The sequence below is a fragment of the Zeus faber genome, assembly GCF_960531495.2.
Source record: "Zeus faber genome assembly, chromosome: 17".
Lineage (NCBI taxonomy): Eukaryota > Metazoa > Chordata > Actinopteri > Zeiformes > Zeidae > Zeus > Zeus faber.
The window spans coordinates 19,516,003-19,586,413 of NC_137204.1; the positions used below are offsets into that span (position 1 = coordinate 19,516,003).

General features: G+C 41.0%; 4 protein-coding genes across 4 annotated transcripts; all 4 read left to right on the forward strand.

The window, feature by feature from the left end:
• Positions 1-9,596: 9,596 nt before the first annotated feature.
• On the forward strand, positions 9,597-19,789 carry LOC307243370 (myosin heavy chain, fast skeletal muscle-like). Its single transcript, XM_080018166.1, has 41 exons — positions 9,597-9,628; positions 9,820-9,863; positions 9,973-10,191; positions 10,277-10,420; positions 10,520-10,676; positions 10,763-10,790; positions 10,873-10,978; positions 11,061-11,153; positions 11,237-11,300; positions 11,374-11,472; positions 11,747-11,850; positions 11,991-12,129; positions 12,246-12,364; positions 12,467-12,616; positions 12,708-12,878; positions 12,969-13,272; positions 13,385-13,449; positions 13,541-13,628; positions 13,748-13,865; positions 13,942-14,065; positions 14,156-14,292; positions 14,378-14,633; positions 14,722-14,964; positions 15,048-15,224; positions 15,319-15,464; positions 15,551-15,641; positions 15,746-16,135; positions 16,229-16,355; positions 16,513-16,631; positions 16,749-16,945; positions 17,029-17,212; positions 17,309-17,474; positions 17,610-17,734; positions 17,828-18,136; positions 18,226-18,429; positions 18,528-18,653; positions 18,767-18,937; positions 19,035-19,139; positions 19,257-19,352; positions 19,445-19,576; positions 19,687-19,789. Exons 3-41 carry the CDS (start codon positions 9,985-9,987, stop codon positions 19,705-19,707), a joined length of 5,802 nt encoding a protein of 1,933 aa, XP_079874292.1. The 5' UTR covers positions 9,597-9,628; positions 9,820-9,863; positions 9,973-9,984; the 3' UTR covers positions 19,708-19,789.
• A 2,961-nt stretch (positions 19,790-22,750) lies between these two features.
• Positions 22,751-32,935, forward strand: LOC307243189 (myosin heavy chain, fast skeletal muscle-like). Its single transcript, XM_080017856.1, has 41 exons — positions 22,751-22,771; positions 22,962-23,006; positions 23,116-23,334; positions 23,420-23,563; positions 23,663-23,819; positions 23,906-23,933; positions 24,016-24,121; positions 24,204-24,296; positions 24,380-24,443; positions 24,517-24,615; positions 24,890-24,993; positions 25,134-25,272; positions 25,389-25,507; positions 25,610-25,759; positions 25,851-26,021; positions 26,112-26,415; positions 26,528-26,592; positions 26,684-26,771; positions 26,891-27,008; positions 27,085-27,208; positions 27,299-27,435; positions 27,521-27,776; positions 27,865-28,107; positions 28,191-28,367; positions 28,462-28,607; positions 28,694-28,784; positions 28,889-29,278; positions 29,372-29,498; positions 29,656-29,774; positions 29,892-30,088; positions 30,172-30,355; positions 30,452-30,617; positions 30,756-30,880; positions 30,974-31,282; positions 31,372-31,575; positions 31,674-31,799; positions 31,913-32,083; positions 32,181-32,285; positions 32,403-32,498; positions 32,591-32,722; positions 32,833-32,935. The coding sequence occupies exons 3-41, from the start codon at positions 23,128-23,130 to the stop codon at positions 32,851-32,853; spliced, it is 5,802 nt and encodes a 1,933-aa protein (XP_079873982.1). The 5' UTR covers positions 22,751-22,771; positions 22,962-23,006; positions 23,116-23,127; the 3' UTR covers positions 32,854-32,935.
• Positions 32,936-36,261: 3,326 nt separating this feature from the next.
• Positions 36,262-46,073, forward strand: LOC307243187 (myosin heavy chain, fast skeletal muscle-like). Its single transcript, XM_080017854.1, has 39 exons — positions 36,262-36,480; positions 36,566-36,709; positions 36,809-36,965; positions 37,052-37,079; positions 37,162-37,267; positions 37,350-37,442; positions 37,526-37,589; positions 37,663-37,761; positions 38,038-38,141; positions 38,282-38,420; positions 38,537-38,655; positions 38,758-38,907; positions 38,999-39,169; positions 39,260-39,563; positions 39,676-39,740; positions 39,832-39,919; positions 40,039-40,156; positions 40,233-40,356; positions 40,447-40,583; positions 40,669-40,924; positions 41,013-41,255; positions 41,339-41,515; positions 41,610-41,755; positions 41,842-41,932; positions 42,037-42,426; positions 42,520-42,646; positions 42,804-42,922; positions 43,040-43,236; positions 43,320-43,503; positions 43,600-43,765; positions 43,904-44,028; positions 44,122-44,430; positions 44,520-44,723; positions 44,822-44,947; positions 45,061-45,231; positions 45,329-45,433; positions 45,551-45,646; positions 45,729-45,860; positions 45,971-46,073. The coding sequence occupies exons 1-39, from the start codon at positions 36,274-36,276 to the stop codon at positions 45,989-45,991; spliced, it is 5,802 nt and encodes a 1,933-aa protein (XP_079873980.1). The 5' UTR covers positions 36,262-36,273; the 3' UTR covers positions 45,992-46,073.
• A 13,885-nt stretch (positions 46,074-59,958) lies between these two features.
• On the forward strand, positions 59,959-69,952 carry LOC307243003 (myosin heavy chain, fast skeletal muscle-like; the record flags this gene model as incomplete). Its single annotated transcript, XM_080017653.1, has 39 exons — positions 59,959-60,165; positions 60,247-60,390; positions 60,487-60,643; positions 60,729-60,756; positions 60,843-60,948; positions 61,031-61,123; positions 61,207-61,270; positions 61,352-61,450; positions 61,728-61,831; positions 61,980-62,118; positions 62,250-62,368; positions 62,577-62,726; positions 62,852-63,022; positions 63,113-63,416; positions 63,617-63,687; positions 63,777-63,864; positions 63,984-64,101; positions 64,179-64,302; positions 64,384-64,520; positions 64,612-64,867; positions 64,966-65,208; positions 65,293-65,469; positions 65,558-65,703; positions 65,790-65,880; positions 65,993-66,382; positions 66,472-66,598; positions 66,732-66,850; positions 66,948-67,144; positions 67,256-67,439; positions 67,566-67,731; positions 67,877-68,001; positions 68,091-68,399; positions 68,489-68,692; positions 68,799-68,924; positions 69,026-69,196; positions 69,293-69,397; positions 69,537-69,632; positions 69,708-69,839; positions 69,932-69,952. 39 exons carry the CDS (start codon positions 59,959-59,961, stop codon positions 69,950-69,952), a joined length of 5,808 nt encoding a protein of 1,935 aa, XP_079873779.1.
• Between the last annotated feature and the right edge of the window lie 459 nt (positions 69,953-70,411).

Consider the following 70,411-nt stretch of genomic DNA (forward strand, 5'->3'; position numbering starts at 1 on the left):
CTGTTGAAATTTCTGTTTTAGGTGAGGGCTACCACTTCCCGTTCCGGTTACGTGTTTGCTGTGTGTTACTTCGTTGAGACACACTATACACACTGTTGACTCAATACAGATGATGAGATTTCCAGTTCCCGTGAGAGCTACCACTTACGGTTCTGGTGCCGTCTTTGGTTGGGCACTGTTTCTGTTATTTCTACTGTAGCTGCTGCTGCTTTTTCTCTTGGTGTTTCTGTTGTTTCTGTGCTGCTGGTGGTGTTCTAGTTGTTATTTCTGTTGTTGACTTTTCAGGTACCAATGAGAGCTACCACTTCTGGTTCCGGTGACATCTGTGCGTGTGCCTTGCTGCGTTGTTGTTTTTGCTGTTGTTTTGTTGTTGTTGCTGCTGGTGTTGATGTTGCTGCTGCTGTTGTTGCTGTTGTTGCTACTGTGGTTGGAGTTGCTTTTATTGTTGTATTTGTTGTCTTTGTTGTTTTTGCTGCTGCTGTTGTTGTTGCTGTTGTTTCAGGGGCATTCTTTTGTAATGACCAGCTGACAACTATGTTTTCATATTTTTTTGTAAAGCGCATTGTGTAGCCCTGGTATGAAATGCGTTTATAAATAAAGTGTGACTTGACTCGACTTGACTTGACTTGGTAGCGTGTGACAAGCAGAACTGCCACAACTGGTAAATTCAGGGTTTTTTGTTTCTTCACATCGTGATTACATCATAAATACATTATAATTAGCCATCCATAGTGGTTCTTGGCATAAATGCAAGACAATTCAAAGGATTAGCAAATAAACAATTTTATTCTTATAGAAATATTTGCTTTCATGGATGAATGTTGACTGAAAGTATACTTTCTTTTACAAATATAGATCATATATAGGCTAGACCAATTAGATGACAATAACAATCACTGACATTCAAATTCATAAATTTTGCTTGCAATTATAGTTATAGTATTTCAGAATTAAGTTTGTTTAGAAATCATAGAAAGGCATCTGGATATTAATATTGTTTACCATGTAAGGCAGTTGTCTCAATGAACATGCTTTTTTAAATGTTTCAGGAGGGTTTAACGCTCAATGGCATTAAACCTACTGAATCAAATCAAATGACGAGTGACTCGCCAGGAAGCTCTCAAAAAAGAGTTAAAACTTTCATCATTAGCAGACATTCACACACTCACACACGATGCTCTGCTACAGTCACAGCGATAGAAGGGCACTCCACAGAATTTGTAAAGAAAATTATTGAAGACGAAAGTACATTTTAGCGAATGCAATTGGATTAAAAACATAATAATCATTTTGGATTTAAAGCAGTTGAACCAGCCAACTTTGGAGTTGCTGCAAACTTTGTGCATGTCCAGTTGCTACTCGAAATCGGAGAGAATGCACTTATCTTTTCCACTGTGTGTAGAAATATTTGTTGTTGTCTTAGAGTACAAATCAAATGTTTAATGTTTACACTAATGAAGGGTATATGCCGTTATTTCATTACATTTTTGGAACAAACATCTACATTTGAATGTTTTACGCACATGTTCATGATGATGACGATGATGTAAATCATATGTTGTACGTGGCTTCTTCACTTAGGATATTTTCTGTCTGTGTCTGTTGGCAGGACAGGTTTTTTGTTGCTTTGAAAGATGTTGAATTTGATGGTGAGCCTTTCCTCCAGGAGATAGAGAAGGACAGCATTAATAGATTCCCTCTGATACCTCTAGGAGAAACTCGACCGGGCCCTGCCGTACACTGTGTGTGGTAGGCCCATTCATTCCCACTCAGCCTTGCACTTCCTCAGTGCTGATGACCCCCTCTTTCAATGGACACACACACACACACACATACATCATATTTGGAGATTATCTGAGTGGTGGAATATCCTTCCACATTGATGTGTGGTTTGTTTTGAACTGCCATGCTTTACACACCAGAATTTACTGTAAAAATTCTGAATGTATACATTGTTTCGATCCAAGGTTAGAGAGGGTGCTCCCAAGATATAGGCTAATATTTGATACTGTGAGTTTTATTTTCTATTTTGGTACCAGATATATTGTAACACTTTTGTCATTTGAAAATTAACAACTTCAACTTAATTATATATAAAAGCCAGCATATAACTGAGGTCATTGTGTCTTTGTGTGTCATCTCAACATTCCCATTTGGTCTAGCAGTCGAACCTATTGGCCTAATAGATAGTGTAGTCGTCTTGTGTTACACAGGATTTGGTCCACCATCCAACCACATCCCCTCAGGAGAAATGTCACACAAATAAGAGATCTGGTTTATCTGGTTTTCCTAAACATTTATGAAATCACGGAAAAGATGCCATTCAAACGTAGTTTGTGACATAGTTTTGAGTTTGTGATCCTACTATGCTATATTTATATTTATGCCATGCATCATTTCCTACATTTTACCCATACTAACTATCGAAGAGCAGTACATAGCAGAGTGCCCCAGGACCACCTGCAGCAAAAGAGCTATATGACATTGAAGGTGGAATGAAACCCACATCAAGATTGGGAGACCATTCAAACTCCACACATTCAAAAGCCCCAGTTGGAATTTAACCAAGAACCTTTTTGCTTGGAGGCAACACGGCTAATAACTCAGCCAAGCATCTAAAACTACTATGTGGGTGAATGTAGATCAATCAGAGATGAACATTGAGATATTAACTGAGGTGAGTGTCAGTTGCCACTGCCTGGGTTTAGTATGAAAGCTAATGTGAGTGGGAGTTATGGGAGTTATCAAACAAGCAAGTGTGATTTCAAAGTTCAAGTTCAAGTCCCTTCGAAAGTATGTTCAGAGGAAATAAAAACAAAATCAAACACATAATTTCTTATTATAAACAAGGGTTATAATAACATAAACATAGAAGGCATTTGAAACTGTAAGATTAAATGTGTTGATGGAATTTTAAAACCCAGTAGTGTGGAGTGCAATTATATATATACATGCAATACTACTCCCACAGATAGATATCTATTTCCCCATTGAGGCATATAACTTGGCATAGACTCATAAAACTTTGTAAGCATGTCTAAAGGATTGCCTGTCATGGTGGCAACGATGCAAGCATGTGGACTTAAATTATTTATAGAATGGGAGTTTTACAATTTGTTAATTTACACAAACTATAAATCAAAGATAAAATCAGCACAGCCGTTTCCCATGTCATTAAATGTAAAGTAAGTTTAATATCAGAATATATCTATCTATATCCAAAATATATACAAAAAAGGGTTATTTTTTATTTTCTGTAACTTCCACTTTTAAGCTTTAACTTTCCCTAAGTTTAATTCTATTTTATTCAATTTATTCATATTATTATTATTTCTATTTTGTATTTATTTAGTTATTTTATATTTATATGGATATACACATATGTATATATGTGTGTATGTGTGTATATATGTATATATATATAGTAACTGATTCAAAAACAACATGTGTTTTTGTAAATTATATGTGTTTTGTCACGAATGTCATTGCTGTTGCAACTCTCGAAATTCCCGTTGGGGATTATTAAAGTATCTTTATCTTATCTTAAAGTGTAAAATATGTACACCTGCATTTATTTTCTATAAAATATATTTTATATTCAGGTATATATATATATATATAATTAATAGATAAAAACCACAATGACACATTCATATCTACAATAGTACAGATAAAACATAAACAATTAATTACATTAGTTGGATCAATTAAATCTCAAATGTAAATAAAAATCCACATGAGCCTTTTCCACGTGAGCCTGCTCTGCAGAATGTCCCAGAGACATAGCTTGTTTTTAGATGCAAAAAAAGGATTCTGAGTAAACAATGGGTTGGGATGGTGTTCGTTGGATGGTGGATAGTGTCTGTCATTATTTGTGATTAAATAAGCTAATATTTACCATTTGACAGTACAACAGCATATAGCCGCTGTGCATGAACTTCACTAATGAGAAACTGCAACAGTTCTTCAACCACCACACGTTTGTCCTGGAGCAAGAGAAGTACAAGAAGGAGGGAGTTTGCTTTTGGCATGGACTTGGCTGCCTGTATTGAGCTTATGGAGAAGGCACAACTAATGATCAGGTATAACATTCACAATTCACAGTTGGATGAGGGTGTCAGCGTTGTTGTGCAGTCGCTCTACCCGGTGCTGGGTCTCAAAGTTGTAGCTCTGAAGGGTCTTGATCCATCTGATTACTGTACCTGGCCCTCAGATTCTTTAAAGCTCAGCAGCCAGGTCAGGAAAGCATGATCGGTTAGCAGGAGGAAGAGCTGACCCTAGAGATGTGGAAGAAGTGGAATGCAGAGACAACAGCTAACAATTCCCGCCAGGTGACGCAGAAGTTGCGCTCGGGGCACCTCAGGGCTCAACTGTAGAAGGCCACTACCCTCTCTCCTTCTTCTTCCTCTTGAGACAAACACCCCCAGCCCTACATCGCTGGCGTCAATGTCGACGATGAAACATTCCAGGTCGGGGTAGGCCAGGACATGGGGCATCGCGGGGGAAGGCATGGAGATCTCTGAGACACTGGATGAAGTCTTCTTAGCTCTCCTTCTTGTTTGCTCAATGTTGCCATCTTCAGCATTTATGATCCCACTTCTGACACCAATGTGGCAAGCAGCACCAAGCAATAGAGACGACAGAGTCAGAATAAGCCCTTAACCGTTTTATTGGCATAAAGAAGTGAGGCATAATAAGGGAGAGACTAAAGAGAGAGAGAATATAATGAGAACAAACAGGGGGCATGAAACAGGATAACAAACACACAGCTGCAGGCAAAAAATTAGTTCATGAGGCACCCAACGCTACAGTATATTGAAAATTAAAAGGTGATGGTTTTGCTGTAAAAATCTCTATATAATAACGTATTCACATGTCTGATGGAGAACTTCCTAGTTATCCACCAACTGAGGTGTAATGGTGTACTGGACGGAATCAGAATCTGCAGAAAAGGTTTCCCAAGCAGAATCCTCTACGGTGACTTCAAGCAGAGCTATCAATTGATTTACAACATACAATAAAAATATTATTAGCCTAAGAATGTTACAAATATTAACATAAACCCTTAGAAAAAGTACAAAGTCCTTAATGCCAGCGTCATCACTGAGGGCCAGTTCAATGACAACAAGAAGGCGCCTGAGAAGCTGCTTGGATCAATTGTGATGTGGATCATAAGAAGTAATTCAATTTCCTGGGTATGCCAACCTGTAAGTTGCTCTTTAATAACACATTTATATTTTCTGAAATAGAAAGATTTGTTGTATTGAGTGTATTACCTTCCACGGTGAAGCCATCTACACCATCAGGTACAATGTTCGCTCATGAATGTCAAACACTCGCCATGGATGAAGGTGTAATACAAGATCAAGCCTCTTCTGAAGAGTGCTGAGACTGAGAAGGAGCTGGCCCAGATAAAAGACAACTATGACAAGATGAAAACAGACCTGGCTGCTGCCCTCTCCAAGAAGATGGAACTGGAGGAGAAGATGGTTTCTGTTCTGCAGGAGAAGAATGATCTGCAGCTTCAAGTGACATCTGTAAGTAGATAAAAAACAATATCACTTTGAAGTACAAAGAAAGTACGGATTTTAGGGTTGTAACTACACATTTCCTTTTTTTTTTTAAATAAAATATGATGTGATTTCCTTTATCGTAATGCCACACAGGAATCAGAGAATTTGTCAGATGCCGAGAAGAGATGTGAGATACTTATCAAGAGTAACCCCTATTTAGCATCAATTTTACACCCGTTATTTCACGCCTCACCTCTATTTTTCCCAGTTGTACACGGCAACTCGAGCGCCATTCCCAAAGAGGTCCATTCAAAAAATGTACTTAGTGAAAATATTTGATTACCAAGCCTTGTATGCATCAGCTACATACAGTATATACAATTGACAATGTGCAGTCCAAATGTGGATTACTGAGTTTAATTAACAAACTAATAAATTTTCCCCTGCATCAAATTTAACCTCACTTGTGTTAAGAAAATACTATCATTCCAACAGGAAAACAAATATCAAGGCCAGGAATAGACAAATCAGAGAGGCATTGACGCAGCAACTTAATAACGGGTAACAGGAGCACACTGCTACGTCTCAAATCACACAAAATTTAAATGATTGATAACTGGTTATGAGAGAAGAGAGAGAACAACATAGGCTATAGCCTGCCGAATATATATTATCGATAGATAATATATCGATAGTTATGCAACATCATCGTTACGCTTATACATACAGCAGCCATCAATTCAAGTCAATACATAGACTTCACAGCTAGAAGTCAAAATGCCGGTGTAGATGCACTATGACACTAACAAACAACGCTTCTGTCAAACCAAAAATAACACAACAATGAAAGCTTTACCATAATACCCCTTTTCCACTGGGACAAAAACCTGGTAACACCTGCGAAAATCTGGCATTTGTCAACAGTGGAAAAGGTTACACATCAGAAGATAATTACATTTTTGAATGTGGGGACTCCTCCAGTACTGTCCCAAGCCATTCTCCAAACTGGAGGAGCGTCTCCACTCCCCACGACCAAGGGACCGGTACTACAATACTACACGCTGCTTCTACAGGCTATTGCTCATTTAAAAGATCTGGGTATACCCGGTAATTTTGTTGTAAAAATGGTATAAGACAATGAGTGGTCTGGTGTAGAGGTTGTCTCAGCTTTACCCAAACCGGTGGTTTGGGTAGAGCTGGTTTGGGTACTGGGTAATGGTTGGTACTAATCCGATCTCAGGACAAGTTCCCAGGTTCCAAATGGCTTTGGTCCGATTTATCTGAAGACCTCTAGTCTGGTGTCGGTGCACTAAATATAAGCACAATAATGCAATATGTACTTAAGGTACCCAGATGTTGTTATTACCCAGTACTTAATGTACCAAGGCTGAATTGCCCAGTTCAGAGCTCCAGACACGTTCTACACAAGCTGGGATATTTGAGTACATTTTAATTATTCCATATGTCCAAAGATGCCAAATTTTGACAAACATAGATTGTATTAGATTAGGTATTTTGAAATTTAAAAAGATGTTCAAATCTAATATTAGTATGCTGTGTAAATCAAGGTGCTTCTTATTATTACAGGGTCACCTGTGATAATAAGAAAGTCCTATCCACCTACCCTGTGATAGGTAATAGGACTGCCCCTGTCCCCCCAGCCTGCATGTCCTGCATGTCCATGCTGGCTGTCTTGACCTCGCATGTCATGAAGACATTCAAAAGGCTACTTCTGCAGCACCTCAAGCGCATGGTGAGCGACTTCCTGGACCCCTGAAGTTTGCCTACCAGACAGACATCGGTGTTAAGGACATGCCACTCTCCACTCTACTCTCACTTGGACAGGCTGGGTACCACTGTGAGATTCCAGTTCTTTGACTTTCAAGTGCCTTCAACACCATCCAGCCCCTCCTGCTTGCAGAGAAGCTCTTGAACATGCATACTGACGACAACATGGCACAAGGAACTTTACAGTTTTGTGACTTCACTGACTTCTGCCAAAGAGAAATGTTCCCCAGAACTGTCTTTCACTGGCTCCTCCACAGAGGGGGTATCAGTCAAGTTTAGAAGTTATTGAAATTGTTCCTTCCACCTCCTGAGCATATCCTCAGTCAAGGTCCAAGATGGTAGTGTACTGTGAGAACCTCTTTGAGGCTGGCCAAAAGTCCTTTTCCATGGTCTCTCCGAGGTCCTCTCACACCCAAACATTTGCTTCAGTAACTGGGACTTGTACTCAAAATAAGGAGTCCCCTGTGCTAACCAAGTGTGGAAGGGTGGGAGTTTTTAGCTTGACAGCCTCCCTCACCGCTGTTGTCGGCCAGCAGGTCCTAGGGTTGCTGTCATGAAAAGCAATGACCACCTTCTGGCCACCGGTCTTCGCAGCTGCTTCGATGACGGTAGCTTTGAACAGGGTCCATATGGACTCCATGTCCTTAGCCTCTTTTGTGATGTAGCAGAAGCTGTTGAGGATTAGAGTTGGAATCACCCAGGACAGCGTCTGCTACCAGTCGTTCCCAGTAAACCCTCAGTGCCCATCTGATCCAGCTCACCGCATGTGGTAATCGGTAGATACCTCTGCTCCTCTCTTCACCCATGTGTCCAGAAAATATGGTCTCGGGTCTGCTGAAGCAATCACATAGTCAATGATCGACCTTGGGCCAAAGGTGCTCTGGTACCAACAACAATTATGAGCCTCCTTACGTTCAAACATGTTTTTTTTATGTACAGTCCATGGCTAGCACAGATGTCCAATCACAAAGCACTTATTGAGTTCATGCCCCACCAGGTTTCCCCATCTTTGAGCACATGACATCCCTTGGTAAAACTATGGAGTCAACAGGCCACCAGTGGTTTTCAGCATCCCTCCAACCCTGACTCCAAGGTGGTAGTGTACAGTGAACTCCAGTTGGACGAATGCTGTTGTTATTGCACAGCACAACCCCCAGAATCATAGGGGCACACAGTCCCCTCCATCTTGTTACGGTTGGAATTCCAGAAGTTCCACCACCATCTACCACATCAATTCAGGAGATAAGTTATACGTATATAATATCACGATTACTAATTTGGTTTTCCCAAGCATTTATGAAATCACAAAAAAAATTACAATTTGTCGAGTGAAGCATAAGTTGTGAAAATAATTCATGCTATATGACATTTTCTGCCAATCCTTTAAAATGTATTCACCCCCATATAATTAAATAAAAACAATAATTATGACACCTTTGGAGAGTTTTGTCTCCTGCATTTTACCCTCCCCTTACCACTCTTGCTATCTAAGAGCAGTCTTCACCCATAACTCGGCACCCGGGTGCAAACTCCAATCCCCTGGTTATTGGCAGGAATGTCTTTTAAGGTGGGCGGAAACGTGCGTGTGTGTGTGTGTGTGTGTGTGTGTGTGTGTGTGTGTGTGTGTGTGTGTTACTGTTTGTTACTGTGTGCTGGAATTTCCATTGTATGTTGTTGACTGTGTGTTGCCACTGGGTGTCTGTTGAGTGTGAAAGGTAGGTTGTTTTCAGACAAGTAATGAATGTCAATTCAAAGTTGTCCCTGAGACAGAAAGTTCAGAGGAAATAAAAATAAAATCAAAGATATGCATCGTGTATGAAACAGAAGGTTTTAATAACATAAACATAAAATATTTTTTTAATTAAGTAACTTCCAATTTAATTTACAAAATGAAGTCTGGTGATGGATTTTAACACCTAGCAGTGAGGAGTAACTAATACAAATTATATTTACATGCAATTCTACTCCCACAGATGGATATCTAGTTCCCCATTGAGCCATATTACTTGGCATAGACTCATAAAACGTATGAGTAAGCATGTCTAAAGGATTGCCTGTTATGGTGGCAATGATTCAAACAGGCTGGCATTTATTATTTATAGAATAAGTTCTAATGCAGTACAAATACAATTCAATCAATTCATTGGAACTACAAGGTGCATGAATGAAATATGAATTGCACATTAAATGGAAATTAATTCCACGTGAGCCTTTTCAAAGACATGACCATATTTAGCTTGTGCCTGCTCTGCAGAATGTCCTCTATATAAGAGGGCTCTTGAAGAGATGCAGAGACTGGAGGGGATTTCAGAAGGTTCCAACTGGTGGTAAGTCAGACTGATGCTTGAGCTCACATTCATATTAAAGCAGTTAGTACTTACATTGATATGAAAAGTTAATTGAATCAATCAGCATTAAATGTGTGGTAGTGTTATTTAGAAGCACATTAAGCTTTGTGCATTATAATTAATAAATCATATGTGAATTACTGACATCACAACATATGTCTATTTTAAAGGGGATACTTGTGAAGATTTCTTTGGTGATAAGGAAGACAAAAAGGTAAAGTACACAGATTTCAGGTTTTGATCTTTTCAGAATGTACAGAATTCAGACAGTATGCTTGAAAAATTGATATATGACTGATAGTATTTTCAATTTATTTCGACAGTAAGCCGCCATCATGAGTACGGACGCAGAAATGGCCGTCTATGGCAAAGCTGCCATTTACCTCCGTAAGCCAGAGAAGGAGAGGATCGAGGCTCAAACCAGACCATTTGATGCCAAAAGTGCTGCATATGTGGCTGATGTTAAGGAGCTGTATGTCAAATGTACTATCACAAAGAAAGACGGTGGCAAAGTCACTGTGACAGTGCTTGATACAAAGGAGGTGGGCTGTAATGCATTTAAAGATATTAAATATAAAAACGTACTGCTTTAATTGTTAATAATAAAAAATGTGTTTCAATATTAAGGAAAGAACAGTCAAGGAGGATGATGTTACCCCCATGAATCCTCCCAAGTACGACAAAATTGAGGACATGGCCATGATGACCCATCTCAATGAAGCCTCTGTGCTGTATAACCTCAAAGAGCGTTATGCAGCATGGATGATCTACGTAAGAAAGTCTACCTTCCTACTGATTCATGTGGATTAGTATTTAAATACAGCATCAACAGAAGAGTTGAAATGCTCTATTGGATCTCATCCTTTTCAGACCTACTCTGGCCTGTTCTGTGCCACTGTGAACCCCTACAAGTGGCTCCCAGTGTACGATCAAGAAGTTGTGAATGCCTACAGAGGCAAGAAGCGTATGGAGGCTCCACCCCACATCTTCTCTGTCTCTGACAACGCCTTTCAGAACATGCTTGTTGGTATGTGAATGCCAAGAATAGTTACAAATTATCAATTTAATTTGGCTTTTAAGTATAGAAGAAAAAATATTTATTTTGTTTTACAGACCGAGAGAACCAGTCAGTCTTGATCACGTAAGTTTTACATGTATTGGAATCATATAAATAAAAAGGTTATCAATAGAAAAAGTCTATAAACAAATCTCTCTTCAACTAGTGGAGAATCTGGTGCTGGAAAAACTGTGAACACCAAGCGTGTCATCCAATACTTTGCAACGATTTCTGTGGGAGGACCCAAGAAGCCAGACTCAGGAAAGATTCAGGTTTGTTACAATGAATAAGCTGATTAAACCAACGACAAAAATTAATTGATAGAAATGTTAAAATGTCAAACTTGGATGACAGGGTTCCCTGGAGGATCAGATTATTGCAGCCAATCCCCTGCTGGAAGCCTACGGTAATGCCAAGACTGTGAGGAATGACAACTCCTCTCGCTTTGTAAGTACAGAGAATTTTAACCCTTCAGAGATCTTTAGTCACTGACTGTTTCAAAATAGTAAACATGATGTTTTCCAAAACAGGGTAAATTCATCAGAATCCATTTTGGCACAACTGGCAAACTGTCTTCTGCTGATATTGAGACATGTACGTATCCAGTAAAAGAAATTGACTCTTATTTTACTTGGAGTAGATTTTGGTTGATGAACCATTCTTACAGATCTGCTGGAGAAGTCCAGAGTGACATTCCAGCTTCCAGATGAGAGAGGCTACCACATCTTCTACCAGATGATGACCAACCACAAACCTGAGATTATTGGTAAAATGAATTTCTAATATCTGTGTGTTACTGTAGTGGAATGCATTCTCATCTAATAATAAACCTTTAACTTAGGTTAACATAATGAGAATCTTGCGGTTTAATTTAAAATTAGAATGAGACTTACTTTAACTCTCATCTGTAAATGAATGCCCTTGAACAGGGATTGTGCACTGTTGTTTGTCCACTGCGATTTCTTGAGCAAAAACATCAAAAAACAGACTCATCACCTGCATTCACAAAATAAATACATGTTAACGTGTTTAATCCTCAGAAATGACGCTGATCACAACCAACCCCTACGACTTCCCCATGTGCAGTCAGGGTCAGATCACTGTGGCCAGTATTGATGACAAAGAGGAGCTGGTTGCTACTGATGTCAGTACTTTTTAAAGCCTTTTCTACCACCGTAAAAAACAATTTTCTCACATTTATTACCTTACCTTTTCAATCACATTTCTGCTAATAATTACAATAACAAATACAATCAATAATTATTTGTGTTTTTGTAACTCCAGACTGCCATCGATATTCTGGGATTTAACGGTGATGAGAAGATGGCCATCTATAAGTTTACTGGTGCTGTGCTTCACCATGGTAACATGAAGTTCAAGCAGAAGCAGCGTGAGGAACAGGCTGAACCAGATGGCAACGAGGGTTAGTTGGAATTTATGGATCAGGTTTCAATTATTTTTGCATGAGTAGTTCTTCTGTATATTATAAAATGTCATACTTACCATGTTCATAATTCCGGGAATTCCTTCGATTTTCAGAGGCTGACAAGATTTCCTACCTGCTGGGCCTGAACTCAGCTGACATGCTGAAGGCTCTTTGCTACCCCAGAGTGAAGGTCGGAAATGAGTATGTCACCAAGGGACAGACTGTACCTCAGGTGGGTAGGATAGGTCAATTTAATATAGGTACATTATACAAATAATACAGATTACATTGTTATATATTTATTTACATGTTTATTTAAATATTTTTTTCTCAGGTCAATAACTCAGTGAGTGCCCTGGCTAAGTCCATCTATGAGAGGATGTTCTTGTGGATGGTCATCCGTATCAACCAGATGTTGGACACCAAGCAGGCGAGGCAGTTCTACATTGGTGTGCTGGACATTGCTGGTTTTGAGATCTTTGATGTAGGTATCAATATTGGGATTGCAAATATTGGCTATTCATTTATCTAAAAAAGCAATCCAAAAATAATACTCATCCTATTGCCATGTCCAGTACAACAGCATGGAGCAACTGTGCATTAACTTCACCAATGAGAAACTGCAACAGTTCTTCAACCACCACATGTTTGTCCTGGAGCAAGAGGAGTACAAGAAGGAGGGCATCATCTGGGAGTTCATTGACTTTGGCATGGACTTGGCTGCCTGTATTGAGCTTATTGAGAAGGTACTACTAATGATTAGATATGTTATTATCCGTAGTATCATTCAAATTATTATTATTTCTAACATTCCTTGTGACTTTCCTTCAATTAAGCCAATGGGCATCTTCTCCATCCTTGAAGAGGAGTGCATGTTCCCCAAGGCTTCAGACACTACCTTCAAGAACAAGCTGTATGACCAACATCTTGGTAAAAACAAAGCCTTTGAGAAGCCCAAGCCCGCCAAGGGTAAAGCTGAGGCCCACTTCTCCCTGGTGCACTATGCTGGAACTGTGGACTATAATGTTGCTGGTTGGCTGGACAAGAACAAGGATCCCCTGAATGACTCTGTTATACAGCTGTACCAGAAGTCTGCAGTTAAGCTGCTGCCTGTCCTGTATCCAGTTGCACCTCCTGAGGGTATTATTTCAATTTGAAATCAGTTCATTTATACACATTATGTAATACTTAATTATACAAAACCGAATGATAAAAATTGAAAATAATATCAAATTCATCAATAAATTCACAGACAATACCAAGAAAGGAGGCAAGAAGAAGGGTGGTTCCATGCAGACAGTGTCCTCACAGTTCAGGGTAAGAATGAATTAACGTAAGAGTAAGTTTGTTACTTAAATCAACATATACGTTTTCAATTGCCTCATCTGATTTTATCTCATATCTACAGGAGAACTTGGGCAAGCTGATGACCAACTTGAGGAGCACCCACCCTCACTTTGTGCGTTGCCTGATTCCCAATGAGTCAAAAACACCTGGTACATGTGCTTTTAATATTGTTTCTGAAGGGTGCTTTAAGACATATAATGAAAGCATTTTTGACTGTATAAGGTTATGGTTTTGCTGTAATGATCAGATTGTTACAACTATTTCACAGGTCTGATGGAGAACTTCCTGGTTATCCACCAGCTGAGGTGTAATGGTGTACTGGAGGGTATCAGAATCTGCAGAAAAGGTTTCCCCAGCAGAATCCTCTATGCTGACTTCAAGCAGAGGTATTAATGAACACATACAATGAAATATATTACTAGTTAACAATATTACAAAGTTTAACAACAACTTTTACAAAAGGTACAAAGTACTGAATGCCAGCGTCATCCCTGAGGGCCAGTTCATTGACAACAAGAAGGCCTCTGAGAAACTGCTCGGATCAATTGATGTGCCTCATGATGAGTACAAATTTGGGCACACCAAGGTAAACAACAATAAATATGATGCTATTCTGTATTGAATTAATTCACAGATTATGGTCATCGGTATCAAATATTTCTTATGCCTTCCGAAGGTGTTCTTCAAAGCTGGTCTGCTGGGTACTCTTGAGGAGATGCGAGATGATAAGCTTTCTTCCCTCGTAACAATGACTCAGGCTCTCTGCCGTGGCTATGTCATGAGGAAGGAGTATGTGAAGATGACGGAGAGGAGGTAAATGAAGTGCAATGAAATCTAAGAGCACCAAACGTTACTGATGAAAAAGTTACTGATTTCTTTCAAATATTTTCCTTCATAGGGAAGCAATTTACACCGTTCAGTACAACATTCGTTCATTCATGAATGTCAAACACTGGCCATGGATGAAGGTGTACTACAAAATCAAGCCTCTTCTGAAGAGTGCTGAGACTGAGAAGGAGTTGGCCCAGATGAAGGACAACTATGACAAGATGAAATCAGACCTGGCTGCTGCCCTCGCCAAGAAGAAGGAACTGGAGGAAAAGATGGTTTCTGTTCTGCAGGAGAAGAATGATCTGCAGCTTCAAGTGGCATCTGTAAGTAAATAAAAGAACCATTTAAATGTATTGTATTTCCATTGCAAAAAAACAATTTTCTTCTCCTGCAAATTAAAATATAAACCAGGAAACAGAGAATCTGTCAGATGCTGAAGAGAGATGTGAGGGACTCATTAAGAGTAAGATCCAGCTGGAGGCCAAACTCAAAGAGACAACCGAAAGGCTGGAGGATGAGGAGGAAATCAATGCTGAGCTGACTGCAAAGAAGAGGAAACTAGAGGATGAATGCTCTGAGCTCAAGAAGGACATTGATGACCTGGAGCTTACCCTGGCCAAAGTGGAGAAGGAGAAACATGCCACTGAGAACAAGGTAAATGAAGAGTTAAAGTCATCGTTATCACATAATGGTAGAACAATCCACCAATCATAAACATCTTTTGTTTGGACATTTAGGTAAAGAACCTGACTGAGGAGATGGCCTCTCAGGATGAGAGCATTGCTAAGCTGACAAAGGAGAAGAAGGCCCTCCAAGAGGCCCATCAGCAGACTCTTGATGACCTGCAGGCAGAGGAAGACAAAGTCAACACGTTGACCAAGGCCAAGACAAAGCTGGAGCAGCAAGTGGATGATGTGAGTTCAACAATTCTATCATGACAATATATGTACATTCATGTAATTATATGCATTTGTATTGTGAATTATGAGCACAAATTTGAAAATGCAGCTTGAAGGGTCTTTGGAGCAAGAGAAAAAGCTCCGTATGGACCTTGAGAGAGCCAAGAGGAAGCTTGAGGGTGATCTGAAACTGGCTCAGGAATCCATCATGGACCTGGAGAATGACAAGCAGCAGTCCGATGAAAAAATCAAGAAGTAATGTAAAGCTGAGCAAATTCTCTTTTGAGTAAAATACCAGCAATGAATTCTTATTGAATGGTATTCTGTAATTCAATCATCAGGAAGGACTTTGAGACAAGCCAGCTGTTGAGTAAGATTGAAGATGAACAATCCTTGGGCGCTCAGCTGCAGAAGAAAATCAAAGAGCTCCAGGTGTGTAATTCTTGCTCTAAAATACCATAGAAGTAACTAGCATGAATGAAGATACTTTAATAGTTACATAAATATTAATTTCATAAATATTGTATTTCACAAAGGCTCGTATTGAGGAACTGGAGGAAGAGATTGAGGCTGAGCGTGCTGCTCGTGCCAAGGTTGAGAAGCAGAGAGCTGACCTCTCCAGGGAACTTGAAGAGATCAGTGAGAGGCTTGAGGAGGCTGGAGGAGCCACTGCTGCTCAGATTGAGATGAACAAGAAGCGTGAGGCTGAGTTCCAGAAGTTGCGTCGTGACCTTGAGGAGTCCACCCTGCAGCATGAATCCACTGCTTCTGCTCTCCGTAAGAAGCAGGCTGACAGTGTTGCAGAGCTGGGAGAGCAGATCGACAACCTCCAGCGTGTCAAGCAGAAGCTTGAAAAGGAGAAGAGTGAATACAAAATGGAGATCGATGACCTCTCCAGCAACATGGAGGCAGTTGCTAAGGCCAAGGTAGTGCAATTTAATTAAATTCAAATACCATTGTCATTATAGAGGTACAGAAACTAAAAACAAATGCTGAAATGTTTAAACATTCATTCACAGGGAAATCTTGAGAAGATGTGCCGTACACTTGAGGACCAGCTGAGTGAGATCAAGACTAAGAATGATGAAAACGTTCGCCAGATAAATGACATGAGCGGTCAGAGAGCAAGACTGATGACAGAGAATGGCAAGTATTTGTTTATTGAATATGATATCATATCATGATTGCTGAAATGATATCCAACCTACATTAAAATGTACTTTTGCAAAAAGTGACAAATGTGCATTTCTGAAAATACCTTTTTAACATTTCCGATAATTTATTTTTCATAATTTCAACTCAGGTGAGTTTGGTCGTCAGCTTGAGGAGAAAGAAGCTCTTGTCTCTCAGCTGACCAGAGGAAAGCAGGCCTTCACACAGCAGATTGACGAGCTGAAGAGACAGATTGAGGAAGAAGTCAAGGTGAGCCAGACCTTTTAGTAATCATTTTCATATTAATTTTCTAACAATGAAACATTTTAATAACCATATATAATTGTGTATCAGTCAAATAGTTTCATCTTGATATTTTTTCTACAGGCTAAAAATGCTCTCGCACATGGTGTGCAATCAGCCCGCCATGACTGTGATCTCCTGAGGGAACAGTTTGAGGAGGAGCAGGAGGCCAAGGCTGAACTGCAGCGTGGAATGTCGAAGGCCAACAGTGAGGTTTCTCAGTGGAGGAGCAAGTATGAAACTGATGCTATCCAGCGCACAGAGGAGCTTGAGGAGGCCAAGTAAGAAAAAGGTTTTTCTTTTGACCAGCTTAAGAGTTGGTTTCAAAGGACTACAATACTTAAAGTTGGTAATTCATTAACAGGAAAAAGCTTGCCCAGCGCCTTCAGGAGGCTGAGGAGCAGATTGAGGCTGTGAATTCCAAATGTGCCTCTCTGGAGAAGACCAAACAGAGACTCCAGGGTGAGGTTGAGGACCTCATGATTGATGTGGAGAGAGCCAATGGACTGGCTGCCAACCTTGACAAGAAGCAGAGGAACTTTGACAAAGTGTGTTGATATTAATTATCATGACATTGTGTAAAGATATTAGACTAGTTCAAGACAATTGGTTACATTTATGGCTGCATCAAAATTATTCTACAGGTTCTGTCAGAATGGAAGCAAAAATATGAGGAGGGTCAGGCAGAGCTTGAGGGAGCTCAGAAAGAGGCTCGTTCTCTCAGCACTGAGCTGTTCAAGATGAAGAACTCCTATGAAGAAGCTCTGGATCATCTGGAGACCATGAAACGTGAAAACAAGAACCTGCAACGTGAGTTAGTATGGATGATTCCAGCACAATATTTATTATTTGTATGTAGCATCTCATATGTAGTTATTATGTATATAATAAATCAACAACATTGCAAGATTTACTATTAAAATACAATGTTCAACCCTTATGCAGAGGAGATCTCAGACCTGACTGAACAGATTGGTGAGACTGGAAAGAGCATCCATGAGTTGGAGAAATCCAAGAAGCAGGTGGAGACAGAGAAGTCTGAGATCCAGACTGCACTTGAGGAAGCTGAGGTGAAAAACAGAATTCAAATACATAAAATACAAACATGACCAAACATAACTTCACAGCATGCCAATGTATTAAAAAATATTATTGATCTAAAGGGAACTCTGGAACATGAAGAGTCCAAGATTCTGCGTGTCCAGCTGGAGCTCAACCAGATTAAGGGTGAGGTGGACAGGAAGCTGGCTGAGAAGGATGAGGAGATGGAGCAGATCAAGAGGAACAGCCAGAGGGTGACTGACTCCATGCAGAGCACTCTCGACTCTGAGGTCAGGAGCAGGAATGATGCCCTGAGAATCAAGAAGAAGATGGAGGGAGACTTGAATGAGATGGAGATTCAGCTGAGTCATGCCAATCGCCAGGCTGCTGAAGCCCAGAAGCAGCTGAGGAATGTCCAGGGACAACTCAAGGTATGGCACAAACAGCTGCATACACCAATATATGTGATCCCAACATCAGGTATATTATTGACTTTTTCCCTTACACAATCCCCAATAAGGATGCCCAACTGCACCTTGATGACGCCCTCAGAGCCCAGGAAGACCTCAAGGAACAGGCTGCCATGGTGGAGCGCAGGAATGGTCTCATGGTGGCAGAAATTGAGGAGCTGAGAGTAGCTCTGGAACAGACAGAGAGAGGCCGCAAAGTGGCTGAGCAGGAGCTGGTGGATGCTAGTGAACGTGTTGGACTGCTGCACTCTCAGGTAAACTAATAAATATTAATTCTTGCAAATTTTCTGTTACTTTTACAGTATTATGTACATATTATGATATTAATTGCTGAAACAAACCTTTCTTTTAGAACACCAGCCTTCTGAACACAAAGAAGAAGCTTGAGACTGACCTGGTCCAAGTCCAGAGTGAAGTGGACGACACTGTTCAGGAAGCCAGGAATGCAGAGGAGAAAGCCAAGAAGGCCATCACTGATGTAGGCTTCACGATTTTTGGCAGTTTTTACATATTATGGTATCCATCTCAGATACAATAAGTGTGATGTTTCAATCATTTAAAAAATAAATATTCAAATAAAATTCAATTAAGGCTGCCATGATGGCTGAGGAACTGAAAAAAGAGCAGGACACTAGTTCTCATCTTGAGAGGATGAAGAAGAACCTGGAGGTCACAGTGAAGGACTTGCAGCACCGTCTGGATGAGGCTGAGAACCTGGCCATGAAGGGAGGCAAGAAGCAGCTCCAGAAACTGGAGTCCAGGGTAAAACAACATAGCTGACATTATACATTACACAGCATTATGTTTAGCGGATGTAAAAGGTTTAATTGGAGAGTTAATTCCTCATTCTGCTCTGAAGGTGCGTGAGCTGGAGACAGAAGTTGAGGCTGAACAGAGACGTGGAGTAGATGCTGTTAAAGGTGTCCGCAAATATGAGAGGAGAGTGAAGGAACTCACCTACCAGGTAGGGCAGCACACATGTATTATTTACAGTATTTCCAATGATTGCAAATTATTATGGCTAAAGAGTAAATGCTAGTAATTAAGTGAATCAAAATTTGCCACTTCAAATATACATTAGACTGAGGAGGATAAGAAGAATGGTGCCAGGCTGCAGGATCTGGTAGACAAGCTGCAGCTGAAGGTGAAGGGCTACAAGAGGCAGGCTGAGGAAGCGGTAAGTTGAAATGCAATGACATTGATGTATTTCATTAATTTCAGTATCGTAATTAATAATGTTATGCAATGTTATATAATATTCTTCAACAGGAGGAACAGGCCAACACTTACCTGTCCAAGTGCAGGAAGGTTCAACATGAACTGGAGGAGGCTGAGGAGCGTGCTGATATTGCTGAGACTCAGGTCAACAAGCTGAGGGCCAAGAGCCGTGACTCTGGAAAGGTAAATGCATTTTAAGTCCATATGTATTGACTTTAATATTGTTAAATATTAAATTATTATTGTCTGTTCAATGGATATGGGGGTTTATTTTTATGTTTTTTCTTTTCCAGGGAAAAGAAGCTGCTGAATAAGCCTTTCTTGTTTGACGTAAAAAGTCATAAAATATGACAATGCTTGAATTGCAATAAAATCTATAAATGTTTTACAAATTTTTATCGGTGACTCTTATTCCTGTGTTCAGCTGAAACTCTCCTAATAAAAATAATAATTGACAACAAAAGTCACTTTTTTTTTGTTGAAATATATATTTTGAAATAACATATTTTTCAGACGTGTTTGTTCTATCATATATATTGAGATCCATCTTAACTAAAAGTGTGATCGATTTCAGCCGCCAATAGTCAGCTTTTTAGTCGGCATGATTTAAGAACACAGTATATAGTATGACAAATGTTTTAATAATTTATAGTAGATCAGGATGCTAATGGTGTGCCAGAGTAGCAGACAGACAGTAGTAGATATGTTGCATAACTGTTAAAGAACACCAAATAAATGACACTAAGAAAGAGAAAAGATTTTGCAGTGTAGAGTGCCACTGGAAGCAAAAAGGACTGTGATATACAATATGTTTGTGAATAGATAGCTATAAGAAAATCCTACCAAAGAAACTACTACTGATTGTCTAAGTAATTTATGTTGCCAAAACATTAATAAATGAATGACGGAAAAATACTGACTTTACTTTGTCACCATAGAAACTTGATGTGAATTTTTTTTATAATTTACTAAGTTTTCTTCGCAAGTTTTTATATGTCATTGAAATGCTACGGCAATTTAACAACTCAAGAGACACTCAAGAGAAACTTGGAATTTGGACTGAATCACAGATCAACATGGCTCCTCTCAAGGCAGCATTGTACTTTTCTAAGGTTCTCCTCTACTTCATTGACCCATGTGGGGAGTTTTGTCTTCTGTATTTTAACTATCCTTACTGTCTAGGAGCAGCCACAGCACAGCACCCGGGTAGCAGCTGCAGCTCTTGAGCCAATGCATTGGTCAAGGTTACTGGCAGGAGACTGTAGCCTGATGTGTGTGATTTTTAGTGACCTCATTGCCATACCCGCGTACATACTCAAGCAACTTACTGTCAAAAAAAACCAAAAAAAAACTTGATTACCAGTCATTTATAGTTTTGTCATCGACAATAAGTTTTTCAAGCACCCAGTGATGTAAAGTAATAAAGTAAAATTACTTTGTTATTGTACTTGTAATTTCCCAAAAAGTATATTTTTACACCAATACATTTCCCCTGCCCATTTGGACTTCCCAGTTCTGTCCGGTCGTCACACCACCATCTGATCCTGCTCACCACATGTGGTGATCGATAGATACCTCTGCTCCTCTCTTCACCCACGTATCCAGAACATCTGGCCTCAGGTCCATTGAAACAACAACAAAGTCAATCATCCACCTTCGGCCCAAGGTGCCCTGGTACCAACAACACTTATGAGCCTTCTTGCGTTCAAACACGGTGTCCAATCACAAAGCACCACTTGAGTTCACACCCCTCCAGGTTTCCCCATATTTGAGCACATGGCGTTGACATTCCGTAGTCAAACTATGGAGTCACCAGGAAGAGTGTTTTGCAGCACCGCTCCCAGCGCTGACAACAGTTTGTGAAACAAATTCATGCCAGCTAACATTTTCTGCTAATCTTTTTAAACATATTCACACCCATATAATTAAAGGGGCAATAGGCAACCTTTCAACTTCCCCCTTAGTGTTCAAGTGGAAGTATTGTTTGCACCACTATCCCAAAGACAACCGAATCGCTTTACGTTTTCCTCAGTGCCAAGTTCTGTGTAATAAATGCATAGATGTCAACCCTCCTATTTTTCTCTGTATTTTCCTGAATTATTTCTTTCTTTCCCGCTGACCTCTCTGTTTTCAATTTTTCTGGAATTTGACACTTACAAAAACAAAACAAAACAACGGTGGGTCCCTTTTCCCAGGTTTTTTTATGTGTGTTTTTATGTAGATGTATTTTATGTCGATGTAAAAGCCACCCCATGGTTGCCCCACCTCCTCTGTGCCGTAAATCGATACCTCATTTGATCCTTCACTTCACGCAGTGTAAGATCGAAGTGCATAGTGAAATCAGGACGTTTAGAGAGCAAGTCCGAATAATGATTGTGTCATTATTCTACAGCCATTACACTGTGAAATCAACACTTACTTCATAATGATAAGTAAAAGCAAAAAAGTTGTCTATTGCCCCTTTAAATAAAAACAATAATAATGACTCCTACAACATGAACTGGAGTTTTGCATGCACAAAGATGTCTGCACCAATTACTCAGCGCGCAGGTATCAACTCTGGCTCTAGAGGCTATGCCTTGATTATTGGTAGGAGTGTCTTTTAAAGGGAGTGGAAACACAGGGAAACTTCAGAATGGGCCCAGTTGGGTTTGAACCAAGTGTGTGTGTGTGTGTGTGCGTGCGTGCGTGCGTTAGTATTTTCATTGTATGTTGATTGTTTCCACTGGGTGTATGTTAAGTGTGAAAAGTAGGTCGTTTTCAGGCAGGAAATGAAGTGTCGTTTCAAAGTTGTCCCTTCGACAGAATGTTCAGAGGAAATATGAACAAAATAAATTATATAAATTGTGTATGAAACACACGGTTATAATAACATGAACATAGAAGATTTTAAAATATATGAACATTTTTTATGAATTAACTTCCAATTTCAATTACAAGATTAATTCCGGTGATGTATTTTAACACCCAGCAGTGAGGAGTAACTAATACAAATTATATATACATGCAATGCTACTCCCACAGATGGATATCTGGTTGCTCATTGAGCCATATTACTTGGCATAGACTCATAAAACGTATGAGTAAGCAGGTCTAAAGGATTGCCTGTTATGGTGGCAATGATTCAAACAGGCTGGCATTTATTATTTACAGAATAAGTTCTAATGTAGTACAAATACAATCCAATCAATTCACTGGAACTACAAGGTGCATCACTGAAATATGAATTGTACATTAAATGGAAATTAATTCCACGTGAGCCTTTTCAAAGACATGACCATATTTAGCTTGTGCCTGCTCTGCAGAATGTCCTCTATATAAGAGGGCTCTTGAAGAGATGCAGAGACTGGAGGGGATTTCAGGAGCTTCCAACTGGTGGTAAGTCAGACTGATGCTTGAGCTCACATTCATATTAAAGCAGTTAGTACTTACATTTATATGAAAAGTTTATTGAATCAATCAGCATTGAATGTGTGGTAGTGTTATTTAGAAGCACATTAAGCTTTGTGCATTATAATTAATAAATCATATGTGAATTACTGACATCACAACATATGTCTATTTTAAGGGGGATACCTGTGAAGATTTCTTTTGTGATTAGGAAGACAAAAAGGTAAAGTACACAGATTTCAGGTTTTGATCTTTTCAGAATGTACAGAATTCAGACAGTATGCTTGAAAAATTGATATATGACTGATGGTATTTTCAATTTATTTCGACAGTAAGCCGCCATCATGAGTACGGACGCAGAAATGGCCGTCTATGGCAAAGCTGCCATTTACCTCCGTAAGCCAGAGAAGGAGAGGATCGAGGCTCAAACCAGACCATTTGATGCCAAAAGTGCTGCATATGTGGCTGATGTTAAGGAGCTGTATGTCAAATGTACTATCACAAAGAAAGACGGTGGCAAAGTCACTGTGACAGTGCTTGATACAAAGGAGGTGGGCTGTAATGCATTTAAAGATATTAAATATAAAAACGTACTGCTTTAATTGTTAATAATAAAAAATGTGTTTCAATATTAAGGAAAGAACAGTCAAGGAGGATGATGTTACCCCCATGAATCCTCCCAAGTACGACAAAATTGAGGACATGGCCATGATGACCCATCTCAATGAAGCCTCTGTGCTGTATAACCTCAAAGAGCGTTATGCAGCATGGATGATCTACGTAAGAAAGTCTACCTTCCTACTGATTCATGTGGATTAGTATTTAAATACAGCATCAACAGAAGAGTTGAAATGCTCTATTGGATCTCATCCTTTTCAGACCTACTCTGGCCTGTTCTGTGCCACTGTGAACCCCTACAAGTGGCTCCCAGTGTACGATCAAGAAGTTGTGAATGCCTACAGAGGCAAGAAGCGTATGGAGGCTCCACCCCACATCTTCTCTGTCTCTGACAACGCCTTTCAGAACATGCTTGTTGGTATGTGAATGCCAAGAATAGTTACAAATTATCAATTTAATTTGGCTTTTAAGTATAGAAGAAAAAATATTTATTTTGTTTTACAGACCGAGAGAACCAGTCAGTCTTGATCACGTAAGTTTTACATGTATTGGAATCATATAAATAAAAAGGTTATCAATAGAAAAAGTCTATAAACAAATCTCTCTTCAACTAGTGGAGAATCTGGTGCTGGAAAAACTGTGAACACCAAGCGTGTCATCCAATACTTTGCAACGATTTCTGTGGGAGGACCCAAGAAGCCAGACTCAGGAAAGATTCAGGTTTGTTACAATGAATAAGCTGATTAAACCAACGACAAAAATTAATTGATAGAAATGTTAAAATGTCAAACTTGGATGACAGGGTTCCCTGGAGGATCAGATTATTGCAGCCAATCCCCTGCTGGAAGCCTACGGTAATGCCAAGACTGTGAGGAATGACAACTCCTCTCGCTTTGTAAGTACAGAGAATTTTAACCCTTCAGAGATCTTTAGTCACTGACTGTTTCAAAATAGTAAACATGATGTTTTCCAAAACAGGGTAAATTCATCAGAATCCATTTTGGCACAACTGGCAAACTGTCTTCTGCTGATATTGAGACATGTACGTATCCAGTAAAAGAAATTGACTCTTATTTTACTTGGAGTAGATTTTGGTTGATGAACCATTCTTACAGATCTGCTGGAGAAGTCCAGAGTGACATTCCAGCTTCCAGATGAGAGAGGCTACCACATCTTCTACCAGATGATGACCAACCACAAACCTGAGATTATTGGTAAAATGAATTTCTAATATCTGTGTGTTACTGTAGTGGAATGCATTCTCATCTAATAATAAACCTTTAACTTAGGTTAACATAATGAGAATCTTGCGGTTTAATTTAAAATTAGAATGAGACTTACTTTAACTCTCATCTGTAAATGAATGCCCTTGAACAGGGATTGTGCACTGTTGTTTGTCCACTGCGATTTCTTGAGCAAAAACATCAAAAAACAGACTCATCACCTGCATTCACAAAATAAATACATGTTAACGTGTTTAATCCTCAGAAATGACGCTGATCACAACCAACCCCTACGACTTCCCCATGTGCAGTCAGGGTCAGATCACTGTGGCCAGTATTGATGACAAAGAGGAGCTGGTTGCTACTGATGTCAGTACTTTTTAAAGCCTTTTCTACCACCGTAAAAAACAATTTTCTCACATTTATTACCTTACCTTTTCAATCACATTTCTGCTAATAATTACAATAACAAATACAATCAATAATTATTTGTGTTTTTGTAACTCCAGACTGCCATCGATATTCTGGGATTTAACGGTGATGAGAAGATGGCCATCTATAAGTTTACTGGTGCTGTGCTTCACCATGGTAACATGAAGTTCAAGCAGAAGCAGCGTGAGGAACAGGCTGAACCAGATGGCAACGAGGGTTAGTTGGAATTTATGGATCAGGTTTCAATTATTTTTGCATGAGTAGTTCTTCTGTATATTATAAAATGTCATACTTACCATGTTCATAATTCCGGGAATTCCTTCGATTTTCAGAGGCTGACAAGATTTCCTACCTGCTGGGCCTGAACTCAGCTGACATGCTGAAGGCTCTTTGCTACCCCAGAGTGAAGGTCGGAAATGAGTATGTCACCAAGGGACAGACTGTACCTCAGGTGGGTAGGATAGGTCAATTTAATATAGGTACATTATACAAATAATACAGATTACATTGTTATATATTTATTTACATGTTTATTTAAATATTTTTTTCTCAGGTCAATAACTCAGTGAGTGCCCTGGCTAAGTCCATCTATGAGAGGATGTTCTTGTGGATGGTCATCCGTATCAACCAGATGTTGGACACCAAGCAGGCGAGGCAGTTCTACATTGGTGTGCTGGACATTGCTGGTTTTGAGATCTTTGATGTAGGTATCAATATTGGGATTGCAAATATTGGCTATTCATTTATCTAAAAAAGCAATCCAAAAATAATACTCATCCTATTGCCATGTCCAGTACAACAGCATGGAGCAACTGTGCATTAACTTCACCAATGAGAAACTGCAACAGTTCTTCAACCACCACATGTTTGTCCTGGAGCAAGAGGAGTACAAGAAGGAGGGCATCATCTGGGAGTTCATTGACTTTGGCATGGACTTGGCTGCCTGTATTGAGCTTATTGAGAAGGTACTACTAATGATTAGATATGTTATTATCCGTAGTATCATTCAAATTATTATTATTTCTAACATTCCTTGTGACTTTCCTTCAATTAAGCCAATGGGCATCTTCTCCATCCTTGAAGAGGAGTGCATGTTCCCCAAGGCTTCAGACACTACCTTCAAGAACAAGCTGTATGACCAACATCTTGGTAAAAACAAAGCCTTTGAGAAGCCCAAGCCCGCCAAGGGCAAAGCTGAGGCCCACTTCTCCCTGGTGCACTATGCTGGAACTGTGGACTATAATGTTGCTGGTTGGCTGGACAAGAACAAGGATCCCCTGAATGACTCTGTTATACAGCTGTACCAGAAGTCTGCAGTTAAGCTGCTGCCTGTCCTGTATCCAGTTGCACCTCCTGAGGGTATTATTTCAATTTGAAATCAGTTCATTTATACACATTATGTAATACTTAATTATACAAAACCGAATGATAAAAATTGAAAATAATATCAAATTCATCAATAAATTCACAGACAATACCAAGAAAGGAGGCAAGAAGAAGGGTGGTTCCATGCAGACAGTGTCCTCACAGTTCAGGGTAAGAATGAATTAACGTAAGAGTAAGTTTGTTACTTAAATCAACATATACGTTTTCAATTGCCTCATCTGATTTTATCTCATATCTACAGGAGAACTTGGGCAAGCTGATGACCAACTTGAGGAGCACCCACCCTCACTTTGTGCGTTGCCTGATTCCCAATGAGTCAAAAACACCTGGTACATGTGCTTTTAATATTGTTTCTGAAGGGTGCTTTAAGACATATAATGAAAGCATTTTTGACTGTATAAGGTTATGGTTTTGCTGTAATGATCAGATTGTTACAACTATTTCACAGGTCTGATGGAGAACTTCCTGGTTATCCACCAGCTGAGGTGTAATGGTGTACTGGAGGGTATCAGAATCTGCAGAAAAGGTTTCCCCAGCAGAATCCTCTATGCTGACTTCAAGCAGAGGTATTAATGAACACATACAATGAAATATATTACTAGTTAACAATATTACAAAGTTTAACAACAACTTTTACAAAAGGTACAAAGTACTGAATGCCAGCGTCATCCCTGAGGGCCAGTTCATTGACAACAAGAAGGCCTCTGAGAAACTGCTCGGATCAATTGATGTGCCTCATGATGAGTACAAATTTGGGCACACCAAGGTAAACAACAATAAATATGATGCTATTCTGTATTGAATTAATTCACAGATTATGGTCATCGGTATCAAATATTTCTTATGCCTTCCGAAGGTGTTCTTCAAAGCTGGTCTGCTGGGTACTCTTGAGGAGATGCGAGATGATAAGCTTTCTTCCCTCGTAACAATGACTCAGGCTCTCTGCCGTGGCTATGTCATGAGGAAGGAGTATGTGAAGATGACGGAGAGGAGGTAAATGAAGTGCAATGAAATCTAAGAGCACCAAACGTTACTGATGAAAAAGTTACTGATTTCTTTCAAATATTTTCCTTCATAGGGAAGCAATTTACACCGTTCAGTACAACATTCGTTCATTCATGAATGTCAAACACTGGCCATGGATGAAGGTGTACTACAAAATCAAGCCTCTTCTGAAGAGTGCTGAGACTGAGAAGGAGTTGGCCCAGATGAAGGACAACTATGACAAGATGAAATCAGACCTGGCTGCTGCCCTCGCCAAGAAGAAGGAACTGGAGGAAAAGATGGTTTCTGTTCTGCAGGAGAAGAATGATCTGCAGCTTCAAGTGGCATCTGTAAGTAAATAAAAGAACCATTTAAATGTATTGTATTTCCGTTGCAAAAAAACAATTTTCTTCTCCTGCAAATTAAAATATAAACCAGGAAACAGAGAATCTGTCAGATGCTGAAGAGAGATGTGAGGGACTCATTAAGAGTAAGATCCAGCTGGAGGCCAAACTCAAAGAGACAACCGAAAGGCTGGAGGATGAGGAGGAAATCAATGCTGAGCTGACTGCAAAGAAGAGGAAACTAGAGGATGAATGCTCTGAGCTCAAGAAGGACATTGATGACCTGGAGCTTACCCTGGCCAAAGTGGAGAAGGAGAAACATGCCACTGAGAACAAGGTAAATGAAGAGTTAAAGTCATCGTTATCACATAATGGTAGAACAATCCACCAATCATAAACATCTTTTGTTTGGACATTTAGGTAAAGAACCTGACTGAGGAGATGGCCTCTCAGGATGAGAGCATTGCTAAGCTGACAAAGGAGAAGAAGGCCCTCCAAGAGGCCCATCAGCAGACTCTTGATGACCTGCAGGCAGAGGAAGACAAAGTCAACACGTTGACCAAGGCCAAGACAAAGCTGGAGCAGCAAGTGGATGATGTGAGTTCAACAATTCTATCATGACAATATATGTACATTCATGTAATTATATGCATTTGTATTGTGAATTATGAGCACAAATTTGAAAATGCAGCTTGAAGGGTCTTTGGAGCAAGAGAAAAAGCTCCGTATGGACCTTGAGAGAGCCAAGAGGAAGCTTGAGGGTGATCTGAAACTGGCTCAGGAATCCATCATGGACCTGGAGAATGACAAGCAGCAGTCCGATGAAAAAATCAAGAAGTAATGTAAAGCTGAGCAAATTCTCTTTTGAGTAAAATACCAGCAATGAATTCTTATTGAATGGTATTCTGTAATTCAATCATCAGGAAGGACTTTGAGACAAGCCAGCTGTTGAGTAAGATTGAAGATGAACAATCCTTGGGCGCTCAGCTGCAGAAGAAAATCAAAGAGCTCCAGGTGTGTAATTCTTGCTCTAAAATACCATAGAAGTAACTAGCATGAATGAAGATACTTTAATAGTTACATAAATATTAATTTCATAAATATTGTATTTCACAAAGGCTCGTATTGAGGAACTGGAGGAAGAGATTGAGGCTGAGCGTGCTGCTCGTGCCAAGGTTGAGAAGCAGAGAGCTGACCTCTCCAGGGAACTTGAAGAGATCAGTGAGAGGCTTGAGGAGGCTGGAGGAGCCACTGCTGCTCAGATTGAGATGAACAAGAAGCGTGAGGCTGAGTTCCAGAAGTTGCGTCGTGACCTTGAGGAGTCCACCCTGCAGCATGAATCCACTGCTTCTGCTCTCCGTAAGAAGCAGGCTGACAGTGTTGCAGAGCTGGGAGAGCAGATCGACAACCTCCAGCGTGTCAAGCAGAAGCTTGAAAAGGAGAAGAGTGAATACAAAATGGAGATCGATGACCTCTCCAGCAACATGGAGGCAGTTGCTAAGGCCAAGGTAGTGCAATTTAATTAAATTCAAATACCATTGTCATTATAGAGGTACAGAAACTAAAAACAAATGCTGAAATGTTTAAACATTCATTCACAGGGAAATCTTGAGAAGATGTGCCGTACACTTGAGGACCAGCTGAGTGAGATCAAGACTAAGAGTGATGAAAACGTTCGCCAGATAAATGACATGAGCGGTCAGAGAGCAAGACTGATGACAGAGAATGGCAAGTATTTGTTTATTGAATATGATATCATATCATGATTGCTGAAATGATATCCAACCTACATTAAAATGTACTTTTGCAAAAAGTGACAAATGTGCATTTCTGAAAATACCTTTTTAACATTTCCGATAATTTATTTTTCATAATTTCAACTCAGGTGAGTTTGGTCGTCAGCTTGAGGAGAAAGAAGCTCTTGTCTCTCAGCTGACCAGGGGAAAACAGGCCTTCACACAGCAGATCGAGGAGCTGAAGAGACAGATTGAGGAAGAAGTCAAGGTGAGCCAGACCTTTTAGTAATCATTTTCATATTAATTTTCTAACAATGAAACATTTTAATAACCATATATAATTGTGTATCAGTCAAATAGTTTCATCTTGATATTTTTTCTACAGGCTAAAAATGCTCTCGCACATGGTGTGCAATCAGCCCGCCATGACTGTGATCTCCTGAGGGAACAGTTTGAGGAGGAGCAGGAGGCCAAGGCTGAACTGCAGCGTGGAATGTCGAAGGCCAACAGTGAGGTTTCTCAGTGGAGGAGCAAGTATGAAACTGATGCTATCCAGCGCACAGAGGAGCTTGAGGAGGCCAAGTAAGAAAAAGGTTTTTCTTTTGACCAGCTTAAGAGTTGGTTTCAAAGGACTACAATACTTAAAGTTGGTAATTCATTAACAGGAAAAAGCTTGCCCAGCGCCTTCAGGAGGCTGAGGAGCAGATTGAGGCTGTGAATTCCAAATGTGCCTCTCTGGAGAAGACCAAACAGAGACTCCAGGGTGAGGTTGAGGACCTCATGATTGATGTGGAGAGAGCCAATGGACTGGCTGCCAACCTTGACAAGAAGCAGAGGAACTTTGACAAAGTGTGTTGATATTAATTATCATGACATTGTGTAAAGATATTAGACTAGTTCAAGACAATTGGTTACATTTATGGCTGCATCAAAATTATTCTACAGGTTCTGTCAGAATGGAAGCAAAAATATGAGGAGGGTCAGGCAGAGCTTGAGGGAGCTCAGAAAGAGGCTCGTTCTCTCAGCACTGAGCTGTTCAAGATGAAGAACTCCTATGAAGAAGCTCTGGATCATCTGGAGACCATGAAACGTGAAAACAAGAACCTGCAACGTGAGTTAGTATGGATGATTCCAGCACAATATTTATTATTTGTATGTAGCATCTCATATGTAGTTATTATTATGTATATAATAAATCAACAACATTGCAAGATTTACTATTAAAATACAATGTTCAACCCTTATGCAGAGGAGATCTCAGACCTGACTGAACAGATTGGTGAGACTGGCAAGAGCATCCATGAGCTGGAGAAGACCAAGAAGCAGGTGGAGACAGAGAAGTCTGAGATCCAGACTGCACTTGAGGAAGCTGAGGTGAAAAACAGAATTCAAATACATAAAATACAAACATGACCAAACATAACTTCACAGCATGCCAATGTATTCAAAAATATTATTGATCTAAAGGGAACTCTGGAACATGAAGAGTCCAAGATTCTGCGTGTCCAGCTGGAGCTCAACCAGATTAAGGGTGAGGTGGACAGGAAGCTGGCTGAGAAGGATGAGGAGATGGAGCAGATCAAGAGGAACAGCCAGAGGGTGACTGACTCCATGCAGAGCACTCTCGACTCTGAGGTCAGGAGCAGGAATGATGCCCTGAGAATCAAGAAGAAGATGGAGGGAGACTTGAATGAGATGGAGATTCAGCTGAGTCATGCCAACCGCCAGGCTTCTGAAGCCCAGAAGCAGCTGAGGAATGTCCAGGGACAACTCAAGGTATGGCACAAACAGCTGCATACACCAATATATGTGATCCCAACATCAGGTATATTATTGACTTTTTCCCTTACACAATCCCCAATAAGGATGCCCAACTGCACCTTGATGACGCCCTCAGAGCCCAGGAAGACCTCAAGGAGCAGGCTGCCATGGTGGAGCGCAGGAATGGTCTCATGGTGGCAGAAATTGAGGAGCTGAGAGTAGCTCTGGAACAGACAGAGAGAGGCCGCAAAGTGGCTGAGCAGGAGCTGGTGGATGCTAGTGAACGTGTTGGACTGCTGCACTCTCAGGTAAACTAATAAATATTAATTCTTGCAAATTTTCTGTTACTTTTACAGTATTATGTACATATTATGATATTAATTGCTGAAACAAACCTTTCTTTTAGAACACCAGCCTTCTGAACACAAAGAAGAAGCTTGAGACTGACCTGGTCCAAGTCCAGAGTGAAGTGGACGACACTGTTCAGGAAGCCAGGAATGCAGAGGAGAAAGCCAAGAAGGCCATCACTGATGTAGGCTTCACGATTTTTGGCAGTTTTTACATATTATGGTATCCATCTCAGATACTATAAGTGTGATGTTTCAATCATTTAAAAAATAAATATTCAAATAAAATTCAATTAAGGCTGCCATGATGGCTGAGGAACTGAAAAAAGAGCAGGACACTAGTTCTCATCTTGAGAGGATGAAGAAGAACCTGGAGGTCACAGTGAAGGACTTGCAGCACCGTCTGGATGAGGCTGAGAACCTGGCCATGAAGGGAGGCAAGAAGCAGCTCCAGAAACTGGAGTCCAGGGTAAAACAACATAGCTGACATTATACATTACACAGCATTATGTTTAGCGGATGTAAAAGGTTTAATTGGAGGGTTAATTCCTCATTCTGCTCTGAAGGTGCGTGAGCTGGAGACAGAAGTTGAGGCTGAACAGAGACGTGGAGTAGATGCTGTTAAAGGTGTCCGCAAATATGAGAGGAGAGTGAAGGAACTCACCTACCAGGTAGGGCAGCACACATGTATTATTTACAGTATTTCCAATGATTGCAAATTATTATGGCTAAAGAGTAAATGCTAGTAATTAAGTGAATCAAAATTTGCCACTTCAAATATACATTAGACTGAGGAGGATAAGAAGAATGGTGCCAGGCTGCAGGATCTGGTAGACAAGCTGCAGCTGAAGGTGAAGGGCTACAAGAGGCAGGCTGAGGAAGCGGTAAGTTGAAATGCAATGACATTGATGTATTTCATTAATTTCAGTATCGTAATTAATAATGTTATGCAATGTTATATAATATTCTTCAACAGGAGGAACAGGCCAACACTTACCTGTCCAAGTGCAGGAAGGTTCAACATGAACTGGAGGAGGCTGAGGAGCGTGCTGATATTGCTGAGACTCAGGTCAACAAGCTGAGGGCCAAGAGCCGTGACTCTGGAAAGGTAAATGCATTTTAAGTCCATATGTATTGACTTTAATATTGTTAAATATTAAATTATTATTGTCTGTTCAATGGATATGGGGGTTTATTTTTATGTTTTTTCTTTTCCAGGGAAAAGAAGCTGCTGAATAAGCCTTTCTTGTTTGACGTAAAAAGTCATAAAATATGACAATGCTTGAATTGCAATAAAATCTATAAATGTTTTACAAATTTTTATCGGTGACTCTTATTCCTGTGTTCAGCTGAAACTCTCCTAATAAAAATAATAATTGACAACAAAAGTCACTTTTTTTTTGTTGAAATATATATTTTGAAATAACATATTTTTCAGACGTGTTTGTTCTATCATATATATTGAGATCCATCTTAACTAAAAGTGTGATCGATTTCAGCCGCCAATAGTCAGCTTTTTAGTCGGCATGATTTAAGAACACAGAATATAGTATGACAAATGTTTTAATAATTTATAGTAGATCAGGATGCTAATGGTGTGCCAGAGTAGCAGACAGACAGTAGTAGATATGTTGCATAACTGTTAAAGAACACCAAATAAATGACACTAAGAAAGAGAAAAGATTTTGCAGTGTAGAGTGCCACTGGAAGCAAAAAGGACTGTGATATACAATATGTTTGTGAATAGATAGCTATAAGAAAATCCTACCAAAGAAACTACTACTGATTGTCTAAGTAATTTATGTTACCAAAACATTAATAAATGAATGACGGAAAAATACTGACTTTACTTTGTCACCATAGAAACTTGATGTGAATTTTTTTTATAATTTACTAAGTTTTCTTCGCAAGTTTTTATATGTCATTGAAATGCTACGGCAATTTAACAACTCAAGAGACACTCAAGAGAAACTTGGAATTTGGACTGAATCACAGATCAACATGGCTCCTCTCAAGGCAGCATTGTACTTTTCTAAGGTTCTCCTCTACTTCATTGACCCATGTGGGGAGTTTTGTCTTCTGTATTTTAACTATCCTTACTGTCTAGGAGCAGCCACAGCACAGCACCCGGGTAGCAGCTGCAGCTCTTGAGCCAATGCATTGGTCAAGGTTACTGGCAGGAGACTGTAGCCTGATGTGTGTGATTTTTAGTGACCTCATTGCCATACTCGCGTACATACTCAAGCAACTTACTGTCAAAAAAAAACAAAAAAAAACTTGATTACCAGTCATTTATAGTTTTGTCATCGACAATAAGTTTTTCAAGCACCCAGTGATGTAAAGTAATAAAGTAAAATTACTTTGTTATTGTACTTGTAATTTCCCAAAAAGTATACTTTTACACCAATACATTTCCCCTGCCCATTTGGACTTCCCAGTTCTGTCCGGTCGTCACACCACCATCTGATCTTGCTCACCACATGTGGTGATCGATAGATACCTCTGCTCCTCTCTTCACCCACGTATCCAGAACATCTGGCCTCAGGTCCATTGAAACAACAACAAAGTCAATCATCCACCTTCGGCCCAAGGTGCCCTGGTACCAACAACACTTATGAGCCTTCTTGCGTTCAAACACGGTGTCCAATCACAAAGCGCCACTTGAGTTCACACCCCTCCAGGTTTCCCCATATTTGAGCACATGGCGTTGACATTCCGTAGTCAAACTATGGAGTGACCAGGAAGAGTGTTTTGCAGCACCGCTCCCAGCGCTGACAACAGTTTGTGAAACAAATTCATGTCAGCTAACATTTTCTGCTAATCTTTTTAAACATATTCACACCCATATAATTAAAGGGGCAATAGGCAACCTTTCAACTTCCCCCTTAGTGTTCAAGTGGAAGTATTGTTTGCACCACTATCCCAAAGACAACCGAATCGCTTTACGTTTTCCTCAGTGCCAAGTTCTGTGTAATAAATGCATAGATGTCAACCCTCCTATTTTTCTCTGTATTTTCCTGAATTATTTCTTTCTTTCCCGCTGACCTCTCTGTTTTCAATTTTTCTGGAATTTGACACTTACAAAAACAAAACAAAACAACGGTGGGTCCCTGTTCCCAGGTTTTTTTATGTGTGTTTTTATGTAGATGTATTTTATGTCGATGTAAAAGCCACCCCATGGTTGCCCCACCTCCTCTGTGCCGTAAATCGATACCTCATTTGATCCTTCACTTCACGCAGTGTAAGATCGAAGTGCATAGTGAAATCAGGACGTTTAGAGAGCAAGTCCGAATAATGATTGTGTCATTATTCTACAGCCATTACACTGTGAAATCAACACTTACTTCATAATGATAAGTAAAAGCAAAAAAGTTGTCTATTGCCCCTTTAAATAAAAACAACAATAATGACTCCTACAACATGAACTGGAGTTTTGCATGCACAAAGATGTCTGCACCAATTACTCAGCGCACAGGTATCAACTCTGGCTCTAGAGGCTATGCCTTGATTATTGGTAGGAGTGTCTTTTAAAGGGAGTGGAAACACAGGGAAACTTCAGAATGGGCCCAGTTGGGTTTGAACCAAGTGTGTGTGTGTGTGTGTGCGTGCGTGCGTGCGTTAGTATTTTCATTGTATGTTGATTGTTTCCACTGGGTGTATGTTAAGTGTGAAAAGTAGGTCGTTTTCAGGCAGGAAATGAAGTGTCGTTTCAAAGTTGTCCCTTCGACAGAATGTTCAGAGGAAATATGAACAAAATAAATTATATAAATTGTGTATGAAACACACGGTTATAATAACATGAACATAGAAGATTTTAAAATATATGAACATTTTTTATGAATTAACTTCCAATTTCAATTACAAGATTAATTCCGGTGATGTATTTTAACACCCAGCAGTGAGGAGTAACTAATACAAATTATATATACATGCAATGCTACTCCCACAGATGGATATCTGGTTGCTCATTGAGCCATATTACTTGGCATAGACTCATAAAACGTATGAGTAAGCAGGTCTAAAGGATTGCCTGTTATGGTGGCAATGATTCAAACAGGCTGGCATTTATTATTTACAGAATAAGTTCTAATGTAGTACAAATACAATCCAATCAATTCACTGGAACTACAAGGTGCATCACTGAAATATGAATTGTACATTAAATGGAAATTAATTCCACGTGAGCCTTTTCAAAGACATGACCATATTTAGCTTGTGCCTGCTCTGCAGAATGTCCTCTATATAAGAGGGCTCTTGAAGAGATGCAGAGACTGGAGGGGATTTCAGGAGCTTCCAACTGGTGGTAAGTCAGACTGATGCTTGAGCTCACATTCATATTAAAGCAGTTAGTACTTACATTTACATGAAAAGTTTATTGAATCAATCAGCATTGAATGTGTGGTAGTGTTATTTAGAAGCACATTAAGCTTTGTGCATTATAATTAATGAATCATATGTGAATTACTGACATCACAACATATGTCTATTTTAAGGGGGATACCTGTGAAGATTTCTTTTGTGATTAGGAAGACAAAAAGGTAAAGTACACAGATTTCAGGTTTTGATCTTTTCAGAATGTACAGAATTCAGACAGTATGCTTGAAAAATTGATATATGACTGATGGTATTTTCAATTTATTTCGACAGTAAGCCGCCATCATGAGTACGGACGCAGAAATGGCCGTCTATGGCAAAGCTGCCATTTACCTCCGTAAGCCAGAGAAGGAGAGGATTGAGGCTCAAACCAGACCATTTGATGCCAAAAGTGCTGCATATGTGGCTGATGTTAAGGAGCTGTATGTCAAATGTACTATCACAAAGAAAGACGGTGGCAAAGTCACTGTGACAGTGCTTGATACAAAGGAGGTGGGCTGTAATGCATTTAAAGATATTAAATATAAAAACGTACTGCTTTAATTGTTAATAATAAAAAATGTGTTTCAATATTAAGGAAAGAACAGTCAAGGAGGACGATGTTACCCCCATGAATCCTCCCAAGTACGACAAAATTGAGGACATGGCCATGATGACCCATCTCAATGAAGCCTCTGTGCTGTATAACCTCAAAGAGCGTTATGCAGCATGGATGATCTACGTAAGAAAGTCTACCTTCCTACTGATTCATGTGGATTAGTATTTAAATACAGCATCAACCAGAGAGTTGAAATGCTCTGTTGGATCTCATCCTTTTCAGACCTACTCTGGCCTGTTCTGTGCCACTGTGAACCCCTACAAGTGGCTCCCAGTGTACGATCAAGAAGTTGTGAATGCCTACAGAGGCAAGAAGCGTATGGAGGCTCCACCCCACATCTTCTCTGTCTCTGACAACGCCTTTCAGAACATGCTTGTTGGTATGTGAATGCCAAGAATAGTTACAAATTATCAATTTAATTTGGCTTTTAAGTATAGAAGAAAAAATATTTATTTTGTTTTACAGACAGAGAGAACCAGTCAGTCTTGATCACGTAAGTTTTACATGTATTGGAATCATATAAATAAAAAGGTTATCAATAGAAAAAGTCTATAAACAAATCTCTCTTCAACTAGTGGAGAATCTGGTGCTGGAAAAACTGTGAACACCAAGCGTGTCATCCAATACTTTGCAACGATTTCTGTGGGAGGACCCAAGAAGCCAGACTCAGGAAAGATTCAGGTTTGTTACAATGAATAAGCTGATTAAACCAACGACAAAAATTAATTGATAGAAATGTTAAAATGTCAAACTTGGATGACAGGGTTCCCTGGAGGATCAGATTATTGCAGCCAATCCCCTGCTGGAAGCCTACGGTAATGCCAAGACTGTGAGGAATGACAACTCCTCTCGCTTTGTAAGTATGGAAGATTTTAACCCTTCAGAGATCTTTAGTCAGTGACTGTTTCTAAATAGTAAACATGATGTTTTCCAAAACAGGGTAAATTCATCAGAATCCATTTTGGCACAACTGGCAAACTGTCTTCTGCTGATATTGAGACATGTACGTATCCAGTAAAAGAAATTGACTCTTATTTTACTTGGAGTAGATTTTGGTTGATGAACCATTCTTACAGATCTGCTGGAGAAGTCCAGAGTGACATTCCAGCTTCCAGATGAAAGAGGCTACCACATCTTCTACCAGATGATGACCAACCACAAACCTGAGATTATTGGTAAAATGAATTTCTAATATCTGTGCGTTACTGTCGTGCAAGGTATTCTCATCTCGGGTAATAAACCTTTAACTTAGGTTAACATAATGAGAATTTTGCAGTTGCATTTAAAATTAGAACGAGACTTACTTTAACTCTCATCTGTAAATGAATGCCCTTGAGCAGGGATTGTGCACTTTTGTTTGTCCACTGCGATTTCTTGAGCAAAAACATCAAAAAACAGACTCATCACCTGCATTCACAAAATAAATACATGTTAACGTGTTTAATCCTCAGAAATGACGCTGATCACAACCAACCCCTACGACTTCCCCATGTGCAGTCAGGGTCAGATCACTGTGGCCAGTATTGATGACAAAGAGGAGCTGGTTGCTACTGATGTCAGTACTTTTTAAAGCCTTTTCTACCACCGTAAAAAACAATTTTCTCACATTTATTACCTTACCTTTTTAATCACATTTCTGCTAATAATTACAATAACAAATACAATCAATAATTATTTGTGTTTTTGTAACTCCAGACTGCCATCGATATTCTGGGATTTAACGGTGATGAGAAGATGGCCATCTATAAGTTTACTGGTGCTGTGCTTCACCATGGTAACATGAAGTTCAAGCAGAAGCAGCGTGAGGAACAGGCTGAACCAGATGGCAACGAGGGTTAGTTGGAATTTATGGATCAGGTTTCAATTATTTTTGCATGAGTAGTTCTTCTGTATATTATAAAATGTCATACTTACCATGTTCATAATTCCCGGAATTCCTTCGATTTTCAGAGGCTGACAAGATTTCCTACCTGCTGGGCCTGAACTCAGCTGACATGCTGAAGGCTCTTTGCTACCCCAGAGTGAAGGTCGGAAATGAGTATGTCACCAAGGGACAGACTGTACCTCAGGTGGGTAGGATAGGTCAATTTAATATAGGTACATTATACAAATAATACAGATTACATTGTTATATATTTATTTACATGTTTATTTAAATATTTTTTTCTCAGGTCAATAACTCAGTGAGTGCCCTGGCTAAGTCCATCTATGAGAGGATGTTCTTGTGGATGGTCATCCGTATCAACCAGATGTTGGACACCAAGCAGGCGAGGCAGTTCTACATTGGTGTGCTGGACATTGCTGGTTTTGAGATCTTTGATGTAGGTATCAATATTGGGATTGCAAATATTGGCTATTCATTTATCTAAAAAAGCAATCCAAAAATAATACTCATCCTATTGCCATGTCCAGTACAACAGCATGGAGCAACTGTGCATTAACTTCACCAATGAGAAACTGCAACAGTTCTTCAACCACCACATGTTTGTCCTGGAGCAAGAGGAGTACAAGAAGGAGGGCATCATCTGGGAGTTCATTGACTTTGGCATGGACTTGGCTGCCTGTATTGAGCTTATTGAGAAGGTACTACTAATGATTAGATATGTTATTATCCGTAGTATCATTCAAATTATTATTATTTCTAACATTCCTTGTGACTTTCCTTCAATTAAGCCAATGGGCATCTTCTCCATCCTTGAAGAGGAGTGCATGTTCCCCAAGGCTTCAGACACTACCTTCAAGAACAAGCTGTATGACCAACATCTTGGTAAAAACAAAGCCTTTGAGAAGCCCAAGCCCGCCAAGGGCAAAGCTGAGGCCCACTTCTCCCTGGTGCACTATGCTGGAACTGTGGACTATAATGTTGCTGGTTGGCTGGACAAGAACAAGGATCCCCTGAATGACTCTGTTATACAGCTGTACCAGAAGTCTGCAGTTAAGCTGCTGCCTGTCCTGTATCCAGTTGCACCTCCTGAGGGTATTATTTCAATTTGAAATCAGTTCATTTATACACATTATGTAATACTTAATTATACAAAACCGAATGATAAAAATTGAAAATAATATCAAATTCATCAATAAATTCACAGACAATACCAAGAAAGGAGGCAAGAAGAAGGGTGGTTCCATGCAGACAGTGTCCTCACAGTTCAGGGTAAGAATGAATTAACGTAAGAGTAAGTTTGTTACTTAAATCAACATATACGTTTTCAATTGCCTCATCTGATTTGATCTCATATCTACAGGAGAACTTGGGCAAGCTGATGACCAACTTGAGGAGCACCCACCCTCACTTTGTGCGTTGCCTGATTCCCAATGAGTCAAAAACACCTGGTACACGTGCTTTTAATATTGTTTCTGAAGGGTGCTTTAAGACATATAATGAAAGCATTTTTGACTGTATAAGGTTATGGTTTTGCTGTAATGATCAGATTGTTACAACTATTTCACAGGTCTGATGGAGAACTTCCTGGTTATCCACCAGCTGAGGTGTAATGGTGTACTGGAGGGTATCAGAATCTGCAGAAAAGGTTTCCCCAGCAGAATCCTCTATGCTGACTTCAAGCAGAGGTATTAATGAACACATACAATGAAATATATTACTAGTTAACAATATTACAAAGTTTAACAACAACTTTTACAAAAGGTACAAAGTACTGAATGCCAGCGTCATCCCTGAGGGCCAGTTCATTGACAACAAGAAGGCCTCTGAGAAACTGCTCGGATCAATTGATGTGCCTCATGATGAGTACAAATTTGGGCACACCAAGGTAAACAACAATAAATATGATGCTATTCTGTATTGAATTAATTCACAGATTATGGTCATCGGTATCAAATATTTCTTATGCCTTCCGAAGGTGTTCTTCAAAGCTGGTCTGCTGGGTACTCTTGAGGAGATGCGAGATGATAAGCTTTCTTCCCTCGTAACAATGACTCAGGCTCTCTGCCGTGGCTATGTCATGAGGAAGGAGTATGTGAAGATGACGGAGAGGAGGTAAATGAAGTGCAATGAAATCTAAGAGCACCAAACGTTACTGATGAAAAAGTTACTGATTTCTTTCAAATATTTTCCTTCATAGGGAAGCAATTTACACCGTTCAGTACAACATTCGTTCATTCATGAATGTTAAACACTGGCCATGGATGAAGGTGTACTACAAAATCAAGCCTCTTCTGAAGAGTGCTGAGACTGAGAAGGAGTTGGCCCAGATGAAGGACAACTATGACAAGATGAAATCAGACCTGGCTGCTGCCCTCGCCAAGAAGAAGGAACTGGAGGAAAAGATGGTTTCTGTTCTGCAGGAGAAGAATGATCTGCAGCTTCAAGTGGCATCTGTAAGTAAATAAAAGAACCATTTAAATGTATTGTATTTCCATTGCAAAAAAACAATTTTCTTCTCCTGCAAATTAAAATATAAACCAGGAAACAGAGAATCTGTCAGATGCTGAAGAGAGATGTGAGGGACTCATTAAGAGTAAGATCCAGCTGGAGGCCAAACTCAAAGAGACAACCGAAAGGCTGGAGGATGAGGAGGAAATCAACGCTGAGCTGACTGCAAAGAAGAGGAAACTAGAGGATGAATGCTCTGAGCTCAAGAAGGACATTGATGACCTGGAGCTTACCCTGGCCAAAGTGGAGAAGGAGAAACATGCCACTGAGAACAAGGTAAATGAAGAGTTAAAGTCATCGTTATCACATAATGGTAGAACAATCCACCAATCATAAACATCTTTTGTTTGGACATTTAGGTAAAGAACCTGACTGAGGAGATGGCCTCTCAGGATGAGAGCATTGCTAAGCTGACAAAGGAGAAGAAGGCCCTCCAAGAGGCCCATCAGCAGACTCTTGATGACCTGCAGGCAGAGGAAGACAAAGTCAACACGTTGACCAAGGCCAAGACAAAGCTGGAGCAGCAAGTGGATGATGTGAGTTCAACAATTCTATTATGACAATATATGTACATTCATGTAATTATATGCATTTGTATTGTGAATTATGAGCACAAATTTGAAAATGCAGCTTGAAGGGTCTTTGGAGCAAGAGAAAAAGCTCCGTATGGACCTTGAGAGAGCCAAGAGGAAGCTTGAGGGTGATCTGAAACTGGCTCAGGAATCCATCATGGACCTGGAGAATGACAAGCAGCAGTCCGATGAAAAAATCAAGAAGTAATGTAAAGCTGAGCAAATTCTCTTTTGAGTAAAATACCAGCAATGAATTCTTATTGAATGGTATTCTGTAATTCAATCATCAGGAAGGACTTTGAGACAAGCCAGCTGTTGAGTAAGATTGAAGATGAACAATCCTTGGGCGCTCAGCTGCAGAAGAAAATCAAAGAGCTCCAGGTGTGTAATTCTTGCTCTAAAATACCATAGAAGTAACTAGCATGAATGAAGATACTTTAATAGTTACATAAATATTAATTTCATAAATATTGTATTTCACAAAGGCTCGTATTGAGGAACTGGAGGAAGAGATTGAGGCTGAGCGTGCTGCTCGTGCCAAGGTTGAGAAGCAGAGAGCTGACCTCTCCAGGGAACTTGAAGAGATCAGTGAGAGGCTTGAGGAGGCTGGAGGAGCCACTGCTGCTCAGATTGAGATGAACAAGAAGCGTGAGGCTGAGTTCCAGAAGTTGCGTCGTGACCTTGAGGAGTCCACCCTGCAGCATGAATCCACTGCTTCTGCTCTCCGTAAGAAGCAGGCTGACAGTGTTGCAGAGCTGGGAGAGCAGATCGACAACCTCCAGCGTGTCAAGCAGAAGCTTGAAAAGGAGAAGAGTGAATACAAAATGGAGATCGATGACCTCTCCAGCAACATGGAGGCAGTTGCTAAGGCCAAGGTAGTGCAATTTAATTAAATTCAAATACCATTGTCATTATAGAGGTACAGAAACTAAAAACAAATGCTGAAATGTTTAAACATTCATTCACAGGGAAATCTTGAGAAGATGTGCCGTACACTTGAGGACCAGCTGAGTGAGATCAAGACTAAGAGTGATGAAAACGTTCGCCAGATAAATGACATGAGCGGTCAGAGAGCAAGACTGATGACAGAGAATGGCAAGTATTTGTTTATTGAATATGATATCATATCATGATTGCTGAAATGATATCCAACCTACATTAAAATGTACTTTTGCAAAAAGTGACAAATGTGCATTTCTGAAAATACCTTTTTAACATTTCCGATAATTTATTTTTCATAATTTCAACTCAGGTGAGTTTGGTCGTCAGCTTGAGGAGAAAGAAGCTCTTGTCTCTCAGCTGACCAGGGGAAAACAGGCCTTCACACAGCAGATCGAGGAGCTGAAGAGACAGATTGAGGAAGAAGTCAAGGTGAGCCAGACCTTTTAGTAATCATTTTCATATTAATTTTCTAACAATGAAACATTTTAATAACCATATATAATTGTGTATCAGTCAAATAGTTTCATCTTGATATTTTTTCTACAGGCTAAAAATGCTCTCGCACATGGTGTGCAATCAGCCCGCCATGACTGTGATCTCCTGAGGGAACAGTTTGAGGAGGAGCAGGAGGCCAAGGCTGAACTGCAGCGTGGAATGTCGAAGGCCAACAGTGAGGTTTCTCAGTGGAGGAGCAAGTATGAAACTGATGCTATCCAGCGCACAGAGGAGCTTGAGGAGGCCAAGTAAGAAAAAGGTTTTTCTTTTGACCAGCTTAAGAGTTGGTTTCAAAGGACTACAATACTTAAAGTTGGTAATTCATTAACAGGAAAAAGCTTGCCCAGCGCCTTCAGGAGGCTGAGGAGCAGATTGAGGCTGTGAATTCCAAATGTGCCTCTCTGGAGAAGACCAAACAGAGACTCCAGGGTGAGGTTGAGGACCTCATGATTGATGTGGAGAGAGCCAATGGACTGGCTGCCAACCTTGACAAGAAGCAGAGGAACTTTGACAAAGTGTGTTGATATTAATTATCATGACATTGTGTAAAGATATTAGACTAGTTCAAGACAATTGGTTACATTTATGGCTGCATCAAAATTATTCTACAGGTTCTGTCAGAATGGAAGCAAAAATATGAGGAGGGTCAGGCAGAGCTTGAGGGAGCTCAGAAAGAGGCTCGTTCTCTCAGCACTGAGCTGTTCAAGATGAAGAACTCCTATGAAGAAGCTCTGGATCATCTGGAGACCATGAAACGTGAAAACAAGAACCTGCAACGTGAGTTAGTATGGATGATTCCAGCACAATATTTATTATTTGTATGTAGCATCTCATATGTAGTTATTATTATGTATATAATAAATCAACAACATTGCAAGATTTACTATTAAAATACAATGTTCAACCCTTATGCAGAGGAGATCTCAGACCTGACTGAACAGATTGGTGAGACTGGCAAGAGCATCCATGAGCTGGAGAAGACCAAGAAGCAGGTGGAGACAGAGAAGTCTGAGATCCAGACTGCACTTGAGGAAGCTGAGGTGAAAAACAGAATTCAAATACATAAAATACAAACATGACCAAACATAACTTCACAGCATGCCAATGTATTCAAAAATATTATTGATCTAAAGGGAACTCTGGAACATGAAGAGTCCAAGATTCTGCGTGTCCAGCTGGAGCTCAACCAGATTAAGGGTGAGGTGGACAGGAAGCTGGCTGAGAAGGATGAGGAGATGGAGCAGATCAAGAGGAACAGCCAGAGGGTGACTGACTCCATGCAGAGCACTCTCGACTCTGAGGTCAGGAGCAGGAATGATGCCCTGAGAATCAAGAAGAAGATGGAGGGAGACTTGAATGAGATGGAGATTCAGCTGAGTCATGCCAACCGCCAGGCTTCTGAAGCCCAGAAGCAGCTGAGGAATGTCCAGGGACAACTCAAGGTATGGCACAAACAGCTGCATACACCAATATATGTGATCCCAACATCAGGTATATTATTGACTTTTTCCCTTACACAATCCCCAATAAGGATGCCCAACTGCACCTTGATGACGCCCTCAGAGCCCAGGAAGACCTCAAGGAGCAGGCTGCCATGGTGGAGCGCAGGAATGGTCTCATGGTGGCAGAAATTGAGGAGCTGAGAGTAGCTCTGGAACAGACAGAGAGAGGCCGCAAAGTGGCTGAGCAGGAGCTGGTGGATGCTAGTGAACGTGTTGGACTGCTGCACTCTCAGGTAAACTAATAAATATTAATTCTTGCAAATTTTCTGTTACTTTTACAGTATTATGTACATATTATGATATTAATTGCTGAAACAAACCTTTCTTTTAGAACACCAGCCTTCTGAACACAAAGAAGAAGCTTGAGACTGACCTGGTCCAAGTCCAGAGTGAAGTGGACGACACTGTTCAGGAAGCCAGGAATGCAGAGGAGAAAGCCAAGAAGGCCATCACTGATGTAGGCTTCACGATTTTTGGCAGTTTTTACATATTATGGTATCCATCTCAGATACTATAAGTGTGATGTTTCAATCATTTAAAAAATAAATATTCAAATAAAATTCAATTAAGGCTGCCATGATGGCTGAGGAACTGAAAAAAGAGCAGGACACTAGTTCTCATCTTGAGAGGATGAAGAAGAACCTGGAGGTCACAGTGAAGGACTTGCAGCACCGTCTGGATGAGGCTGAGAACCTGGCCATGAAGGGAGGCAAGAAGCAGCTCCAGAAACTGGAGTCCAGGGTAAAACAACATAGCTGACATTATACATTACACAGCATTATGTTTAGCGGATGTAAAAGGTTTAATTGGAGAGTTAATTCCTCATTCCGCTCTGAAGGTGCGTGAGCTGGAGACAGAAGTTGAGGCTGAACAGAGACGTGGAGTAGATGCTGTTAAAGGTGTCCGCAAATATGAGAGGAGAGTGAAGGAACTCACCTACCAGGTAGGGCAGCACACATGTATTATTTACAGTATTTCCAATGATTGCAAATTATTATGGCTAAAGAGTAAATGCTAGTAATTAAGTGAATCAAAATTTGCCACTTCAAATATACATTAGACTGAGGAGGATAAGAAGAATGGTGCCAGGCTGCAGGATCTGGTAGACAAGCTGCAGCTGAAGGTGAAGGGCTACAAGAGGCAGGCTGAGGAAGCGGTAAGTTGAAATGCAATGACATTGATGTATTTCATTAATTTCAGTATCGTAATTAATAATGTTATATAATATTCTTCAACAGGAGGAACAGGCCAACACTTACCTGTCCAAGTGCAGGAAGGTTCAACATGAACTGGAGGAGGCTGAGGAGCGTGCTGATATTGCTGAGACTCAGGTCAACAAGCTGAGGGCCAAGAGCCGTGACTCTGGAAAGGTAAATGCATTTTAAGTCCATATGTATTGACTTAAATATTGTTAAATATTAAATTATTATTGTCTGTTCAATGGATATGGGGGTTTATTTTTATGTTTTTTCTTTTCCAGGGAAAAGAAGCTGCTGAATAAGCCTTTCTTATTTGACGTAAAAAGTCATAAAATATGACAATGCTTGAATTGCAATAAAATCTATAAATGTTTTAGAAATTTTTATCGGTGTCTCTTATTCCTGTGTTCAGCTGAAACTCTCCTAATCAAAATAATAATTGACAGCAAAAGTCACTTTTTTTTTGTTGAAATATATATTTTGAAATAACATATTTTTCAGACGTTTGTTCTATCGTATATATTGAGATCCATCTTAACTAAAAGTGTGATCGATTTCAGCCGCCAATAGTCAGCTTTTTAGTTGGCATGATTTAAGAACACAGTATATAGTATGACAAATGTTTTAATAATTTATAGTAGATCAGGATGCTAATGGTGTGCCAGAGTAGCAGACAGACAGTAGTAGATATGTTGCATAACTGTTAAAGAACACCAAATAAATGACACTAAGAAAGAGAAAAGATTTTACAGTGTAGAGTGCCACTGGAAGCAAAAAGGACTGTGATATACAATATGTTTGTGAATAGAGAGCTATAAGAAAATCCTACCAAAGAAACTACTACTGATTGTCTAAGTAATTTATGTTACCAAAACATTAATAAATGAATGACGGAAAAATACTGACTTTATTTTGTCACCATAGAAACTTGATGTGAATTTTTTTTATAATTTACTAAGTTTTCTTCGCAAGTTTATATATCTCATTGAAATGCTACGGCAATTTAACAACTCAAGAGACACTCAAGAGAAACTTGGAATTTGGACTGAATCACAGATCAACATGGCTCCTCTCAAGGCAGCATTGTACTTTTCTAAGGTTCTCCTCTACTTCATTGACCCATGTGGGGAGTTTTGTCTTCTGTATTTTAACTATCCTTACTGTCTAGGAGCAGCCACAGCACAGCACCCGGGTAGCAGCTGCAGCTCTTGAGCCAATGCATTGGTCAAGGTTACTGGCAGGAGACTGTAGCCTGATGTGTGTGATTTTTAGTGACCTCATTGCCATACTCGCGTACATACTCAAGCAACTTACTGTCAAAAAAAAACAAAAAAAACCTTGATTACCAGTCATTTATAGTTTTGTCATCGACAATAAGTTTTTCAAGCACCCAGTGATGTAAAGTAATAAAGTAAAATTACTTTGTTATTGTACTTGTAATTTCCCAAAAAGTATACTTTTACACCAATACATTTCCCCTGCCCATTTGGACTTCCCAGTTCTGTCCGGTCGTCACACCACCATCCGATCCTGCTCACCACATGTGGTGATCGATAGATACCTCTGGCCCACTGGAGAACCTCGGACCGGAGGTCAGGCAGGACGAACAGACGGTTGGGCGGACATGCGCTGGGTCCAGGTTGGTCCTGGGCCGCGGCTCTGACCTTCTCTTCCACCTCCCAGGTGAGTGTGGCAACTAGACGGGAGAATGGTGTCAGGGTCAGCAGCATCTCCCTCCTCCTCCCGGAACTGCCGGGACAGGGCGTCAGGTTTGATATTGCGTGACCCCGGCTGATAGGAGAGGGAGAAATTGAACCCTGTTAGGAAGAGCGCCCAACGGGCCTGACGGGAGTTCAGTCACCTGGTGGACTGGATATACTCCAGGTTCTTGTGGTTGGTCCACACCAGGAATGGCAGCTGGGTTCCCTCTAGCCAGTGTTGCCCTCCTCCAGGGCCAATTTGACGGCGAGAAGATCCCTATTTCAGATGTCGTAGTTGCTCTCGGCCGGGGATAAACGCCTGGAGAAGAAGGCGCAGGGATGAAGCTTCTGGTCGGAGGCAGTTCTCTGGGACAGAACAGCTCCGATTTCCACGTCAGAGGCGTCCACTTCAACCACAAACTGCCGGTCGGGGTCAGGCAATTCCAGATTGGGGGCTGAAGTGAGCCGTGCCTTCAGGGCCAGGAAGGCGTCGTTGGCGGCGGACCACCGAAACGGCACCTCGGAGGAAGTTAGGGCTGTGAGGGGGGCAGCCACCGTGCTGTAGCCTCGGATGAACCTCCGATAGATGTTGGCAGAACCGAGGAAGCGCTGGAGTTGTTTGGGGGTGTCCGGGGCAGGCCAGGTGGTGACGGCGAAGACCTTAGTGGAGTCCATCTGGATGGTCCCCCTCCCTACGACGTACCCCAGGAAGGAGACGGATGGGACGTGAAACTCACTTCTCCGCTTTCACAAAGAGTGAGTTCTCCAGGAGGTGCTGCAGGACCGTCTGGACGTGGTGGACGTGCTCAGCCTGGGATCGGGAGAAGATCAGGATGTCGTCGAGGTACACGAAGACGAATTTGTTGAATTGGATGTCCCTGAGTACGTCGTTGACCAGGGCCTGGAAGACGGCGGGGGCATTGGTGAGACCAAAGGGCATCACCAGATATTCTTAGTGACCGGAGGGAGTGCTGAACGTCGTCTTCCATTCGTCCCCCTCTTGAACCCGGACCAGATGGTAGGCGTTGCGTAGGTAGAGCTTGGTGAACACCGTGGCCCCCTCCAGGAGTTCGAAGGCTGATGAGATGAGGGGCAGGGGATAGCGGTTCTTGACCGTAATGTTGTTGAGACTGCGATAGTCAATACAGGGGCGAAGCGACTTGTCCTTCTTCTCCAGGAAGAAGAAGCCCACCCCTGCCGGGGATGAGGAGGGACGGATGACGCCCACTGCCAGGGCATCGTTAATATAGGTGTCCATGGCCTCTCTCTCCGGGGCAGACAGGGAGTACAGGCGGCCTCTGGGGGGGGGGGGTGGAGCCGGGCTGGAGGTCGATGGCAATATCGTACGGCCTGTGCGGGGGAAGGGTTGTTGCCTTGGCCTTGCTGAAGACCTCCCTGAAGTTGAGGTACTCGGCGGGGACCCCAACATGTCGGGTGCGGAGCTGTTGGGTGGCTGAGGTGCGACGGCTTGCTTCAGGCAGACCTGATGGCACGCAGGACTCCATCCCAGAATAGCCCCTGTGGTCCAGTCGAGGTGTGGGTTGTGACGCCGGAGCCAGGGGAACCCCAGGAGGAGAGGGTGACGAGGTGAGTGCAGGATGCAGAACTGTATCGTCTCGTGGTGGTTGCCGGACAGGAGCATGCGGATGGGCACTGTCTGATGGGTGACTGTCCCCAGGAGGCGGCCATCCAGGGCAGTGGCAGGTACCGGAGAAGGCAGGAGAACTCGACCAACACTCAGCTGCCGTGCTAGGTGATCGTCGATGATGTTAACATCGGAACCAGAGTCAATAAGTATGGCGAGGGAATGTGAGCCTTGGAGCAGGAGCAGCCGAGCCTGGCAGAGGTGGCGTAGGTTGGAGGGGGATTTGGAGGTGTGGCTCACCAGGACCTCCTCCCTCACTGGCGAGCCCAGCCCTTTTACTGGACACACAGAAATGAAGTGTCCAGCTAGACCGCAGTAGAGGCAAAGGTTCCCCACCTGGCGTCTCTCCTTCTCTGGGGTGAGGCTGGACAGGCCAACCCGCATGGGAGAGGCCTCACTTATGGGTTGACGGGCCGGAATAGCTGGCGGCCCGGAGGAACCTGGAAGACGGGTTGCTGGGCGGCGCTCCACTTGCCTCTGACGCCTCTCGCTGGCAGGCCTGGATGCGTCGTTCATACAGGAAGCAAGCTCAATGGTGCCATCGAGAGAGGTGGGCAGGTCGTGGGAAACTAGCTCATCCTTTGCGTACTCTGCTAATCCCATCAGGAACGCGTCAATCTGGGCTGCCGGGATCCACTCACTCAGTCGAGCCTGGGTGCGGAAGTCAATCGCGTAATCGACCACGGAGAGGGACCCTTGACCTGTGCAGGTGGGTCCGGGGAAGCAGGCGGCGGGATGAACTGACCAAGAGCGATGGCGAGCTGCTGGACCTGGGCAGCAAGCGTGGCGAGCCCTTGCCCCTGGCTAGCCGCTGCTAGCCGAACGTCCGCTGAGGTAGAGGCTCAGACATGCTCCTGGTGTTGGAGCTGTGACTCCACCCTTCCCAGGCGTGCCAGCAACTCGGGGTTGTGTGCTGGGTCCATTGTTGGCCAGATTGTACTGTAACGGGTGTGGTTAGGACCCAATTGCAGCACAAAGACAGGCAGGGATATTTGGTAATGTCTTTTATTTGTAGAGCAGACGGAAGACAGGCAGGGAGCAGGCAGGATACATCGTCGGGGACAGGCAGGTTCGATAACGAGGAGTGCAGACAGAAGACAGGCGGAGTGGCAGGCAGGATACGTGGTCGGAGCGAGGCAGAGTCGGTAGCAGGGAATCAGTCCGGAGACCCCTGGAGAGTCTGGTGCAAGCATCGAAGACAATCTGGCAATGGGTGACTGGTGAGAGATGCATATATAGTGATTAGATTGCAGATCTGGAACAGCTGTGTGCGCAGGTGAATAGAGTTGGGCTAATGGGACAGGTAAGGAGAGGGAGGGGAAAGTAGAAGAAGGCAGAAATCATGACAATGACGAATGTTTTGATAATTTATAGTAGATCAGGACGCTAATAGTGTGCCAGAGTAGCAGACAGACAGTAGTAGATATGTTGCATCACTGTTAAAGAACACCAAATAAATGACACTAAGAAAGAGAAAAGATTTTGCAGTGTAGAGTGCCACTGGAAGCAAAAAGAACTGTGATATACAATATGTTTGTGTTTGTGAATAGATAGCTATAAGAAAATCTTACCAAAGAAACTACTACTAATTGTCTAAGTAATTTATGTTACCAAAACATTAATATATGAATGACGGAAAAATACTGAATTCATTTTTTCACCATAGAAACTTGATGTGAATTTTTTTATAATTTACTAAAACTTAGTAAATTATAAAAAAATTGCTACGGCAATTTAACAACTCAAGAGACACTCAAGAGAAACTTGGAATTTGGACTAAATCACAGATCAACATGGCTCCTCTCAAGGCAGCATTGTTTTATTCTAAGGTTTTCCTCTACTTCATTGACCCATGTGGGAAGTTTTGTCTTCTGTATTTTAACTATCCTTACTGTCTAGGAGCAGCCACAGCACAGCACCCGGGTAGCAGCTGCAGCTCTTGAGCCAATGCATTGGTCAAGGTTACTGGCAGGAGACTGTAGCCTGATGTGTGTGATTTTTAGTGACTTCATGGCCATATTCGGGTACATACTCAAGCAACATACTGTCAAAAAAAAAAAAAAAGAAAATATTTGATTACCAGTCATTTATAGTTTTGTCATTGATAAGTTTTTCAAGCACCCAGTGATGTAAAGTAACAAAGTAAAATTACTTTGTTATTGTACTTGTAATTCCCCAAAAAGTATACTTTTACACCAATACATTTCCCCTGCCCATTTGGACTTCCCAGTTCTGTCCAGTTGCCACACCACCATCTGATCCTGCTCACCACATGTGGTGATCGATAGATACCTCTGCTCCTCTCTTCACCCACGTATCCAGAACATCTGGCCTCAGGTCCATTGAAACAACCACAAAGTCAATCATCCACCTTCGGCCCAAGGTGCCCTGGTACCAACAACACTTATGAGCCTTCTTGCGTTCAAACACGGTGTCCAATCACCAAGCATCGCTTGGTGGCACGGTGGCGCAGTGCATTGCACTGCTGCCTCACAGCAAGAAGGTCCTGGGTTTGATTCCCACCTGGGGCGCTGTTGGCACCGTGCTCCGGCGGGTTATCTCCCAAATAGGAGCCTTTCTGTGTGGAGTTTGCATGTTCTCCCCGTGCTCACATGGGGTTTCCTCCACCTCACGTCAGTAAGGACCCACTAAAAACATGCACCCATCATCGTCTGACCAGCGATGGACATTTATCATCTGGTCCCCGGGCGCGTCCACGTATGCTGCCCACTACTCCTGGCTGTGCCCCCAGAGGAAGGACAAGCCAGGATGGGTCAAAAGCAGAGAATCCATTTCACCGGCCACCATCAAAGCATGTGCGTGTGTGTGTGTGCAAGCATGTGTTGTAGTGTGGTGTGTTGCGTGATAAATAAAGAGTTTCTTCTTCTTCTTTCTTCTGAGTTCATACCCCTCCAGGTTTCCCCATCTTTGAGCACATGGCGTTGACATTCCGTCGTCAAACTATGGAGTCACCAGGAAGAGTGTTTTGCAGCACCGCTCCCAGCGCTGACAACAGTTTGTGAAACAAATTCATGCCAGCTAACATTTTCTGCTAATCTTTTTAAACATATTCACACCAATATCATTAAATGGGCAATAGGAAACCTTTCAACCTCCTTTGAAGAAGCTCTGGATCATCTGGAGAGCATGAAACGTAAAAACAAGAACCTGCAACATGAGTCAGTATGGATGATTCCAGCACAATATTTATTATTTGTATGTAGCATCTCATATGTAGTTATTTAGTTTCTATATAATAAATCAACATCATTGCAAGACTTACTAATGAAATACAATTTTCAACCCTCAATGCAGAGGAGATCTCAGACCTGACTGAACAGATTGGTGAGACTGATCTAAAGGGAACTCTGGAACATTAAGAGTCCAAGATTCTGCGTGTCCAGCTGGAGCTCAACCAGATTAAGGGTGAGGTGGACAGGAAGCTGGCTGAGAAGGATGAGGAGATGGAGCAGATCAAGAGGAACAGCCAGAGGGTGACTGACTCCATGCAGAGCACTCTAGACTCTGAGGTCAGGACAGCAATGATGCCCTGAGAATCAAGAAGAAGATGGAGGGAGACTTGAATGAGATGGCGATTTAGCTGAGTCATGCCAACCGCCAGGATTCTGAAGCCCAGAAGCAGCTGAGGAATGTCCAGGGACAACTCAAGGTATGGCACAAAGCAGCTGCATACACCAATATATGTGTCCCAACATCAGGTATATTATTGACTTTTTCCCTTACACAATCCCCAATCAGGATGCCCAACTGCACCTTGATGACGCCCTCAGAGCCCAGGAAGACCTCAAGGAGCAGGCTGCCATGGTGGAGCGCAGGAATGGTCTCATGGTGGCAGAAATTGAGGAGCTGAGGGCAGCTCTGGAACAGACAGAGAGAAGCTGCAAAGTGGCTGAGCAGGAGCTGGTGGATGCAAGTGAACGTGTTGGACTGCTGCACTCTCAGGTAAAATAATAAATATTAATTCTTGCAAATTTTCTGTTAATGTTATGCAATGTTATATAATATTCTTCAACAGGAGGAACAGGCCAACACTTACCTTTCCAAGTGCAGGAAGGTTCAACATGAACTGGAGGAGGCTGAGGAACGTGTTGATATTGCTGAGGTCAACAAGCTGAGGGCTAAGAGCGGTGACTCTGGAAGGGTAAATGGCTTGATATGGATCGATTTTAATATTGTTCAAATCAGTTCAATGAATTCGGTCTTATTTTACATTGTTTTTTTCCACAGGTAAAATAATCTGCTGAATAAGCCTTTCTTTTTTGACAAACAGTCAAAAAGTCATAAAATATGACCAAATTTGAATTGCAATAAAAATCTCGGAATGTTTTTCATATTTTGATCTGTGTCTCTCATTCCTGTGTTCAGCTGAAACTCTCCTAATTTACACTGCATCCGAGCACCTCAAACTCAAAGCTAAATGGGTTAATCAGATGTTTTCTGAATCATACAAAAAATAGGTGTTTCTATATTGAAATTGGTTGGTCATATTGGTTCTCAAGCCAGAAACATTCACAAATCCTGGCGTTCATCAGAAACAATATGAGTGATCTTGCTCTTGGGGATTGTTGGAGATCAAATAACCCATATTCTAGAGAACACACATATTATTCACCACCCCATCAAAGTTTCTCTCGAATTAACCTTTTCTTGATAAGTAACATCGCAATATCCAAAATCAATAATCCTGAAATTATTTCAATCACAGGCAGCTTAGTTTCAACCTGATAAATGAAAAAAAACGGAGCCCTCCCCGCAGGTGGCCGTTTAACACCTCACTTTTGACAGATAAAGAATTTAACCATTTATTTTCCAGAGAATGGACTTCCTTCATTGAACTGAATGACTCCCCAGAAGTATCACCATCCTTACTCTGGGAAAAAGCTAAGGCAGTTCTAAGAGGTAGTATAATTTTATTCTCCACTCACAAGAATAAGAAAAGACAATAATGCCAAAATAAACTCAAACAACGACTAAAGGAGTTGCACTCCCAATAAGCCCACTCATTCACTGAGCAAATCCGAAATGAGATCTGGAGAATTACATCTCAAATTGATAATATCATCCATCAAAAGACAGAATTCCTCATGCAACGAACAAGCAAATTATTTTGAATTCAATGACAAATCAGGTAAATATCTTGCCATATCTTGCAGTTATTAATAGATTACATTTCAATGGAATAACTATTGGCAATATCCAAAAACAATGTTAATACATTTTATGAAATATGGGCACCGTTTATCACTGACATAACTCCATCTGCCGGGGCTCTGCAGTTGGGTGGGTGCCCAGGTGTGTCTGAGGACGTCCATGATGCATAGGCCTCTCGTCGTGGGGGATCCCGGAGCCCCACAGGGGTGTTGGGGGTGGTGCTGGTCGCAAGTGGTGGGCCCGCTCCTTTACCTGAGTTGAGCTGGACTGCCTCCGGGGATGAGCCTGAAGCTGGCGTTCGTGTGTTGGTTTGGGGCATGGCTATGGGTTCTGGGGCTCAGGTTGGGGTTGGGGGTTATGGGTCGCTGGTTCGGATCTCGGCCCAGTGGTCAGCGGGTCGGTGCACTGCTGGGGTTGCCCGCCCCGTGGGCAGGGCGGCTGGGCTTGTGTGTCCTTCTGTGTCCCGTAGGGGGGGGGTGTGTGTGGCCTGTAGTACCGGGGCTGCGGAGAGCACCGCCAGATGCCTTCTGGGGCCCCCTGGGTTGGGGTGAGGAGGGCGGCTGTTGGCCTTTTGCTTCTGCTGCACGGCTTCTCTGCAATGGGCGCCCCGGGTGCTGAGGGTGGTGGAGGGTCTGTATATCTAGCGGCCTGCTGGCATTGGCGGAGGCTAACATCCAGGTGGCCCGCGCTGAGCGAACTCTACTACGTGTATGGGCACTTTCCGCTCACGCCGGGTGGGGCATCTGGACGGCTGCGGTAGGGCGGGCCACTGCCTTACACAGGGTGTGGGTGGACATGGGAGTCGATGAGCGGTTCAAGCGGGGTGTCTGCAGCCGTAGGGTGTCTACAAGGCTGTGGAGTTCGGTGGGCTTCGGGGCTCTATCTGCTGCTGGTAGGCGCCATGACATAATACCGACCTTCTACACCAGTACCAATCAGGATAAGTTATGTACTCTCACCGGTGGACAACTTATACAAACACACACACACACATACAGGCGGTCCCCTCACACACACCGCACCTGCTTCGAGTGCACCCCAGCACCCACCTGGTTGCATTCCTCTCCTTTCCTCCCTCATTTACTGCCATAACTATAGCAGGAAGAGGCCACGTGATCAGTTGTAGTTCCAGTTTTCCTGGACCTAATTCATTGTTTTTCAATACATGCTATCGTCCAATGTTTATGTTTTTGTCTAAATGCTGTTTGGTTCTATGTTTATTTGTCTCACCCGTGGTGATTCTCCCCCTCTTGGACTAGTGATCAGTTGTTTATAGACCCAAACATGATAAATAGTTCTCCAAAGAGGGGGGTTGGTGGTGGCTCTCCATAACCAAAAACTGTGCTCTTGTCATTGTACAGGTTATTGCAGCAGTTCTTGATGATTTAAGAATTAATAAAGAGTTGGATTGCAGGTTAAGAACTCGAACTCCACTTGCAGACTAACTTTGTCCTAGATGCACTGACATACAAATACTCTTTGTTGTATGCCCAGCATGCTGACAGAGCATGTTCAATTAAAAACAAAAATTGAAATAAACAAATAAATAAATATATAAAAAAGGGAAAAGAGAACAAAAAAGACATAAGACACTGAACTCACCCGGGTGTAACTGTAATTGCTGTGCTGTAATGTTGTATACTGTACTGTATATCTCCACACACACTACTCACTTTATTCACATGCCACTTTACTACACATATCTGTATACATAATAGTCTATTCCTCTTATTTCTATTTTTTATTCCTACTTTGTATATTACCATTTCTTTTACTCTTATTTTATTCTATTTACTCACTGAATTGCGTTTTAGGTAGTAATTACTAATTAATTAATAATTAATTAGTTATTAATTAGTTATTTATTAGCTATTGTGCCAGTTAGCTATTGAGCAGTTAGTACTTGTGCATTATCGCCGGGTGTGTTGCAATGTCATTTCACTATATACATGTATGCTCGTATGTATATGTATGTGAAATATCTTGACACCTTGAATCTTGAATCTTGAAATCATTTGTTGCACGCCTTTTATCCATTTTAAACTATTGGATTGGAGTCTTTGGACCTATTCGAAGAATAGAAAAGAAATGGCACTTAGAAATGAGTAAGGTCTGTCTCTAAAATGAAGAGGAGATACAAACTTTATTGTCCCTGCGGGGAAAATTAAATTTACCAAAGAACACAATAACAATCACACATGTAAGACTATCGTAGATAACAAACAGGAGGAAATGAAGGAACCCACTTCATATAAATCAATCAATATGCCAGCCAGACATACACATACAGTATATACAGTTTATATATTTTTTATCATATATATTTTTCACATTTGCTCCCGCTTAGCAGTGTCTCCCAGAAAACTCAAAATTTTCAGAGCAGGTGCTGCTTTACATAGTGCAGCGTGTTGCGGCCGATATGGAGACCATTATTGGTCCAATAACAATATTGATGTCAAATGGGCCAGGAAGAATTGTGCTTTCTGTTTTTCTATTTGTGTGCTGGACAAAACCACAAGGGGGAGCGGCAATAAAAGTGCAATGTTCCTCAAACTTAAAAAGGCAAGTGGACCGGGTTCTGACATAGCACAGAAATAGATCAATATGTTACTGAGGCTACGGCAATACACTTGATGTAGTTATCTCGCAGGGGATAGGCATCAATTATATTTTAGTATCCGATTTCAATGTCTCCTGTTACAAACTCAGGAGGGAGCCAAAGGCAGGACAAGGACTCAGTGGTGTGTGTAAAGAAAAAAGGTTAATTACAGGCGAGTTCCGGGCTTGGAATGATGATGGGGAAAGGGATCTGGTGGCAGCAGGTGGAAAGAAGGGGAGTTGAGTGGGGATTGAGGGGAAGGGCAGCAGGTACGGGAAGCTAGGCAGCTGGCGGGCAGGCAGGCAGGCAGGACTGAGATGATCCTGGGACACGAAAAAAGTGGTTTGCGTTCACTAAATAGCTTGACACAATAACTGTCAAATTATTACGTTAACCTGGAACGTGTACTACCACTGAGGTTAAAACAACAATCTGGTGAGGAATGGGTGAAGAGCCGGGGTTGATAAACTGCAGCAGACAAGATGATGAGCTGATTCAATGCAGGTGTGCCTGTGGAGCAGGAAACCGGGAATGGGGAAGGGAAGTCACGCCCATGCCAACATACAGAGACAGAGACAGACAGGGAGAGATGGGAACACTGGAATACTGAGGAGGGGGAAAACCACAAGAAACACTGGGGAACAAAACAGTCTCCAACCATTACTGTGTTGTTGTTTTTTTGACGTTTTGTTAGCTCCAAATAAAGTCAAAAAAGAATATATCACTTATGAACAACATTTGCAGCAGACAATGCAGCAGAACTACAGTTCTTGGAAATCTCAGAAGTTCTGGAGATCCGCATACTCGTATTTTCTTGATAAATGAGGTCTCATGATAAAGCGACACCATGGATAAATAGGAACATTTGTGAACTCAAGAGATCATGTAGAAAAGCACAAAAATTATGGAGGAAGACAAAACTAGTTGTTCATCGTGGCATTCTAAAATAACTCAATAGTAGAAACAACAAAGTTATACGCACTGAGAGGTGGACATTTTAAGACGACTTTTAATGTTTGCGGTCAAATTGTCCACAGCAATATAAAACCACTGAATTTGATTGTAATTTAAACTGTTACTTAGGTTTATGACCCAGCTACTTTGTGTTAATCCTCTGAACATTGTAATAGCCCACAACAACAAAAAAAACAAAATTACATGCATAGCTGGACTTGGCTTCAAATGCTACCCACATCTTTATGCCATATTTTGCCGGTTTGCTTGGTTGTTCGAGGAGGGATGTTGCAAGAGGAGGGGTCTATATGCACAATTTGCAGAGACTGACTGACAAAGTGTCCCTGTTACCCATATTTATGCACAGTGTTTTCTTTGGTTTTATTCAATTGAAAACATCTACAAAAAAATCACACTGTTATTAATGGTTTCATTCGGAGAAACGGGGAGCAGGGACGCACAGCGGATTGCGCAGCGGTCAGCTGGGTGCAGATCGCGGAGATGGGCGGCGCTGCCAACCTTTTTAAAAAAAATTTAGAAAGGTTTACACTTTGTAAACAACACAGTTGTATACAAAGTGTGTACAGGACATTGAAAACATATTCTTATATTAATCTTATGTTTACCACTTTCCCCTTATAAAATGAGGAAAGGTCATGACATTTCAAGCTCAAACCACAAATATAACAGGAGGGTTAAGATTATTTCAAAGCGCAGTAACAACTCCAGGGTACTGTTCTCTACGATTGATGTTCTCTACTATTTTATCAATTCCCGAATGTCTGTAAAGGACTTGTGCTAATGAAAGGTGCTATACAAATAAAGTGTATTATATTATTATTATATATTATTATTATTATTATTATTATTATTATTATTATTATTATTATATCTTTATGCCTTGGTATTTTGTTTGAGATGTTAACTAAGGAAGTGAATGTTATAAATGGAAGCTAACATGAGTTGGATGATATAACATGAACAAATGTGACAAAGAATCATTAAATCAATAAAAAAACAAAGAAACATACCGTTGTATAAATGTGTGTCAGTGTAGAGACTCCTTTTATTCAAATAACTCAAATTCAATTACAAGATTAACTCTGTTCAATGTTGATAGATTAACACCTCGCGGCGAGGAGCCACCGATACATATATACATACTGTACATATATAGATGCAATACTACTCCCACAGGAGAATATCGGGTTCCCCATTGGGGCGTATGGCTTGGCATGGAGGCATATAACTTTGTAAGCTGTTTTCCTATGGATTGCCTGTTATGGCGGCAAAAATGCAAACATGACATGTAATATTTATAGATTTTGAGTTTTACAATTTGACAATTTACTGCCCTTTCTAAAAAAATATATATTAAAATCAGCACATCTTTTTCTCACTTGATAATGTAAATGTGATATCAGAATATATTTAAACAAAGAATGTACATCTCAATTTATTTAATATGAGCTACTTTTCTTGGGAGGAATATTCATAATTATTAAACAAAAACAACAATAATAAAATAAATTACATTATTTTATAGTACAAATTCAATTTCAGCAATTCATGAATTCATTATACAAGATGCATCAATGAGGTGTCAATTGTAAAACAAAATCCATGTGAGCCTTTTCAAAGACATGACCATATTTAGTTTGTGCCTGCTCTGCAGAATGTCCTCTATATAAGAAGGCTCTTGAAGACATGCAGAGACTGGAGGGGATTTCAGCAGGTTCCAACTGGTGGTGAGTAAGACTGATGGTTCAGCTGTCATTCATGGTAAAGCAGATGTAATAGTAACACTTAGTGTTGGGTTGTATAAGAAAACATTTTATTTCAATGTATCAATACGTTTCACTGTAAATAAGAGCAAACTGTGACTATGTAAATACTTACTAATTAATATGTCAAAAGTAAATGTGTGGCAGTGTGAACAATAAGCAAATTGAGCATTGTGCATTAGACTTAATAAATCATATGTATGAGTGATTTAATTCAAAAAATGTTCTCTATTTTAAGGGGGGCACTTTTGATTGTGATTTCTTCTGTGATTAGGTGGGAATAACAGGTAAGTTGTTTAACATTGAGAATGTACAGCATGCTTGAATTCTAACTGCAACAGCTGTCAAAATACAAATAGTATGAATTACAAATAAGAAAGTGTTTAAAATGTACTTTTGACAGTAAGCCGCCATCATGAGTACGGACGCAGAAATGGCCGTCTATGGCAAAGCTGCCATTTACCTCCGTAAGCCAGAGAAGGAGAGGATTGAGGCTCAAAACAAACCATTTGATGCCAAGAGTGCTGCATATGTGGCTGATACTAAGGAGCTGTATGTCAAATGTACAATCCTGAAGAGAGACGGTGCCAAAGTCACTGTATCAGTGCTTGATACAAAGGAGGTAGGCCGTATTTCATTCAAGGATATAAAATAAGAAAACTGGTTTTAATGTTTAAGACTAAACATGTGTTACCATTTTCAGGAGAAAACAGTCAAGGAGGAGGATGTTACCCCCATGAATCCTCCCAAGTATGACAAAATTGAGGACATGGCCATGATGACCCATCTCAATGAAGCCTCTGTGCTGTATAACCTCAAAGAGCGTTATGCAGCATGGATGATCTACGTAAGAAAGTCGCCCTTCCTACTGATTCATGTGGGATAGTATTTAAATACAGCATCAACCGAGTTGAAATGCTCTTTTTGATCTCATTCTTTTCAGACCTACTCTGGGCTGTTCTGTGCCACTGTGAACCCCTACAAGTGGCTCCCAGTGTACGACCAGGAAGTTGTGAATGCCTACAGAGGCAAGAAGCGTATGGAGGCTCCACCCCACATCTTCTCTGTCTCTGACAACGCCTTTCAGAACATGCTTGTTGGTATGTGCGTGCCAAGAATAGTTACAGATTATCAATTTAATTGGCTTTTAAGTATAGAAGAAAATATATTTATTTTGTTTCACAGACAGAGAGAACCAGTCAGTCTTGATCACGTAAGTTTTACATGTATTGGAATCATATAAATCAAACACCAGTAGCAATGAAAAAAAATTCTAAATATCAATCTCTCTTCAACTAGTGGTGAATCTGGTGCTGGAAAGACTGTGAACACAAAGCGTGTCATCCAGTACTTTGCAACAATCTCTGTGGGAGGACCCAAGAAGCCGGACTCAGGAAAGATTCAGGTTTGTTACTATGAGTAAGTTGTTTAAACCAAAGAGAGCAATTAATTGATAAGGATGTTAAAATGTCAAACTTGGATGACAGGGTTCCCTGGAGGATCAGATTATTGCAGCCAATCCCCTGCTGGAAGCCTACGGTAATGCCAAGACTGTGAGGAATGACAACTCCTCTCGCTTTGTAAGTACAGAGAATTTTAACCATTCGGGTATCTTCAATCAATGACTGGGGCTAAAAAGTAAACATGACGTTTTCCAAAACAGGGTAAATTCATCAGAATCCATTTTGGCACAAGTGGCAAACTGTCTTCTGCTGATATTGAGACATGTAAGTATCCAGTAAAAGTCCAAATGAAATTGAAACTGATTTTACTTGGAGTCAATTTTGGTTGATGAACCATTCTTTCAGATCTGCTGGAGAAGTCCAGAGTGACATTCCAGCTTCCAGATGAGAGAGGCTACCACATCTTCTACCAGATGATGACCAACCACAAACCTGAGATTATTGGTAAAATGAATTACTAATAACTGTGTGTTACTGTAGTTCAAGATATTCTCATCTTGTGCAATAAACATCATAAGAATTTTGCAGGTTAATTGAAAATGGGAGCAAGCCTTACTTCAACTAGGACCTGTAAATGTATGCCATTGAAAATGGATTGTGCACTTTTGTTAGTTCCTTGAGAAAATTACAAAATTTTGGGTAATTTCTTGAGCGGAGTCTCAACACAGACTCAACATCTGTCTCGACAAAGTCCATACATGTTAATGTGTTTATTTCTCAGAAATGACCCTCATCACCACCAACCCCTACGACTTCCCCATGTGCAGTCAGGGTCAGATCACTGTGGCCAGTATTGATGACAAAGAGGAGCTGGATGCTACTGATGTCAGTCATTTTTTAAAGTCTTTTCCATCACCATAACACATAACTCATACAATTGTAAACTTACATTTTGTAAAAAACACTTTTTTTTCAAATAATTACAATATCTATCACAATCAATAATTCTTGGTTACAATTATTTTCACTACAGGCTGCCATCGATATTCTGGGCTTCAATGGTGATGAGAAGATGGCCATCTTTAAGTTTACTGGTGCTGTGCTTCACCATGGTAACATGAAGTTCAAGCAGAAGCAGCGTGAGGAACAGGCCGAACCAGATGGCACAGAGGGTCAGTTGAAGTTCATGTCAACATGGATTAATATTCAAGGATTCTAACATAAATAGTTCTTTCTGCATTCTGTTGACTGTTGTATTTAACGTGTTTTGTAATTTCTGTTTTTATTCAATACCATTTTTCAGATTCTGACAAAGTTGGCTATCTGTTGGGCCTGAACTCAGCTGACATGCTCAAGGCTCTGTGCTACCCCAGAGTTAAGGTCGGAAATGAGTTTGTCACCAAGGGACAGACTGTACCTCAGGTATGTAAGATTTAAAAGTTCAAAGATTTCATCCAAATTTGAGTGAGCAATGCAAAGGAAGCAGAAAGGATAGTTAACACAGTAAGGTTGCTTAAAATATACATTTATTTTTAAAGTTGGAAGTTTATCACAATACAATGATTATACACTAAGATCCTTCTACAGATGAATAATAATTGTCATTATCTTTGACTGACATTTATTCTAGGTGATGAACTCAGTGAGTGCCCTGGCTAAGTCCATCTATGAGAGGATGTTCTTGTGGATGGTCATCCGTATCAACCAGATGCTGGACACTAAGCAGCCAAGGTCGTCCTTCATTGGCGTGCTGGACATTGCTGGTTTTGAGATTTTTGATGTAGGTTTAATCTATTAGTATTACTCATATCTGACAGGCATTGCCTTGAAAGATATTTCAATCTAAAATGTTAACAATATTGATGTTCAAAGTTTTTAAAATAATTATTCTATTTCCACTTCTAGTACAACAGCATGGAGCAGCTGTGCATCAACTTCACCAATGAGAAACTGCAACAGTTCTTCAACCACCACATGTTTGTCCTGGAGCAAGAGGAGTACAAGAAGGAGGGCATCATCTGGGAGTTCATTGACTTTGGCATGGACTTGGCTGCCTGTATTGAGCTTATTGAGAAGGTATAACTAATGATTATATATAGTATAATTTCTATGTTATTTAAATGATTATTTATTGTAAAAATGTCCTATGAATTTCCTCCTACCAAGCCAATGGGCATCTTCTCCATCCTTGAAGAGGAGTGCATGTTCCCCAAGGCCTCAGACACTACCTTCAAGAACAAGCTGTATGACCAACATCTTGGTAAAAACAGAGCCTTTGAGAAGCCCAAGCCTGGAAAGGGCAAAGCTGAGGCCCACTTCGCCCTGGTGCACTATGCTGGAACTGTGGACTATAACGTTACTGGTTGGCTGGACAAGAACAAGGATCCCCTGAATGAGTCTGTTATACAGCTGTACCAGAAGTCTCCAGTTAAGCTGCTGCCTGTCCTGTATCCAGCTGTTGCTGCTGAAGGTATGACTTCAATTTGACCTTCAATTACAAGATCCCCATAATATTAGTCTGCACATTAATTTACACACATTATGCAATGTACTTCATTTTATAACTCACATGTTCACATTCAGCCAAAACTACACATGTTGAAAAGGGGAATGGTTAAAGTAGAATGTTTGGAAAGAAAATTCAATAAATTGTCATCAATAAATTCACAGAGTCAGGTGGTGCCAAGAAAGGAGGCAAGAAGAAGGGTGGTTCAATGCAGACAGTGTCCTCACAGTTCAGGGTAAGAATTAATTAAAGTAAGTAAGTTTGTTATTTCACTCAAGATATACCTTTTCATTTGGATTATCTGATGTTGTCTCATATCAATAGGAGAACTTGGGCAAACTGATGACCAACTTGAGGAGCACGCATCCCCACTTTGTGCGCTGCCTGATTCCCAATGAGTCAAAAACACCAGGTATGTGTTATTTTAATGTTGTTTATGAAGGGTGATCTAAGATATGTCAAGGAATGATGTTAGAATTTGTAAGGTTTTGGTTTTGTGGTAATACTCACAATGTGACAACCTTTTCACAGGTCTGATGGAAAACTTCCTGGTTATCCACCAGCTGAGGTGTAATGGTGTACTGGAGGGTATCAGAATCTGCAGAAAAGGTTTCCCAAGCAGAATCCTGTATGCTGACTTCAAGCAGAGGTATTAAATATTACATACATTGAAATAAATGACCGGTTTAAGAATATTATGAAGATTAACATAGACTCTTACAAAAGGTACAAAGTACTGAATGCCAGCGTCATCCCTGAGGGCCAGTTCATTGACAACAAGAAGGCTTCTGAGAAACTGCTCGGATCAATTGATGTGCCTCATGATGAGTACAAATTTGGACACACAAAGGTAAACAATCTACAAATGGTAATGTGTTCTAAATCAAGTATAATGGTCATTTGTATGAAACATTTCTTATGCCTTCCGAAGGTGTTCTTCAAAGCTGGTCTGCTGGGTACCCTTGAGGAGATGCGAGATGAGAAGCTGGCTTCTCTGGTCACAATGACTCAGGCTCTGTGCCGTGCTTACCTCATGAGGAAGGAGTTTGTGAAGATGACAGCAACGAGGCATATTTAAAATGTTAAATCCTACTAATAGCAACACATTTATTGTTCCTTATATGGCAAAATATTTAATTGAATGTGCTGTCCTCTATAGGGATGCAGTTTACACCATCCAGTACAACGTTCGCTCATTCATGAATGTCAAACACTGGCCATGGATGAAGGTGTACTACAAGATCAAGCCTCTTCTGAAGAGTGCTGAGACTGAGAAGGAGCTGGCAGAGATGAAGGAGAACTATGACAAGATGAAAACAGACTTGGCTACTGCCCTCGCCAAGAAGAAGGAACTGGAGGAGAAGATGGTTTCTATTCTGCAGGAGAAGAATGATCTGCAGCTTCAAGTAGCATCTGTAAGTAAGCAACAGAATAATTTCTTTATATGTTATGTCCAAGGAAAAAGAAAATAGTTACTATTGTATGGATAACACAATCTATCAAAATCAACAAGGAATCAGAGAATCTGTCAGATGCTGAGGAGAGGTGTGAGGGACTTATCAAGAGCAAGATCCAGCTGGAGGCCAAACTCAAAGAGACAACTGAAAGGCTGGAGGATGAGGAGGAAATCAATTCTGAGCTGACTGCAAAGAAGAGGAAGCTAGAGGATGAATGCTCTGAGCTCAAGAAGGACATTGATGACCTTGAGCTTACCCTGGCCAAAGTGGAGAAGGAGAAACATGCCACTGAGAACAAGGTAAATTAAATGTCAGTGTCATCATTATCACATAATGGTGGAACAATCAAACAATCATAAAACATCTTTTATTTGGACATTTAGGTAAAGAACCTGACTGAGGAGATGGCCTCTCAGGATGAGAGCATTGCTAAGCTGACAAAGGAGAAGAAGGCCCTGCAAGAGGCCCATCAGCAGACTCTTGATGACCTGCAGGCAGAGGAAGACAAAGTGAACACTCTGACCAAGGCCAAGACCAAGCTGGAGCAGCAAGTGGATGATGTGAGTTCAACATGTAATGTATCAAAGTTATGTATAATTAAGAAATTATGTATGTTATATAATCACAAGCAAAATTATAAATATGCAGCTTGAAGGTTCTCTGGAGCAAGAGAAGAAGCTCCGTATGGACCTTGAGAGAGCCAAGAGGAAGCTTGAGGGTGATCTGAAACTGGCTCAGGAATCCATCATGGACCTGGAGAATGACAAGCAGCAGTCCGATGAAAAAATCAAGAAGTAATGTGGAAATAAGGAAATTGAAGTTATTGTGACGTATCGGAAACATATTATTATTGAATGTTATTTTGTAATTCAATCATCAGGAAGGACTTTGAGACAAGCCAGCTGTTGAGTAAGATTGAAGATGAACAATCCTTGGGTGCTCAGCTGCAGAAGAAAATCAAAGAGCTCCAGGTGTGTAATGCTTGCTCTAAAATACCATATAAGTAATTATCATGAATGTAGATACTTAATAATTACATACAGTATATATATATTAATCTCATTAATATTATATTTTACAAAGGCTCGTATTGAGGAACTGGAGGAAGAGATTGAGGCTGAGCGTGCTGCTCGTGCCAAGGTTGAGAAGCAGAGAGCTGACCTCTCCAGGGAACTTGAAGAGATCAGTGAGAGGCTTGAGGAGGCTGGAGGAGCCACTGCTGCTCAGATTGAGATGAACAAGAAGCGTGAGGCTGAGTTCCAGAAGCTGCGTCGTGACCTTGAGGAGTCCACCCTGCAGCATGAAGCCACTGCTGCCGCTCTCCGTAAGAAGCAGGCTGACAGTGTTGCAGAGCTGGGAGAGCAGATCGACAACCTCCAGCGTGTCAAGCAGAAGCTTGAAAAGGAGAAGAGTGAATACAAGATGGAGATAGATGACCTCTCCAGCAACATGGAGGCTGTTGCCAAAGCAAAGGTAGTGAAGTATAATTGAATCCAAATGCTGTTGCCACTATAGTGAAACAGGAACTAAAACCACTGAAATGTTTAAACATTCATTCACAGGGAAATCTTGAGAAGATGTGCCGTACACTTGAGGACCAGCTTAGTGAGATCAAGACGAAGAACGATGAAAATGTTCGCCAGAACAATGACATCAATGCTCAGAGGGCAAGACTGATGACAGAGAATGGCAAGTGTTTTTAATTAAATTCTTATTTCACTGCATGGTTGCTAATATGCTATTTTACCATAACTAACTTTAAAAATATATATAAACAAACAAATATTCTGGGAAAAACCCCAAAACATTAATTTCCACTCAGGTGAGTTTGGTCGTCAACTTGAAGAGAAAGAAGCTCTTGTCTCTCAGCTGACCAGAGGAAAGCAGGCCTTCACACAGCAGATCGACGAGCTTAAGAGACAGATTGAGGAAGAAGTTAAGGTGCAGAGGATTTACTAATTATGAAAATGTTTAATGATTTTAAATTATGGCGTATATGTGTATGTTACATTCCTTTTCTTTGATAAATTTTTGCCAGGCTAAAAATGCTCTCGCACATGGTGTGCAATCAGCTCGCCATGACTGTGATCTCCTGAGGGAACAGTTTGAGGAGGAGCAGGAGGCCAAGGCTGAACTGCAGCGTGGAATGTCTAAGGCCAACAGTGAGGTGGCTCAGTGGAGGAGCAAGTATGAAACTGATGCTATCCAGCGCACAGAGGAGCTTGAGGAGGCAAAGTAAGAAAAACATGCTTCTTTCTACCAGAGGAATTAGAAATGTGTTTCAAAGTGGTATTCGTACCAGTACCACAAGCAGTATTATATGTACATTTTGCAAATCATTAACAGGAAAAAGCTTGCCCAACGCCTTCAGGAGGCTGAGGAGCAGATTGAGGCTGTGAATTCCAAATGTGCCTCTCTGGAGAAGACCAAACAGAGACTCCAGGGTGAGGTTGAGGACCTCATGATTGATGTGGAGAGAGCCAATGGACTGGCTGCCAACCTTGACAAGAAGCAGAGGAACTTTGACAAAGTGTGTTGATTATTGTGTTTATTGATTAATTATCATGACTTCATGGAAACTAGTTGTAGTTCCAGAAAATTGGTGATTCATTTCCAGTTCCTGAACATTTGTGACTTCAAAAAATTTATTCTATAGGTTCTGTCAGAATGGAAGCAGAAATATGAGGAGGGTCAGGCAGAGCTTGAGGGAGCTCAGAAAGAGGCTCGTTCTCTCAGCACTGAGCTGTTCAAGATGAAGAACTCCTATGAAGAAGCTCTGGATCAGCTGGAAACCCTGAAACGTGAAAACAAGAACCTTCAACGTGAGTCGATTATTCATGATTAAAGCATAAAATATATTATTTTTAATTTGACACATCATATTTAGTTTGGATGGTAGAAATCAACAACACTGCAAGGCCTACTCATGGCTTGCAAATTAATTACAATGTTCAACCCTCAATGCAGAGGAGATCTCCGACCTGACTGAACAGATTGGTGAGACTGGAAAGAGCATCCATGAGCTGGAGAAGTCCAAGAAGCAGGTGGAGACAGAGAAGTCTGAGATCCAGACTGCTCTGGAGGAAGCTGAGGTGAAATAAAGAATTACAAATTTCACGTGCACATATGTCAAAATACACTTACACAGTCAACCATGGAGTCTAACATTTTTTATCTAAAGGGAACTCTGGAACATGAAGAGTCCAAGATTCTGCGTGTCCAGCTGGAGCTCAACCAGATTAAGGGTGAGGTGGACAGGAAGCTGGCTGAGAAGGATGAGGAGATGGAGCAGATCAAGAGGAACAGCCAGAGAGTGACTGACTCCATGCAGAGCACTCTCGACTCTGAGGTCAGGAGCAGGAATGATGCCCTGAGAATCAAGAAGAAGATGGAGGGAGACTTGAATGAGATGGAGATTCAGCTGAGTCATGCCAACCGCCAGGCTGCTGAGGCCCAGAAGCAGCTGAGGAATGTTCAGGGACAACTCAAGGTATGGCACAAAGCAGCTGCAAACACCAATGCATGAGTCCGAACAGGTCTATTCGTGACATTTTCCCTCTCACAATTTCTCCACATCAGGATGCCCAACTGCATCTAGACGATGCTGTTAGAGCCCAGGAAGACCTCAAGGAGCAGGCTGCCATGGTGGAGCGTAGAAACGGTCTCATGGTGGCTGAAATTGAGGAGCTGAGGGCAGCTCTGGAACAGACAGAGAGAGGCCGCAAAGTGGCTGAGCAGGAGCTGGTGGATGCTAGTGAACGTGTCGGACTGCTGCACTCTCAGGTAAACAAATATAATCTTACCCCCAGTAATTCTCCAGTCAATTACATTTTTTGCAGTAATATGTTCATGTCATGATTTTAATTGCTGAAATTCACCCGTATTTTAGAATACAAGCCTTCTGAACACAAAGAAGAAGCTTGAGACAGACCTGGTCCAAGTCCAAAGTGAAGTCGACGACACTGTTCAAGAAGCCAGAAATGCAGAGGATAAGGCCAAGAAGGCTATCACTGATGTAAGCTTAATGTTATTTTTTATAATTTTGCAAATCATGCTGCACATCTCAAACAGCTGTATAATGTTTTCCTAATCTTTTAAATACAATTTCAAATTAAGGCTGCCATGATGGCTGAAGAATTGAAGAAAGAGCAGGACACTAGTTCTCACCTGGAAAGGATGAAGAAGAACCTGGAGGTCACAGTGAAGGACCTGCAGCACCGTCTGGATGAGGCTGAGAACCTGGCCATGAAGGGAGGCAAGAAGCAGCTCCAGAAACTGGAGTCAAGGGTAAAATAATGGAGCTGACCTATACATTACACATTTCTTAGCTAATGTATAGATAATGATTTCATGGGAAACTTAATTCCTCATTCTGCTCTGAAGGTTCGTGAGCTAGAGACAGAAGTTGAGGCTGAACAGAGACGTGGAGTAGATGCTGTTAAAGGTGTCCGCAAATATGAGAGGAGAGTGAAGGAACTCACTTACCAGGTAAGGTACCACACATTTACGATTTACAATAGCCCCATTGGGTGTAAGTGATTAATACTAAATATCGATTGCTTAAGATGATTGATCTTAAGCACGATGATGAAGTTAATCTAAATTTGTCTTTTGAAATGTACATTAGACTGAGGAGGACAAGAAGAATGGTGCCAGGCTGCAGGATCTGGTAGACAAGCTGCAGCTGAAGGTGAAGGCCTACAAGAGGCAGGCTGAGGAAGCGGTAAGTTTAAATTAAATAACATTGATTCAATTCATTTATTTCAGTATCAGAATTAATAATGTTCTTATTCAACAGGAGGAACAGGCCAACTCTTACCTGTCCAAGTGCAGGAAGGTTCAACATGAACTGGAGGAGGCTGAGGAACGTGCTGACATTGCTGAGACTCAGGTCAACAAACTAAGGGCTAAGAGCCGGGACTCTGGAAAGGTAAATGCATTTTAAGTCAATCAAATTTTATATAAATGTACAAAAAACATATTTCCTTTGTATTTTAACTCATTTTTGTGTTTGTTCCCCAGGGAAAAGAAGCTGCTGAATAAGAGTTTACTTTGTTTAACATATTAAAATCATAAAATATGACATTTTGAGTTGCAATAAATTCAAGAAATTATTTCTTATCATTTTTCTCTGTCTGTTTTATTCCTGTGATCGGCTGAACGTTATTAGAATACTTTTTGTCAACAAAATTGATTTGCTTAATGTTAAACTTCCCAAATAAATCTTATTATACAGATTCATAGTAATCCATGTTCACCTCATGTATAGTGTAAATGTTTAAAGTAAACTGATGCAATTTCAGTTTCACAGTATAGCGTTATCGCAATCAAGACTACCAGAAACACTTTTAAGCTAAATCTTTTTTTTTCTTTATCTCTTTTAAAAAATTTTTTTATCCTTTATCCATTTATCATGCCAAGTAATTATCATTAGAAAATTTCAAATTGGGAAATCAAACAGGTAAAAAATAAAAACCATACACCACAAGACATCAATAAAAT

Excerpts from the sequence above, each read along its gene's own strand:
- LOC307243370 (XM_080018166.1), top strand. The coding sequence starts at position 9,985 with ATGAGTACGGACGCAGAAATGGCCGTCTATGGCAAAGCTGCCATTTAC. Across the intron at positions 10,677-10,762 it reads CTTTCAGAACATGCTTGTTG|ACCGAGAGAACCAGTCAGTC; the intron begins GTATGTGAATGC and ends TTTGTTTTACAG. Across the intron at positions 15,642-15,745 it reads AGAAAATCAAAGAGCTCCAG|GCTCGTATTGAGGAACTGGA; the intron begins GTGTGTAATTCT and ends TATTTCACAAAG.
- LOC307243189 (XM_080017856.1), top strand. The coding sequence starts at position 23,128 with ATGAGTACGGACGCAGAAATGGCCGTCTATGGCAAAGCTGCCATTTAC. Across the intron at positions 25,508-25,609 it reads AGGGACAGACTGTACCTCAG|GTCAATAACTCAGTGAGTGC; the intron begins GTGGGTAGGATA and ends TTTTTTTCTCAG. Across the intron at positions 27,209-27,298 it reads ACAAATTTGGGCACACCAAG|GTGTTCTTCAAAGCTGGTCT; the intron begins GTAAACAACAAT and ends TGCCTTCCGAAG.
- LOC307243187 (XM_080017854.1), top strand. The coding sequence starts at position 36,274 with ATGAGTACGGACGCAGAAATGGCCGTCTATGGCAAAGCTGCCATTTAC. Across the intron at positions 37,268-37,349 it reads CAGACTCAGGAAAGATTCAG|GGTTCCCTGGAGGATCAGAT; the intron begins GTTTGTTACAAT and ends CTTGGATGACAG. Across the intron at positions 40,584-40,668 it reads GTGAAGATGACGGAGAGGAG|GGAAGCAATTTACACCGTTC; the intron begins GTAAATGAAGTG and ends TTTCCTTCATAG.